Raw genomic sequence first — 71,731 nt, 5'->3', positions numbered from 1 at the left:
GAAGTAAGCTATTGAATATCTTACATGCCATATTTACCCTGACATAATTATATTCTGTGCCTAGAATTACTCTGCATGTCCTTGTTCCAATCCAAGCTTTTAGAAACATATTACAGGGCATATTTTGAGGAGAAAACTGGAATTGGTTTTGTCCTTGGAAAGGGGCAATCAGCTGTTGCAATATTCACTGTACATTTTTTCACTTAAAAATGTATGATTTGCACCCATTTATTCTTGAAGAATATAATTGATAAATGCCTCACGAGTTTAGTTCAACTGTCTCACCTCATCAGAACCCAAAATATAAGCTTGTTTTACTGCAACGTCTGTAAAGAAACACTATTTTCCCTTAAAACATCATTAAAACTATAATTTTGATATCATGGCTGTTCAGTCCTTGCATCCATAGCTCTGCCTATGAATTTGAGTGGTTACATTTCTCAAGCCCCCAGATTTGAAACGAAACAGGGACAACACTATCGTTTATACTACCGATTGCTGCTTTAATTAAGTGTTTTCTATAGTAAAAACACATTGGGAAAGGCCTACAGTGAATCAAGAAGATCTAAATTAAACCTGTCAATACTGAGAGTGGATTGAAAAGTCAATCCATGAATGGAAAATTATGAAATTAACTCAAATTTAAAGAAACTGTGTACAACCCAATCAAGCTGACGTTTCTAAATGGAGCTATACCACCCTCTGGTGGGGATCTAGCAACTAAGATCAGACAAGTCTGTCCAAAATACTTCTGTCCATTGTTAAGTGGGGCCAACAGGTGCTATCGGCGGCTATTGAGTCATCAGGCCATTTCAGACAACATCCTCCATGCGTCACTATAGGCTCTATGTGCGTCACACTCATCCTTAATGACATCTGGAAAATTACACACATTTACTTTTATTGCAAATTGATAAAACAATTACAAAGAAGACAAACATCCGATTTGAATTAACGCAAATAAACCATGACAAAAAAAAATCCCTTAATCCAAAACTGCCCACCACAAAACTAATATCAATTACAATACAAAAACGTATTCTGAAAACATTGCTATAATCTTTTCCAGTTCATTTTGCCTCTCATTGGACACCAGTACACTTCAACAACCTCCTCATTTCCAAGTGGCTTCACTTGAAAAACTCTTAATTCACTCCAAATGCCATAAAAGGCAGGTCAACTGTTTCTTCCATTTAACAAACCAAATGAACTACAGATGGAACCAGTTAAGGCAGTTGACATAATGACTGTTCACACCAAGCCTCAAAGGCTTATATTCGCCACCAAAACTGTACACACATGCAGATGTACCACAGAGTAATGGTATATGGACTGAACGTTGTGTTTTATCTGTTACATCAGATAGACATCCCACCTATCCCTTGACTACACTGCGATGGGCACTGATTGGACCTGTCGTTGCACCATCTGGGATCCACATCAAGTGGGAATGGGTGTGGAGGTAGTCTCATAGTTTCTCACTGAAAATAAGGTGAGGGAGGAGACTGTTAGAACAGTGTGACCATCCATAACAACAAGGTAAGTTGTTGTACTGTATGCATGCAGATCTAGCAAGTGTTTAAATTTGACACAACATTGTACAGTGGGGCAAAAAAAGTATTTAGTCAGACACCAATTGTACAAGTTCTCCCACTTAAAAAGATGAAAATTACAGGCCTCTCATCTTTTTAAGTGGGAGAACTTGCACAATTGGTGGCTGACTAAATACTTTTTTGCCCCACTGTATATGAATGGAAATGCACAAGACTGTAGGTCATGTATGTTCCCTGACATAACTCAGTACAACTCAAGGTATTAGACCTTCTCACGGGTGTGTTACCTGTCAAGGTGAGAAAGGACATCGTGAAGCTGAGCCAGCAAGGCACGGTGCTCATGAGGATTGCTCTCCAGAGTACCACTCAGGCGACTCAGGTAAGAGTCCAGGGTACCAAGAGAGGGGGGTCTCACCCGTGCCTGGAGAGAAAGTGTAGTGAAACTAAGGATTCAATTACTATATGGACAATATTGGGGGTTGATGGAAGAAATAAACAAATATTGTAGTTTAAAATATTTTGAAAACAGAACAAAATCTGTATGTTTCAAAATGTCTTGCGAAGGACAAGTCATCAATGTTGATTTTGGCCAATTCATCAACAAACACGTTTAGTTTTTACGTCTACAAACTACTTTCATGGTAAGGAAACTTCAACATAAGTAAAAGCAACCAAATCATACAGGGAGACTGTGCTATCAGGTACCGAGATGAATGAGAGAGCCCAGTGACATGGTTCTGACCTGGCAGGGCCACAGTGGACAGGCTGCTGACAAGGGTGTGTTTGATAGCCAGCAGGTGCCTGTGCAGAGCCTGCGTCCGGAGCTCATCCTGACCCAGTTCAGCTTCCAGTCTCTCCTTAGCACTGTACATGTCTGAAATGTGCTTCTGCAACACTGCGTTCTGCTCCTCAAATTCCACATTTGCTTTGCGTAAACGCCGCAGCTCCGCTTCCCGGGCTGGGAGCAAAGAAACAACCATTAGTAAGGAAATAGCTAGAACTTTCTTCACTGAAACAGTGTTTGTCCCAGAGACACTCCTCTGCCTGTCTCATACCCTTGTTCTGGTCCAGGAATTCCTCTGTAAATATTGGAACATCAAATCTGTTGGACAGATGATCTGAACCCTGGAGGACATAATTCAAAACAAATCAACCCGTTAACACATGGCACAAAATCAGAAGTCAGCCTACTCATAACCTCTATTCAGAAACACAACACATTATGTAAGGCTAACTGTACCTTCAGAGCAGCTGATCCAGAACTGTTAGCATTGATAATGACAGATGGAGACTCTTCTGAAAAAGAAGATCCCGTTATTTAAATGCTCAAGGAAGAAAAATGAACAAAAGACAAAAACTGAAAGGAACAGTTTTAACCACCCTGTCAAACTAACGAAATACAGTGGGGCAAAAAAGTATTTAGTCAGCAACCAATTGTGCAAGTTCTCCCACTTAAAAAGATGAGAGAGGCCTGTCATTTTCATCATAGGTACACTTCAACTATGACAGACAAAATGAGAAACAAAATCCAGAAAGTCACTTAATCATTTAATTAATTTATTTGCAAATTATGGTGGAAAATAAGTATTTGGTCACCTACAAAAAAGCAAGATTTCTGGCTCTCACAGACCTGTAACTTCTTCTTTAAGAGGCTCCTCTATCCTCCACTCGTTACCTGTATTAATGGCACCTGTTTGAACTTGTTATCAGTATAAAAGACACCTGTCCACAACTTCAAACAGTCACACTCCAAACTCCACTATGGCCAAGACCAAAGAGCTGTCAAAGGACACCAGAAACAAAATTGTAGACCTGCACCAGGCTGGGAAGACTGAATCTGCAATAGGTAAGCAGCTTGGTTTGAAGAAATCAACTGTGGGAGCAATTATTAGGAAATGGAATACATACAAGAGCACTGATAATCTCCCTCGATCTGGGGCTCCACGCAAGATCTCACCCCGTGGGGTCAAAATGATCACAAGAACAGTGAGCAAAAATTCCAGAACCACACAGGGGGACCTAGTGAATGACCTGCAGAGAGCTGGGACCAAAGTAACAAAGCCTACCATCAGTAACACACTACGCCGCCAGGGACTCAAATCCTGCAGTGCCAGACGTGTCCCCCTGCTTAAGCCAGTACATGTCCAGGCCCGTCTGAAGTTTGCTAGAGAGCATTTGGATATTATTATTATTATTATTATATGATGATCCAGAAGAAGATTGGGAGAATGTCATATGGTCAGATGAAACCAAAATTTAACTTTTTGGTAAAAACTCAACTCGTCGTATTTGGAGGACAAAAAATGCTGAGTTGCATCCAAAGAACACCATACCTACTGTGAAGCATGGGGGTGGAAAAATCATGCTTTTGGGTTGTTTTTCTGCAAAGGGACCAGGACAACTGATCCGTGTAAAGGAAAGAATGAATGGGGACATGTATCGTGAGATTTTGAGTGAAAACCTCCTTCCATCAGCAAGGGCATTGAAGATGAAACGTGGCTGGGTCTTTCAGCATGAGAATGATCCCAAACACACTGCCCGGGCAACGAAGGAGTGGCTTTGTAAGAAGCATTTCAAGGTCCTGGAGTGGCCTAGTCAGTCTCCAGATCTCAACCACATAGAACATCTTTGGAGGGAGTTGAAAGTCTGTGTTGCCCAGCAACAGCCCCAAAACATCACTGCTCTAGAGAAGATCTGCATGGAGGAATGGGCCAAAATACCAGCAACAGTGTGAAAAGTGAAGACTTACAGAAAACATTTGACCTCTATCATTGCCAATAAAGTGTATATAACAAAGTATTGAGATAAACTTTTGTTATTGACCAAATATTTATTTTCCACCATAATTTGCAATTAAATTCATTAAAAATCCTACAATGTGATTTTCTGGATTTTTTCTCTCTCATTTTGTCTGTCATAGTTGAAGTGTACCTATGATGAAAATTACAGGACTCGTCTTTTTAAGTGGGAGAACTTGCACAAATTGGTGGCTGACTAAATACTTTTTTTTGTCCCACTGTAGAAGGTAGACGTGTCACATATCTCATCTAATAAGTTAGATGCGTCACAAGTCTGACCTCGCTTGACCTTCTTGTCCTGGATCTTGGCACTGGTGATCTGATAGGCTTCACTCTGTTGGTATTCTCTCAGCTCCTGGGCATACTGCAGCTTCTCTCGCTCTGCCTCATCCAGGAAGCGCTATCAGGTCAGCACACAAGCAAACTTCAGTCCACTCCAGACACACACAGAAGAGATCTCAATACACTGGTAGCTTGCATTCCCAGGCTTCTCCTCAACATGATAGCCTGTAGTTGTGAAGGCCGACCTGGGCTTATCAAACAGATCTGACTAGTCTATAAATATTAATATCAATATAACTATGCATAAAATGATGCACAATGCTACTGAATGCACTGCCACTAAATACAAAGCTGTGGCAAAAAAGTGTGTAACTGTTCCTACAACTACATTTCTCTATCCGACCCATAAAGCCTGAAGGTACCTGTTTGTCATGAGGTGCTAAGCGGCTCCACTCTGCACCCAACCTCTTGGTGATTTCTGGAAAGGGCAGGTCGGGGTGTTTGGCACGGATCTGCTCCCGCCGTTCATTCAGGAAACGCACATATCCGGTCACTGGTGCCTTGGGACCATTGGGCAACACCTTCTTTCTCTTCTTACCCTTGGGCCAACCTCTCTTCTTCACAGGCTGTACAGAAAGAGAACAGACATGCGATCCAGGATGAAATTATAATTGCTAGCAATGTGAAAGTGTGTATCAAGAATCAGGAAACATAGCATGGCATCATCATCATCATCACAATGTTTATGCTCTTCTCCAATTTAAAGGGCCAATGCAGTCAAAATTATGTTTCTCATGGGTTTTGTTTCATATTGTACAACAGCTGATGAAACAAACACTGTAAAACTGTTTAGAAATTTGATCAGAGTTATTTCCTGATAGTTGCTGGTTGAAAACACAATCTACACAGGACCTTCTAATCAGCAGGTTTTCCATGGGTGGAGTTTTGGCTTGCCTAGTGACGTCGCCAAGTGGCATAAGTTAATACAGACCAATAAGTAAGAGAGTTCCAAACCGCTAGTTTTTAGATTACATATCGGAAAAGTCTAAGTGAGATCCTTGGTATGTCCAACTCTGACATCACCCCATTCAAGTTGAAATGTAAAATGGTTAAGGTTTATGGTTGGCATGTCCCAAGGAGCCTGGATTGCACTAACCATTACATATCCCTCTCCACTCAGACCAGTCCAGACAGTCCTTGCTAAATTCTTGCTTGGGAAATAGTTTTGGTGAAAAGCTATTTGTTTCTTTTTGACCAATTTTAATGGAAAACTATTACAGTAAGGGACTTAAACTGTTACACAGAAAGTATTTGCTATTAGGATAAAAACGGTTGCATTGGGCCTTTAAGCTAGATCAGGTCATAGAATGGTAACAACACGTAGGAAACAATGAGATAACCATACAGTGGGTAGTCTGTGTTTACACAGAGTAGAGACAGTACTGTTATTCATGTCAGTATGGGGCCAATTGCCCTTCTCTTGCCTCTTCTTGTACTGCATCAGAGGACTGCGTGCCTCTTGGTGGAGGTCCGTCATTTTGCTCCTGCTTCACACCACCCATGATATCGTTATCCCAGTGATTGATCTGCAAGTGGGATATATTACATATGAATCGAAAACAGGTCTAGGAAGTTATTAGTACTTTATACTCATCGAGTTTGTCAGAGGAATATGGTTATATGAAGGACGGGACTATATCAGATCTGTAGTTTGTTATTCTAAATATAACCTAGCTCTTGATCATGACTCTCAGTTCCTTTACATTACACATACGAGTCACCGGACGAAGGCGTCTTCTGTACGAGGGAGTTTTGTTAAGAGCGCTGATGCTCGGATTGAACATTACCACGCATCACTTGAATTACGTTTTAGGAAGCATAAAGACCCTATCTTTCATATTAGCGAGAAATTGTTTTCAAGAAACAAAAGGTTAAATTGATAAACATCTTTATAGAGTTTGGGTTCCCAGATGGTCATATTTCCATGCTAAAGCGCTTGTTTACGGAAAAAATACTGAAGACAGAGTGGACTAGCCATCTGAGTCTTCGAACACCGGTGTAAACAAAAATAGATGCCACAAAAATGTTGTCACTGAAAATGACAGCCGACTGCTACTGTGTTAAAACCGGTTCAAACAGTGTACAGTAAATGGGTGTTTTGCATTTGTGAAATTATTTTGATTTGATATGAAAGTATGGGGATTTATGTTTCTAGAACCGTACCGCAATTTGAGATTTGCGGTTAGATTAAAGTAATTGGCTGTTTTGGCTTCCAGAGCCAATTTGCCTTTGAACAGAATAGAAATATAAGCTAGCTAGCTACAAGAGTGGTGTTAGCCTGCTGCACAGACCCTATGGACACTAGCCTAGAGCGCCAAGTTAAATTGTACTTAGGAGCATTTTTAAGCTCTCTCCACGGTTACAGTAGGAAGAAAAATATGTAATTGTTGTAAAAATGTGTGAGTGTGCTACATTTACTATCATTATATATTAATACATTGAATTACTTTGACATATTTAAATTATGCTATATTATGCCAAGTTCCCTATGGTGGACAGAACGTGTTTCTACATTAGCCAACACAGACTAAGGTTTTCACCACACAATAATTACAGGAAATAGTTCAAATTGCTAACGTTAGTATTAAAGATTATAGTCTCCACAATCTCACAAAATCCATTGCATAAAGGTACACTATGCAGAAATTGCCCTGTCATTTCCTGGTTGCTAAACTTCTAGTTTGTCTAATTTCAGTTTATGTGACAAAACAAGCAAGTATAGTGTAGAGAATCATTGTACCATTTAAACCGCTGTGAAATGTCTTTTCCATAACCAAAAATATTGCATTTTCATCTGTTTGAAGCAGGTGTACAAAACCAAAAGTAAAAGACAAAAACAAAAATGATGGAGTCAGAGAGAGAGAGAGAGCACATAACAGATCTGCTGCTTCTTTCAATGAGAATGAGCCCTATAACTCACATTTCTATGTGAATTTGGTCAGGTCGCTCTGTCGGTTGCTGAAATTCTACACTGTTCGCTCAATTTCTATTTATGTGAGAAAACAATTACTGAATAGTATAGGAAATCATTGTACAAATTAAATCGATGTGAAATATATTTTCAATAACAAAAAAGCTGGTGGTCCAAAACAGTTGTTTCGAAGCTGGTGGACCGAAAGTAACTTTTGGTTTTGGTCCACCAGCTTCAAACATATGTAAAAAACGTTTTTTTCGTTATTGAAAAGATATTTCACATCGATCTAAAACTGAAATTGCGCGAACAGTGTAGAATTTGTGCAACCAGGAAATGACAGCAGTGTTCACTAGATAAGACAGCCACAAAGTCAGAAAAGCTTTCGCATTTTGACTACAGATGCCACTGTGGGAGAAATCAATAGGAAAATATCACAGCCAATCACGACACTGTTGGGTAAGTAATGCTATGAAACACTATCATTCCATTAGCGCCAGATATTGTCATTTTCTGAAAGTTTAATGCAAAAAAAATCACATATCCTGTGTAGCACCTTTTAGAACATATCCATATATTTGGTTTAATAGAAGTGTATTTTGTCGTATGCGCCATTACGTAATGGGACTGAACGCAGCTGTAACGTTACTTTTTAGACCACAGTTTTAGAAAAAGAAAATCGGGCGCTCCTCCCATAAACTTCTCTAGCCAAACATGAATTCGTGGATTTGAAGGTTAAGCTATCATTCAAATGAAAGCCAACCCCTGTCGCCATTTACATTTTAGTTATTTAGCAGACGCTCGTATCCAGAGCGATTTATAGTAGGGAGTGCATACATTTTCGTACTTTTAGAAACCGATGTGAGGGTGGTGATTAGTTGAAATCATAAGTCAAGTGTTCTTTTTCCGTATTAGCCATCTACCGAAATAATTTCCTCACTGAGATATAAATGGCTACGACAGGTTGTCATCTATTGAAATATATAAGCAGTATACCCAAGTTCATTGAGGTCTGTCTGTTAAGAGCGCAAACGGTACACGTCATCAAAGTTATATCAATGTGAGTGATTTAATTTGCGCGCGCTATTGATTTAGGATAACAAACCTAATAAATTCCAGTTTTGAGTAACCACTTGGTAAATATTGGTGCGTGTGCAGTTTATACGGTACTCATTTAGCGAAATACAAGTAACGTAAATCTGAACACAAGTGTGTAGTAGGGAGTAACTTTTATGTATTGGGTTTAACAATATCACAATTTATTTCAGCATATCGATTATGAATTTGTACACTTAAAACCGGTGTTTTGACAACTCAGCCATAAATAGAAAAATACATGACAACAGGAAGCAGAAACAGTATCATTTGCAATGTATGTTTTACGAATATAAATTATACTTTAAAAATGATTTAACATACTTTAACTTAAATCAGGTAAAAACTACTGAATGAGCCTACTTAAAATAGTCCAAAAACGATGATTTATTGATTTTGATTATACAAGTGTAATCGTGAAGATATGTTTGTCCAGGCTTCTCTAACGTTGGCTACTGTAGAGCGAGCTAAATAAATAGCTAGCTAATTTTGGCTAGCAAACATCGATGGAACGGACAATGGGAAACGGTCAGTATACTCCCTGAACAGGAGGTACATATGCGTCAAAGATGTGATGAAATATGCCAACAAGAACATTTATCTAACAATAATATTCATTTTAATATACAATTTTAATGTAATTATTTAGCAAACCTAGATAATATTTTATTACTCACCCCTTATCATGGGCTCTCAACCTAACGCCAGAGACGGAAGATGGAGCGAGACATCCCACTCCCTATTTTTTTCTGTTCTAATGGAAGTCGATTAACTAAGTAGAACAGACCCAGCCGCTATCGCATTTGTGTACTGTCTATGGGAGAGCCACCCCCTTAAGTAGACCGGAACTGACCATATTTTCCAATGGTAAACGGCCCGAATGAATCTTTATTTATCGACCATCTTTGATATGACTTCAGGAAGAGCGTATTCTCATTGACGATTGGCTGACACAATAACACCCACATGATTGGTTAGTTAATTCTGAGCTATATACACAACGAGGCATGTGCTGCGTTCAGTACGTTTGTACGTTCTGTAACATTCAATTGAACGATGCTGTACTGAACGGCCAGTTGAAAAACGGGGAGGTTGTGGTTTGGTGAACGCTGTCAGCATGGCCAATTCCTCACAGATAGAACAATGAAACATATATTTCACTGGATGAATAAAAGTGAAGCATCCACTTGGCTTATCCACTCGACTACCCAAATATGGTAGTGAGCGGAAGCCGGCAGTGGGCGAAGATGGAACGACATTGATTTTGGCAGACATTCCGCAAATTTTCTCATCAACATTTGATGTCAATTACAGTTCTGTTCCCAAAACTAGAATGTGTTATGAACAGAGTGGACTTTAGCAAACGTTTTTAAAAGTTGTGTTGTTTAGGAGTGCAAAGGCAAATTGAGTTATTGCACATGCGCACTTCAAAGTAGGCGTTCCCTAATGGAAATATGCAGATTTTTATTTGATTTATTTTACCTTTATTTAACCAGGTAGGCAAGTTGAGAACAAGTTCTCATTTACAATTGCGACCTGGCCAAGATAAAGCAAAGCAGTTCGACAGATACAACGACACAGAGTTACACATGGAGTAAAACAAACATACAGTCAATAATACAGTATAAACAAGTCTATATACAATGTGAGCAAATGAGGTGAGAAGGGAGGTAAAGGCAAAAAAGGCCATGGTGGCAAAGTAAATAAAATATAGCAAGTAAAACACTGGAATGGTAGTTTTGCAATGGAAGAATATGCAAAGTAGAAATAAAAATAATGGGGTGCAAAGGAGCAAAATAAATAAATTAAATACATTGGGAAAGAGGTAGTTGTTTGGGCTAAATTATAGGTGGGCTATGTACAGGTGCAGTAATCTGTGAGCTGCTCTGACAGTTGGTGCTTAAAGCTAGTGAGGGAGATAAGTGTATGATAGACTCGCCAATTGGAACTCGCTAGCTCGCACTTGGCTCTGCCCACCTCCTTGCTTGTTCTGTCCACTATGACTCATTTATTCCCATTGGAAGCGACAGCCTGTGGTCTATCTTGGTTTAGTTATACAAATATTTGACTTCTTAGGGATAGGAGGCAGTATTTTCACATCCAGATGAAAAGCGTGCCCAAAGTAAACTGCCTGTTACTCAGGCCCAGAAGCTAGGATATACATATAATTAGTTGATTTGGATAGAAACCACTCTGAAGTTTCTAAAACTGTTAGAATAATGTCTGTGAGTATAACATAACTGATTTGGCAGGCGAAACCCCGAGCATAATCCATCCAGGGGAATTGTTTTTGAGGTCATTGTGTTTTCCAATGGTTTTCTATGGGAATCCTGATTAATTAGGGCCCAAATTGCAGTTCTTATCGCTTCCACTAGATGTCAAGAGTCTTTAGAAATTCGATGTTTTCAATGTTTTTCCTTTTGAGAAATGAAGGTGTGCTATTCATTCCATGTGTCACTCTTAATGTCCCTACTATTTTGGTGCTCGTGAACAGGAACGCGCTCCATGTTGTTTTTATTCGGTATTAGAAACAGTTTATTCCGTCTTAAATTTGATAGATTATTTACATTTTAGGATACCTGAGGTCGGATTAGGAACGTTGTTTGAAATGTTTGGACCAAGTTTACAGGTAATTTATTAGATACTTTGTAGTCATGTTGGGCGAGTTGGAACCGGTGTAATTCTGAATCAAGTGCGCCAAATAAATTTACATTTTGGGGATATAAAGAAGGAAATTATCAAACAAAATGACCATTCATTGTGTCAATGAGACATTTGGGATTGCAAAAAGAAGATCTTCAAAGGTAAGGCATTTATTATATCGTTATTTCTGACTTGTGAATATTGATATTTCTGTAGTTTGAATTTGGCGCTCTGCAATTTCACTGGATGTTGTCAAATCTATCCCACTAAAGGGATTGGCACGTGAAGGGATCCCTAAGAGGTTATTAAATAGGTCACTCATTGCTTTAAGCCACACCTCTATGGAGTGAGATACCTGCCAAAAGGTTAGGATCGTAATAATATCCATACGTAAATTGCTAGGATTGCAAGAAAAGCCATGCGTGAAACATGAAACGTAAAGGTGAAGTTTCATCTGTGAACATACAAACTCCATGTTACAATTACAGACCATTTGCCTTTGCTGTTGTTCTGGGATTGATTTGCACTTTTTGCACCAAAGACATTCATCTCTAGGAGACAGAATGTATCTCCTTCCTGAGCGTTATGACTTCTGCGTGGTCCCATGGTGTTTATACTTGTTCATCTGTTCAAACAATAGTAAACGTGGTACCTTCAGGTGATTGGAAATTGCTCCCAAGGATTAACCAGACTTGTGGAGGTCTATAATTTTTTTTTGAAGTCTAGCTGATTTCTTTCGATTTTCCCATGATGTCAAGCAAAGAGGCACTGCGTTTAAAGGTAGGCCTTGAAAATACATCCACGGGTACACCACCAATTGACTCAAATGATGTCAATTAGCCTATCAGAAGCTTCTAAAGCAATGACATAATTTTCTGGAATTTTCCAAGCTGTTTCAAGGCACAGTCAACTTAGTGTATGTAAACTTCTGACCCACTGGAATTGTAATACAGTGAATTATATGTGAAATAATGTCTGTAAACAATTGTTGAAAAAAATAACTTTTGTCATGCACAAAGTAGATGTCCTATCCGACTTGCCAAACCATAGTTTGTTAACAAGAAATTTGTGGAGTGGTTGAAAAACAAGTTTTAATGACTGCAACCTAGGTGTATGTAACCTTCCGACATCAACTGTACATTCAATCTTTTGGCAGCTATCCGTCTCCATAGGAGCGTGCCAAATTTGACTGCAGCATGAGCGAGATTCCCAAAAGCTGGAGCGTCTTTCTGGCCCGCTCCAGTAGCACTCACTTCACGAGCTCAGGGATGATTATGTAAAGTGGTTGTTCCACTGGATGTCATAAGGTGAATGCACCAATTTGTAAGTCGCTCTGGATAAGAGCGTCTGCTAAATGACTTAAATGTAAATGTAATTCATGACATGATGATTGTCTATCATGGACAGCAAAGGCATTTCTGAGTTTAAAATGTATTACGTAGTAATTTTCTCTATGATAAATTATATAAAACATAGTATCGCATGCCACTGTGACAAAGCTTATTCATATTGCACTCTAATAAGACTGCTTTCAAGAATAAGCACACGGAATCACATCTACTACCATCTGACTGTTTTCTAAAATGGGGTCACAAATGAGAAAATTCATAATTTGTCACATCCACCACAAATCCATGCGTTGCCAGTGCCAATGAATTAATTAAAGAGATATATTTGTATTTACTTTTAAATAAGCTGATAAGAACAAGCAATTTATGTCAAGCTTTTTCTCTCCATTTTGTAAATTCAAATTACTTCCTGAATTGACCCAAACTCATGTAGGTCTATTAAATTAACACATATAGGCCTCCATACAAACAGTAATAGTATAAACCAAATTTACCAATAACAGCAAAAGCACTGTTGCATACCTGATAAAGCAACAAGGTATCTCTCCAATAGTTTCTGAATAGATCAAATTGAAGGTTGATTCACCAAGCTGAGTCCAACTAAGGTGTGTGTAAATGTCCATTGTCCTATTTCTCTGCTTGAAGGGATATGACGCCCCTCCCCTTTCATAGGTAGGCCTGTCAAATGAGCGATTTCTGTCAGAAATGCTACGCAGCAATTGGGAGGTTGGAAGGAGCACAAACTGTATAAAACTGGTGAAAAGTGTATTTAATCCTCATATTGTGCTTGATTAAGACTTTAAATAAGACAGGACTTCTAATAAGACAAAAGCCAAATAATAATCACTTGTATTTTCTCAGAAATTACAATTTGAGAGGGGGGCTATGATCTATGAATCAGTCCAAAACCCAAGAGGTGAACCTTTGAATTGATTGCGACCAAGGTGGGTTTGATAAAATTGTTGGGAGACTATGCATAATTGGGGTGATAAACATATAGCAACATGATTTTACAAGGATACTACCTCAAAAATATTTTATTTGTCAGGCCAAGTGATTGACCTGGTGCATTTTTTGGCACATGTCAAGGCTGGACTTGGGCTGATTTAAATGTGTAAAGGTGACCCATTGCAAACACCATTAGGTTAATCTTGGTCATTAACAGGCTCATCCATGATTGTTTACATTGCATTTAACACTGGAAGCAAACATTTAAAAAAGTGTTCACGTTTGTCTTTATAAATGATATTCAACAAAACAGCAGTACATTAATTTGTTTTGGAATTAATATAACATGCAGGACCTCCACTTCACTGATCCTCAACACTGGGGCCCCAAAAGGGTGCGTGCTCAGCCCACTCCTGTACTCCCTGTTCATCCATGACTGCGTAGCCACACACACCTCCAACTCAATCATCAAGTTTGCAAATGACACAACCATAGTTGGCCTGATTACCAACAATGATGAGACAGCCTACAGGGAGGAGGTGAGGGCCCTAGTGGAGTGGTGCCAGGAAAATAACCTCTCCCTCAACATCAACAAAATGAAGGAGTTGATCGTGGACTTCAGGAAAAAGCAGAGGGAGCACGTCCCTATCCACATTGACGGGACCGCAGTGGAGAAGGTGGAAAGTTCCTCAGCATACACATCACTAACGATCTGAAATGGTCCACCCACAGACAGTGTGGTGAAGGTGCAACAGCGCCTCTTCAACCTCAGGAGGCTGAAGAATTTTGTTTTGGCCCCCAAGACTCTCTCAAACTTTTACAGCTGCACAATTGAGAGCATCCCGCCGGGCTGTATCACCGCCACCACCATGTATTGCATGGCAATGATGGCAACTGCACCGCCCAGAAATGCAAGGCTCTACAGAGGGTGGTGCAGTCTGCCCAACGCATCACCGGGGGGCACACTGCTTGCCCTCCAGGACACCTACAGCACCCGATGTGATAGGAAGGCCAAAAATATCATCAAGGACGTCAACCATCCGAGCCACGGCCTGTTCACCCCGCTATCATCCAGAAGGTAAGGTCAGTACAGGTGCATTAAAGCTGGGAACAAGAGACTGAAAAACAGCTTCTATCTCAAGGCCATCTGACTGTTAAACAGCCATCACTAGCCGGCTACCACCTGTTACTCAACCCTGCACCTTAGAGGCTGCTGAAATATACAGACAAGGAATCACTGGTCACTTTAATGTTTACATACTGCTTTACACATTTCATATTCATACAATGTATTCTCATCCTAATATTTATATATTTCTTAATTCCATTATTTTACTTTTAGATGTGTGAATTGTTAGATATTACTGCACTGTTGGAGCTAGGAACACAAGCATTTCGCTACACCCGGAATATAACATCTGCTAAATTTGTGTGAAACCAATACAATATCATTTGATTTTAAATGCATGTGTCTATTACACAGTTCCCCTCAAACTACACATATTTGGTTAGTAGAGACCCTGTTGAGTGTTTTCCACCCCACTTTAGCTGAGACAGGTAGAAAAGTTCTATACAAGCCAATAAGTATCCCATGTACCATGTATTTCATGGCAATGAATGGAGTGGGTGGCGTAAGGAGTCACCAGTACTCTGTATTAAACCCGTTGCCCAGCAAAAGTGTATTTCTTTAAATATAACCTACACAATAGCTTTCAACATACCATTCGTTCTCTTAGGTGCATGTTTTTGTGAGGATGAGTGTGGAGAATGCATAAAACATTACATTTGCTAAATACTCGCACTCCCCCTACTGGATTACACCTCCCCATTCACTCAACCTTCTTCCAGCCAGGATAATGCCAACAATAGACGAGACACAAAGCAACCATTTTACTTTATAACTATCAGCTAGCTATATTATAATCTTAATGTAGCTAACCAGAGATACATTAAACTAATATTATGCTAGATATGTCAATTCTTTGTGGCTTTCTGGTTATCTAACAGCAGTAGCAAGACCTATTGACATCTGGGCTTGCGATCTACTGTACGTAGACAGATGAATATGCCAAAATTAACAGAGCATGTATTAACGTATCAAGATAAAATATTGGTTAGGCAAGTTTTTTTTCTCTCACCTCAGCTCAAATAGTGTCTGCTATTGGTTAAGAACTTTTGCGTCATTTTTTACATGGTTGTGTCATATTTCTTTGTATACTTTCCGTTGAAGCTTGCTTTGATGCATGCTTGAAAATATGTACAAATGGAGTACACATGAGAAATGCCCTCTTGTGCTCCGTTTCGCATACTCCAATCCCTCAATTTGCGTGCCTCGAGCAGTAGTATGCATTTTGAAAAACACCCTGTATTATTGCTTTTAGACAACAGGTTACTATCATTACAAATGAAGATTTACCAAACCATACATTTTTCTACAAAACATGATGCTACAGTCACTGATTGTCTTGTGGCATTTTAGGCCTTCTCTGGCAGTTAGTTATACACTGCTCAAAAAAATAAAGGGAACACTAAAATAACACATCCCTAGATCTGAATGAATGAAATATTCCTATTAAATACTTTTTTTTCTTTACATAGCTGAATGTGCTGACAACAGAAATTATAAATGGAAATCAAATTGATTAACCCATGGAGGTCTGGATTTTTTTATATTTTTTTAAAATTTTACCTTTATTTAACCAGGCAAGTCAGTTAAGAACACATTCTTATTTTCAATGACGGCCTGGGAACAGTGGGTTAACTGCCTGTTCAGGGGCAGAATGACAGATTTGTACCTTGTCAGCTCGGGGGGTTTGAACTCGCAACCTTCTGGTTACTAGTCCAATGCTCTAACCACTAGGCTACGCTCAAAATTAAAGTGGAAAACCACACTACAGGCTGATCCAACTTTGATGTAATGTCCTTAAAACAAGTCAAAATGAGGCTCAGTAGTGTGTGTGGCCTCCACATGCCTGTATGACCTCCCTACAACGCCTGGGCATGTTCCTGATGAGGTGGTGGATGGTCTCCTGAGGGATCTCCTCCCAGACCTGGACTAAAACATCCGCCAACTCCTGGACAGTCTGTGTGGCAATGTGGCGTTGGTGGATGGAGCGAGACATGATGTCCCAGATGTGCTCAATTGGATTCAGGTCTGGGGAACGGGCGGGCCAGTCCATAGCATCAATGCCTTCCTCTTGCAGGAACTGCTGACACACTCCAGCCACATGAGGTCTAGCATTGTCTTGCATTAGGAGGAACCCAGGTCCAACCACACCAGCATACGGTCTCACAAGGGGTCTGAGGATCTCATCTCGGTACCGAATGGCTGTCAGGCTACCTCTGGCGAGCACATGGAGGGCTGTGCGGCCCCCCAAAGAAATGCTACCCCACACCATGACTGACCTACCGCCAAACCGGTCATGCTGGAGGACGTTGCAGGCAGAACATTCTCCACGGCGTCTCCAGACTGTCACATGTGCTCAGTGTGAAACTGCTTTCATCTGTAAAGAGCACAGGGCGCCAGTGGCGAATTTGCCAATCTTGGTGTTCTCTGGCAAATGCCAAACGTCCTGCACGGTGTTGGGCTGTAAGCACAACCCCCACCTCATACCACCCTCATGGAGTCGGTTTCTGGCCGTTTGAGCAGACACATGCACATTTGTGGCCTGCTGGAGGTCATTTTGCAGGGCTCCGGCAGTGCTCCTCCTTGCACAAAGGCGGAGGTAGCGGTCCTGCTGCCCTCCCCGTCTCCTGATGTACTGGCCTGTCTCCTGGTAGCGCCTCCATGCTCTGGACACTACGCCGACAGACACAGCAAACCTTCTTGCCACAGCTCGCATTGATGTGCCATCCTGGATGAGCTGCACTACCTGAGCCACTTGTGGGTTGTAGACTCAGTCTCATGCTACCACTAGTGAAAGCACCACCAGCATTCAAAAAAGTGACCAAAACGTCAGTCAGGAAGCAGAGGAACTGAGAAGTGGTCTGTGGTCCCCACCTGCAGAACCACTCCTTTATTGGGGGTGTCTTGCTAATTGCCTATAATTTCCACCTGTTGTCTATTCCATTTGCACAACAGCATGTGACATTGTCAATCAGTGTTGCTTCCTAAGTAGACAGTTTGATTTCACAGAAGTGTGATTGACTTAGTTACATTGTGTTGTTTAAGTGTTCCCTTTATTTTTTTGAGCAATCTATTCATATCGACTGGCATGTAAAACAAAACTAAAGCACTGGTTGATCATTCCAGAACCTTGGTTTAGGGGGAAGCAGAGCATGTCTATGCATAGGAAAATAAAAACATTTATATATAGGACAAAACACAGACACCACATAAAGAGACCTAAGACAACACATGATAGAAACACCACATGCAAATATGGTACAAATATTGGGCAGACAACAGCACAAAGGCAAGGTAGAGACAATACATCACGCATAGCAACTGTAGAGTGTCCATGATTGAGATGTCAAGCTGCATGAAGCAAATGGGCACACCAGATACTAACTTGTTTTCTGATCCACGCTTACCTTTTAAAAAATAAAGGAATCTGAATGACAGATGCATATCGATATTCCCAGTCATGTGAAATCCATAGATTAAGGACTAATTCATTTATTTAAAGTTGACCGATATTATAGGAACTATAACTCAGCAAAATATTTAATTGTATGTTGCTTTTATATTTTTGTTCAGTGTAGTATACCAAACATTCAGGAACGTCTTCCTAATTTTGAGTTGTGCACCCCACACCTTCAGAACACTCAATTATCAGGGAATGACTACAAGATGCGGAAAGCTTTCCACAGGGATGCTGGCCCATGTGGACTAACACTTCCAGTTGTCAAGTTGGCTGATGTCCTTTAGATGGTGGACCATTCTTGATACACACGTAACTTATGGAAAAACCCAGCAGCGCTGCAATTCTTGATAAACCAGTACACCTGGAATTACCACACTCCTTTCAAAGGCAGTTATATATTTTGTCTTACCCATATCTCAAGACTTAAAAATCATTCTTTAACTAGTCTTCTCCAATTATTTAACCAGGCAAGTCAGTTAAGAACAAATTCTTATTTACAATGACTGCCTACCCTGGCAAATTGTGCACAGCCCTATGGGACTCCCAATCACGGCCGGTTGTGATACAGCCTGGAATGGAACCAGGGTCTGTATTCACACCTCTAGCACTGAGATGCAGTGCCTTAGACCGCTGCGCCACTTGGGAGCAGGGGATTGAAGTCGATCATTAAGTGACATCAATCTGCTGCTCCACTTGTGAGCAGCAGATTGAAGTCGATTATTAAGTGACATCAATAAGGGATCATAGTTTTCACCTGGTCAGAGCCATGGAAAGAGTGGGTGTTCTTCATGTTTTGTATACTCAAGTGTATGAAATGTGTATATATATCGATCCACCTGTGTTACCGGTAATCGCAACAGCAGTCCGCACACAAATGTCCGGTCCTTACAACCCTCTCCAAAGAATGTCGAACCAGTTTATATTTTCCATTTTTATTTAATTTATGTTTACAATTCTTCCTAATTGTTTATCTTGATAAGGTCTTTGCTTTCCTTATGGAAAATGTTTGTGCCCATGGTGATCTGTACAGTTCTGGTCTGTGTTGGGGTGGGGGGGAATGAGAGGGTAGCCTTTTACAATTTGTCCAGGTAGTTATCCAATGCAGGAATTCCCTCCTTGAGCCCCTTGCGTTTACGTGTGTCAGCCACAATCTGGGAAATCTTGGTGGATGAGTCCTGGGGATCTCCCTGGAGGATCTGCCAGTGGTCAAACACACACTGGGGGAAGGCCTGGCCACCGGTGTTGGAACGCAGGTCTGCTGTGAAACCTTGAGAAGGAACACAGGTATTAGCATATATCAAATTTGTTTTATACAATACACATTTACTACAACTCAGGGAATTGTCTAGCCCTGATAAGTGCATATCCGATAAGGGAAAAGTGGACTGCACTTGGTGGGTCACTCACCGAAGGACTCGTTGACAGGCAGGTAAGCCTTGACGATGAACATGGGGGTCCCCATGACCTGGGACTCCTCGAAAACATGACCGCGCTTCCTGTTCAGCACACCATAGATGCCTCCCACCACCTGCTCAGGACACTGCAGGGAGAGGGGGAAACAAGGTTAACACCATTGAATTCGATGGTTAACGCCAACCTGTCCAAGAAAGCTATGCTGTTCAAGGATGTAGCATTTTTCTAGTCAACTTCCATTATCTTGGAGATGAGCTCATTTCTAGTCAAGTATCCTATTGTGTTTTATGGATTTAGCCATCACTTGTTCAGTGTGGTGCATGATTTCACATCAGACATAGTCCTTGTTGAAACCAAACATTTAATGAAACATTTTAAATGCCAATTGTAGGCATACCTGAATCTCCACCAGGTAGACAGGCTCCATGAGTCTTGGCTGAGCTGTAAGCTGGCATGCATATAGCACTCTGCGGGCTGTGGGAATGATCTGACCACCACCCCGGTGGATAGCATCTGTGTGGAGGGTCACATCATGGACGTCAAAGCGGACAGCACGCATATTCTCCTCGCACAGGGCACCCTGGAAACAAAATATTAATGTTTAAGTTATTGATACAAGCACTTCAGTTTGCGTGACAAATCTACATTCTCAGAAAACTACCCGTGGCGTATTCCCCAACACAAAATTGTGCCTCTTTGAATGATGGTATGCTTGTTTTAAAGTGACGAACAAAGTAGGAAAAATTACATCCACGAGTCTTGCTTACCTCCTTGACAGCCCACTGGAAGCCAGCCACCACGCTGTCCTTGATCTCGTTCAGGTACTGGACTCCCTTGGTCACGTCCATCAGCAGGTTGGGGCCGGTACCGTCGGGGCCGAAGCACCAGATCTTACGGGCCTCAGACACATCCCACTCGTACTTGTCGGCCAGGAAACGGGCACGGACCTTCAGTTCCTGTCTGGCACTGACGTCACCCTTTTCGATGTCCTCAGCCAGGCCGTCGGGGAAGGGACGGGCTTTCATGTACAGACGGTTGTGTTTGTTGGGGGACTTGGACAGGCACATCTGGTCAGACTCCTCAGACACAGTCTCCCTGTAGGAAACCACCGGGTCGGATTTCTATGTGGGAGAGTGGAGGGGGTGTTTAATTATTAAATACATCAGGATTAGGATAACACCGCCTGTAACATAACACCATTGTAAACTCAGCAAAAAAAGAAACGTCCTCTCACTGTCAACAGTGTTTATTTTCAGCAAACGTGTAAATATTTGTATGAAGATTCAACAACTGACAAACTGAACAAGTTCCACAGACATGTGACTAACAAATGGAATAATCAAGTCAAAACAGTCAGTATCTGGTGTGGCCACCAGCTGCATTAAGCACTGCAGTGCATCTCCTCCTCATGGACTGCACCATATTTGCCAGTTCTTGCCATGAGCTGTTACCCCACTCTTCCAATGCACCTGCAAGTTCCCAGACATTTCTGGGGGGGAATGGCCCTAGCCCTCACCCTCCGATCCAACAGGTCCCAGACGTGTTCAATGGGATTGAGAACCGGGCTCGTTGCTGGCCATGGCAGAACACTGACATTTCTGCCTTGCAGGAAATCACGCACAGAACAAGCAGTATGGCTGGCGGCAAGGAGGTAGTCTTCCCTGTAATGCACAGTGTTGCGATTGCCTGCAATGACAAGCTCAGTCCAATGATGTGACACTGCCCCAGACCATGACGGACCCTCCACCTCCAAATCGATCCTGCTCCAGAGTACAGGCCTCTGTGTAACGCTCATTCCTTCAGAGATAAATGTGAATCCGATCATCATGCCTGGTGAGACAAAACCTTGACTCGTCAGTGAAGAGCACTTTTTGCCAGACCTGTCTGGTCCAGCGACGGTGGGTTTGTGCCAATAGGCGACGTCTGGTTAGGACCTGCCTTACAAGCCCTCAGTCCAGCCTCTCTCAGCCTATTGCGGACAGTCGGAGCACTGATGGAGGGATTGTGCGTTCCTGGTGTAACTCGGGCAGTTGTTGTTGCCATCCTGTACCTGTCCCGCAGGTATGATGTTCAGATGTACCGATCCTGTGCAGATGTTACATGTCTGCCACTGCGATCAGCTGTCCATCCAGTCTCCCTGTAGCGCAGTCTTAGGCTCTCACAGTACAGACATTGCAATTTATTGCCCTGGCCACATCTGCAGTCCTCATGCCTCCTTGCAGCAAGGCTAAGGCATGTTCATGTAGATGAGCAGGGACCCTGGGTCAGTAGAAAGGACTCTTTAGTGTCCTAAGTTTTCCTAACTGTGACCTTAATTGCCTACCGTCTAAGCTGGTAGTGTCTTAACGACAGTTCCACAGTTGCATGTTCATTAAATGTTTATGGTTCGTTGAACAAGCATTGGAAAGTGTTTCACCCCTTTACAATGAATATCTGTGAAGTTATTTGGGGGGGCAGCGTAGGCTAGTGGTTAGAGCGTTGGACTAGTAACCGGAAGGTTGCGAGTTCAAACCCCCGAGCTGACATGGTACAAATCTGTCGTTCTGCCCCTGAACAGGCAGTTAACCCACTGTTCCCAGGCCGTCATTGAAAATAAGAATATGTTCTTAACTGACTAGTCTGGTTAAAAAGGTCAAATTAAAAATTATCTTTGAAAGACAGGGTCCTGAAAAGGGACATTTCTTTTTTTGCTGAGTTTAGAAGGGATCATGTGAAAGCCCTACATGTAACAAGGCATGGAGGACTAGTGTACCTTCAGTGGAATGCAGGCATGGTCCTCCTCCAGATCCTTGAGGCAGATCTCCAGATGCAGCTCACCGGCTCCAGCGATAATGTGCTCTCCAGACTCCTCGATGATACATTGCACCATGGGGTCAGACTTGGCTAGACGCTTCAGGCCCTCCACCAGCTTAGGTAGGTCAGCAGGGTTCTTGGCCTCCACAGCCACTCTCACCACAGGGCTGACACTGAATTTCATCACCCTCATGTTGTGGGCCTGCTCGAAGGTAGTGATGGTCCCGGTCTTCACCAGGTACTGGTCTACTCCAACCAGACCAACAATGTTGCCGCAAGGCACGTCCTCGATGGGCTCAATGTAACGTCCCATCATCAGAATGGTCCTAATGAGGAACAGGGGAGAGTCAGTCAACTATTCAACACTGGGCAAGAGCTTATACAGCATTTAAAATGTGCTACTCCCATGCATGCGCCTTGTGCTTACTGGATGGTCACAGATTTACATGGTTTTCATGGATTGTGAGAGACAAATGACAAAATATGGTCATTAGAAGTGTAGCGTTCCAGAGTACCAACCTCTGAATTGGTTTGAGGTAGAGGTCCTCTTTCTTTCCAGGGGTGAAGTTTGGTCCCATAATGCGCACCTTTTGGCCAGAAGACACGCAGCCAGAGAAGACTCGGCCAAAGGCGTAGAAGCGACCCTTGTCGGTGGTGGGCACCATCTTGGAGATGTACATCATCAAGGGAGCCTTGGGGTCGCAGTTCTTGATACCTTAGAGGAGACAGTTGGGTTAACAGACCGGTATATGGTACTATCCATGTTTCCAGATGAGTGAAGATGAAGGAAAGAAGAGCGGTTGTACTCTTACCCATGGCAGCTTCATCGTCACCAGGTCCTTCATAGAGCAGCTCACAACGGTACTTCTGGGCCGTGACGGGGGAGGGCAGGTGGATGGTGATCATCTGGAGCAGGGCCTCTCCGGCTGGCAGCCAGCGACGCATCACAGCCTTCAGCAAGGGCTTGCCCTCCTTCTCCTTGTCCTCATTGTCCAGCTTGATGTCCAGCTTCTCTATCAACTTGGCAGTCTCCTCCTTCTTGAAGTTCATGATGGCGTCAAACACCTATAGCAGAAACAGCAGTTAAACGTAAAATGGGTGGACCATACAATAAAATACAGATGGCTCATATGGGGAGAGGTAACTATAGAATTGCCTTTGCCATGCGTCAGACTGCAGTTTAACATCACTGGACAATCAGGTCAAAGTGAAGAATGTATTAAGTCATCATTCATAGGCATGAAGCGCTAAAAGGCACAATACGAAATGCACTTTCCTGGTCAGATCTTATCGGTACATGGCTAGTATGTATCCCCTCACCTGACCTAATGCTAAACATTGTTAAAGTCATGTCTCCACTCACCTTGAAGATGGGGTCTAGGACGAGCTGAGAAAAAGTACGGGGGAGCTTCTTTCCATCAGGTCCGTTGGCAGACTTGCTGAACTTGCCAGTGGCTGGGTCGAAAAACCTGAAGGGGGAAAAAGATATCACCATTTAACCTCACTAGGGTAGGGGGAAGCATTCTGAATTTTGGATGAAAAGCGTGCCCAAAGTAAACTGCCTGCCAGTCAGGTCCAGAAGCTAGGATATGCATATAATTGGTAGATTTGGATAGAACACGCTTAAAGTTTCCAAAACTGTTAAAATAATGTCTTAGTATTACATAACAGATATGGCAGGCGAAAACCTGAGAACTCCATCCAGGAAGTGCTATTATTTTGAAAAGTCTCTTTTCCATTGAAAGCCTATGCACCATACAAAGACTTATGATGCAGTTCACGATCTCTATGCCTTCCACAACATGTGGCCCCGTCTTTATGGATTGTTTCAGGCTTTAACTCTGAAATTGGGGATAAACAGCACTTTTAATGAGTGGACAATGGAAATTTCCAGACACGAGTCCAGCGCGTGGCCGGGAGCCCGCCTTTTTTGTTTCTCCTTTTCTATTGACGAAGCTTTTGTCCGGTTGAAATATGATCGATTATTCATGACAAAAACAACACGGATTGATTAAACATCGTTCGACATGTTTCAAGAACTTTTATGGTACTTTATTGATTTTTCGTCTGTCTGTTGTGACCGCTCTTTGTTCCAATGTATTACTGAACAAAACACACCAACAAAACAGAGGTTTTTGAATATAAAGAGGGACTTTATCGAACAAAACAAACATTTGTGTAATAAGTGATACATTTTAACGCTATTTCTGACTTTTGTTACTCCTCTTTTTGTCTGCTAACTGCAATGATTTGTCTGCTGGGCGCTGTTCTCAGATAATCGCATGGTTTGCTTTCGCCGTAAAGTCTTTTTGAAATCTGACAGTGGTTGGATTAACAACAAGTTAATATTTAAACCCATCTATAACACTTGCATGTTTCATACATTTTTATAATGAGTATTTGTTTTTGAATTTGGCACACTGCAATTTCACTGAATGTTGGCCAGGTGGGGCAGTAGCGTCCCACACCCCCTAGAGGTTAACCTCTTGCTCCTACCTGACACGCAGGCGTCCCATCTAGACATCTGGAAATGCAAATGCACTATGCTAAATGCTAATAGTACTAGTTAAAACTCAAACGTTCATTAAAATACACATGCAGGGTATTGAATTAAAGCTACACTCGTTGTGAATCCAGGCAACAAGTCAGATTTTTAAAATGCTTTTCGGCGAAAGCATGAGAAGCTATTATCTGATAGCATGCAACACCTCAAAAGACCCGCAGGGGACATAAACAAAATAATTAGCATAGTCTGCGCTACACAAACCGCACAAATAAAATATAAAACATTCATTACCTTTGACCATCTTTGTTGGCACTCCTAGATGTCCCATAATCACTATTGGGTCTTTTTTTCGATTAAATCGGTCCATATATAGCCTATATATCGATCTACGAAGACTGATAAACTGAAAAAAATAGCGTCTTATAACGTAACGGCATTTTTTTAATTAAAAAAGTCGACGATAAACTTTCACAAAACACGTCGAAATAAAGTTGCATTACAAAAGTAGGTATTAGTACACGTTAATAAGCGATCAAATTGACCACGAGGTGATGTATATTCTATATGGGGTACGCCTGGAAATAATGTCCGGGTAAATCTCAACCAAAATATCCAGTCGGAGACCTGAACAAATGGCTAGTCTCTTCTTCGTTTGACCAAGAAACAAAGCCTAGGCAAATGACAAGACTGTTGACATCGTGTGGAAGCTGTAGGTATTGCAACCTCAGCCCAATTTAATGTGGTTCGCCTTTAACAATAGGTTGAAGTGGCGGATGTATATATTTTCCCATTTTCAGTGATCAGATTTTCCTGCGCTTTTCGATGAAACGCACGTTCTGTTATAGTCACAGCCGTGATTTAACCAGTTTTATAAACGTCTGAGTGTTTCCTATCCACGCATACTAATCATATGCATATACTATATTCCTGGCATGAGCAGCAGGGCGCTGAAATGTTGCGCGATTTTTAACAGAATGTTAACTACACTGCAAACTGACAAGGCTTGACATGTACCAGGCAATCTGGCAGGAGCTAGTTCAGGAAAATGTGGCAGATGATTACAAGGTTGACAGTGACGGGTCCCTCACCTTTCACCCCACAGCTTCTTCATCATGTCCTCCACCTTCTTGCAGCGCTCTGCAGGCCCTAGTTGTGCATCACCCTTGGCAGCAAACTTCATCACGTACATTTCAGCAAACTGCTTCAGGGTGAAGGCCCATCCGTGGAGTCCTGACCCAAAGCCAACAGTTCCAATGACCGGGTCAATCTGTAAGAGAATAGTTGTTACTACTAGGGCAGGGTTGATACCAAGCCAAGAAACTAGAACTCCATTTCCAGAGAAACACTTTCAATAATCATGTAAACAGAAACAGAACTGGAACAATGCCACAATTTCACAGGTGAAATGTCAACAATTTCTGACAAGGCATTGTACAGCCAACATAAGTAACTTACCATGATAGCGCCCATGGGACCACTCTCATCCTCTCCGTAAGTGGCAATGATCACGTTGACATTCTCCACGATGCGCTGGAAGGTCTGGAACAGATCTTCTGGCTCCAGCTGCAGCTCAAGTAGGGCCCGGTCCATCTTGTTCATCATCAGCACGGGCTTGATACGCTCAGCAATGGCCTGCCTGAGCACGGTCTCTGTCTGCACACACACACCTGGGTAGGGACGGACAAGAGCAGATAGTGAGCTAAGAAAATGTTGAGAACAAATGGATTGGTTTGTTGACTGACTCCTACTCCTTTTTATAATATACCTCGTAATCATGGAACCTAGCATCAATATGACATCCTGTATGACAGATGTCTGAAAATAAAGAAATACTTGTTCACAAAAAGTATAGAACATGCCATCATTTTTTACAGAAATGAAAGCATGATCGTCTCCGACATAACTAGGGCGCAAGACGTCCTTACCTGACACGCAGTCCACAACAACCAGGGCTCCATCAGTGACACGGAGAGCGGCTGTGACCTCAGAGGAGAAGTCAACGTGGCCTGGAGAGTCAATCAGGTTGATGAGAAACCCAACGCCATCTTTGCACTGCTTGATGAAGGCCATGTCATTCTCAGAGAGTTCGTAGTACATGGAGATGGCACTGCAGTGGAAGAAAGTGTTAGTCCACTCAACTGCCAGCCAAAACCTCTCCTACTTCTGCCCAGTCAGAAGAAATGTTAATAGGCAATCGGCCAGGGGGACACTCACGTTGACTTGATGGTAATGCAGCGCTCCTGCTCGTCCTTTCGTGTGTCGGTGAAACGGGTCTCTCCAGCACGGGATCCTGCGATGATACCAGCCTTCGACACTAGTGAGTCTGTCAGGGTGGACTTACCATGGTCGACGTGCGCAATCACAGACATGTTACGGATGTTGGACTTCTTGTCCATGATGGCACGGATTTGGTCTACGGTAAAGTTCACCTACAGAGAGGGGGGGGGGGGGAGATTATTAATGTAGAGCTGTGATGATAAACTGAAAATTAGACGTCAACCATACCGATCACTCACCACAGGCATTTTGCTAACGTCGCTCATTGAGACAAGTAGACTATACTTGGGAAATGTGAAGTTAAATGAAATAAGTTTGCTAATACATTTGATGGCTACAACCTAGGGCCGGGCTATATAAAATTATTTCAAATGTACGTTTTACGCAATGTTCCAAATGCCTGTATCACAAAAGTCAAAGGTTCATTTCTATCTCCGTTTTCTCGTCCCCTTTAACAAGCAGTTTCACACCATTTACATTTGAGGTTTGATCCAACATAAAAATCAGTCATACGGACACCAAAATAGTATTTTACTGTAATAGAGATTAAACCTTTAACAATACCCTTTTAATGTCTCAACTCCCAAAATGTTGATCAGAGCAGACACTACTAAGAGAGGAGTATCATTGGACAGGATTGTGGAAAATATATGCTCAGTTTCTGCTGCACGCAGCAGGCCTACCGTAATAGGCCTGGTAGTTGTGTAGTGCACACTGTGTTGTGAAAGAGTTATGAAAATGTAAATGTAATATTTAACTGAATAACTGCCTGAACTTCGTTGGGCTAGGGGGCAGTACTTGGAAGTTTGGATGACTGAGGTGCCCAAAGTAAAGTGCCTGGTACTCAGGCCCAGAAGCTAGGATATGTATATAATTGGTAGTATTGGATAGAAAACATTATAAAGTTACCAAACTGTTAATATAATGTCTGAGTATAACAGAACTGATATGGCAGGCGAAAACCCAAGGAGAATCCATACGGAAAATATACATTTTTTTGAGCTCACTCATCGAAATGGCTGTCTATGGGAATATCAACTGAATACCTCCCAGATTGCAGTTCCTAGGGCTTCCAGTAGATGTCAGTCTTTAGAAAGAGTTTCCGGGTAGTAAAAAAAAAAAAAAAAAAAAGGAGCCAGAATTTGTAGTTTTTCTAAGTGGCTCCCATTTTGGCTGTAGTATTGTGGCATGCGTGGATGACAGTTCGCACTTAGTTATTTATCTCCGGTAATGAACATACTATTCTCAGTCTTATATTTGATGGTTTATTTACATATCAGGGTACCTGTGGAAATGATTTGAAATGTTGTTTGACTTGTTTGGACAAAGTCTATTGGTAACGTTCAGAATTCATTTATATGCATTTTGAACAAAGGAAACCAGTGGATTACTGAGTCAAGCGCGCCAACGTAACCAACTTTTTTGGGATATAATGGACTTTATCAAACAAAAGGACCGTTTGTTTTGTAGCTGGGACCCTTGGGATTGCAAACAGGAAGAGCTTCAAAGGTAAGTGATTTATTTTATCGTCATTTCCGACTTTCGTGACACCTCTGCTTGTTTGGAAAATGTTTAATGCTATTGTATGCGGGGTGCTGTCTTAAAATAATCGCATGGTATGCCTTCGTCATAAAGCCTTTTTGAAATCTGACAAAGCGGCTGGATTAACAAGAAGTTAAGCTTTTAAACGATGTAAGACACTTGTATTTTCATGAATGTTTAAAACCTCTTGGCTCTACCCATCCCGGAGCGTTGTCATCAACTACATTCATTAGCATAACGCAACGGACAACAAAAATCTTTCCTAGAAAATATTCATGAAACACAGTGAAACACAGTTTAGCCTTTTGTTAATCACCTTGTCATCTCAGATTTTGAAATCATGCTTTACAGCCAAAGCAAGACAAGCATTTGTGTAAGTTTATCGATAGCCTAGCTAGCAGCAGGCAACCTGGTCACGAAAATCAGAAAAGCAATCAAATGAAATAGTTTACCTTTGAAGAGCTTTGGATGTTTCCACTCACGAGACACCTAGTTAGATAGCAAATGTTCCCTTTTTCCCAGAATGTATTTTTGTAGCCGAAATAACTCCGTTAGTTCTTCACGTTTAGCTGAGAATTCGACGGGAAATTGCGGTCACGACAACTCCGAAAAATATTCCAAATTAACTCCATAATATCGACAGAAACATGGCAAACGTGGTTTATAATCAACCCTCAAGGTATTTTTCAAATATCTATTCGATAATATATCAACCGGGACAGCTGTATTTTCAGTAAGACCGGGAGGAAAAATAGCCACCCCCGTCTATTACGCAAGAATTACTCTGAGAGCCCTCAGCCGGACACTTACACAATGTAGCAGTTTACACTCAGTTTCGAGCCTTTGTGTTGAAGAATATGTCAAAATGCTGTAGACACCTTGGGGAATACGTAGAAAAAGGAATCTGGTTGATAGCCCATTCACTGCTCAATAGGGACGCAGATTTTTCAAATCACTTCCTGATTTGATTTCTCAGGCTTTCGCCTGCGATATCAGTTCAGAAAAGCCAGTCAACACAGCTAACAATCACTTCAAACAAGCCGGAAAGAGTGCAAACTAGCACTTAATTTCATTTTATGTTTCTACGTTTAGTTGTATATTTCCATAAAAATGATTACAGCTGATTTGTGATTTCGACTGGCTGGGAAACGCTGCCTGCCCGTCTCATCCCGACACGTTCATTACTATGGGACACCTGGAGATCTAATTTGAATATTGAAACAGGTTTATACAAATTTCCGCAGTTGAAAACAATGTTAGTCCAAAAGAAATGTGAGAATGTCTAGATGCTTTTTATAGTGGAGATCATGTTTATAAATTGCCTGGCTGGGCTGATATGGAACAGTAAATAGGCCCTTTTAAAGCAATTGATTTAGCAGGTGGTAACTTGTGGAATAGACACCGGCTGCAAGGTGGTTTTAACCAATCAGCATTCAGGATTAGACCCACCCATTGTATAAACCCATTATGTAGGGAGGTCTAACAAAAGATATTAGAATGACTGATTCTGCATGGCTATAAACCGTTGAATGCATTAGAACAGATGACGCACTGAAAACTGATACACTGGGGCCTGGGCATGCAGACAGTAACGAGTATACTTGCTGGTTAGCTGACAGAGCTTTTTTGGCCAACTTCATGCTTTAAATCATTCAATGCTAGGCAACCAAAAACAGTAAACTGCCGTAAATGGTGCATATATGTCAGCAAGGTGCACCGGGTGGAAAATTTGACTAGCCATCACAAAAGTTGGCTCTCGAGTGTGCTACTAAGTTAATTAAGCAATTAGGCCTGAGGTGGTGTGGTATATGGCCAATATACCACAGCTATGGGCTGTTTGTTATGCATGACAAAACGCAGAGTGCCTGGACACAGCCCATGGCCGTGGTATATTGGCCATATCACAAACCCGAGGTAACCAACATAAGTAGACCAGTAAAAATAAATGTTTAGTCATACCCATGGTATTCGGCCTGATATACAGTGGTGTCAAGTACCTAGGTAAAATGCTTTAAAGAACTACTTAAGTCGTTTTTTGGGGTATCTGTACTTTACCATTTATATTTTGGACTACTTTAACTTCACTACATTCCTAAAGTAAATTATGTACTTTTTACTCCATACATTTTACCTGACAGCAAAAAGTACTATTCACAATTTGAATGCTTAGCAGTACAGGAAAAAGCCCAAATTCATACACGCATCAAGATAATGTCCCTGGTCATCCCTACTGCCTCAGATCTGGTGGACTCACTAAACAGAAATGCTGCCTTTATAAATTATGTATGAGTGTCGAGTGTGCCCCTGGTTTGCTAAATATAAGCACATTTTTGTATAGCGTTTACTTTCCCTCAAGTATGACAATTTAGTATTTCTCCCACCACTGCACTTAGGTACATTCAAAATCTGATACCTTTAGACTTTCTCAAGTAGTATTTTATTGGGTTAATTTCACTTTAGTAATTTTATTTAAGGTATCTTTACTTTCACACAAGTATCACAATTGAGTACCCCACCCAATCTGTTGATATAACGCGTGTCAGCCAATCAGCATTCAGGGCTCGACGACCCAGTTTATACCTTAGAAATCTACGTAACCGGTGAACGATCAGACAAAAGTAGGCCTCGATGCAATCGGTAGAAAAATATAAACGTCGGCTTATTACACATGGCTGCCATTTAATACCACCAAGTAGCGGGATAGCGAGTCATATAGACAAAACACCAGCTGTTTCTGAATAGTAAACCGAACAGATTTAAACTTGAGAGCATAGCCATTAAGGGTAGACCGTCATTGTAAATACGAATGTGTTCTTAAACTGACTTGCCTAGTTAAATAAAGGTTATAAAAAAAAACAAGACATGAATTATTGCCAAGAGACGACGCTTTGACAGCCAGCCTGAATAGGCCACGTATACACACAGCTAGCTTTTATGACATGCCGGCATCCTGAACATAGGTTAATAAACGAACGCTTGGCCAGTTAACAAGCAAACCTCGGACAAACACGTTGTAAACATAACACATACAGCGTTAGCTCTTAACGTTTGCGTCACTGGATATGGGACCAATACTAGAAGTGCAAGACATGACAATCGACCTCTAAGGGATCAAAGCCACTGACCGGCACTTCAACACTTAGATTCATGCTAGAACCTCATTTTAAAGGACGTTACAGGTAAAGGTGGCCTCTGGCATGGGGCATCATCAAACAGGGTGAAAACTGGCATAGTTGGGACCATTTGGGTGTCTGCACTACTGTGCAGAAAGGGGTCTGTTCACACAAATTGGGTGCCATTTTGTTCAAAGCCCAAGTAACCACATACCATCTATCTCCTTAGTGTCAGACATTTTACACTTTAATGTTATGACTGAAGTAGCAGAACACATGATTCTACTATTCCCAAAACGAAAATACTTATTCAACTCACCATTTTGACGGATGGTTAAGGATTCGCTTCGTGGAAAAAGAGGCACAAAATTTTACACTGCCCACCTCTCGAGGGCATAGGCAGGGAAGAGAGTGTTTACGTCAACAGGCACGGTTTTATACTGCTCATGCTGCGTAAGGACGCAAAGTCTTGACGCACAGTCTACTGAGACAGAGACGTGCGTTGTTTTGGCATTTAGTGACAGAAGAAACAAACACTTTCTCTGATGACCATGTGTAGCATTTTACACGGGTGGGCAATGGCCTACAAGCATTGACGTATAATTATACTTCTACAAAATTAGGCTGAATTAACGTCAAACAGTCATCGCTAGAGGGTTCCTTACGCGCCACACCCAGGTACAACAATAGACGTTTCACTGCACACATCTTCCCTCGCCCTACCTGACTAGCCCAACCAGCCGTTTATGACGTGAAACGAATAACAGTGCCATCTGACGGGATGGTTGGTCTACGACCTGACCTGACCTTGTAGTCAGAACTTCAGAAATTGTTGAACTACAGTTACTTTAGCAATATATAGTTGAGTAGTTCGGCAGTATCTTATAGGTGTAGTGGAATCTCAAGTATGTTTAGCCATGTAAATTATACCCAAAGAAAATGTACTTCTATTTGTTTTGACCTCAATCACAAAGAAAAATATTTACATTGGATTTTAAATCAAATATCTTTCCCATTCATTTTGCATTGAGGCCGGCATGTTAGGGTAGCTCTAATGCAGATAAAATGGAAGCGATAGATTAGAGTACACAATTTGAATTTGATGAAATATCCCATGTAAAGTGAAAAGTCAAGTCATCCAGCTGGTGGTGCCTCTTTGCTGAGTTCAGACCTCATTCTGCATCACAAGCGAGTTCCAACTACATTCTAACTCTCAACCTGAAGTGCCACACAACAGTGTGTGAAATCTATGGAAAAATGGCTTTGCTTTAATTCAAACAATGTCTTGTTAATATTGCACTCCCACAGTGAAGGTCGGCCAGTTGCCACGTCACTTGTTCAAGTCATCCAGCAGGTGGTGCCTCTGTGCTGAGTTCAGACCTCCTGCATCACTAGTGAGTTCCAACTACATTCTAACGCTCAACCTGAAGTGCCATAAAACACTGGTGTTACCTAAGGTATTATCTAAAGATAGTACAGTAAAACATAGATTTATACAACAGAATGTCCTGTTCCATACCCAAAAGGCCATTATAGGGCAAAAGGTCGCGTGCCATTGTTAGAGCTGTTTAAGGAGCTTGACATACAATACCAGTCAAACGTTTGGACACACCTACTCATTCAAGGGTTTTTCTTTATTTTTTAAATATTTTCTACATTGTAGAATACTAGTGAAGACATCAACACTATGAAATAAAACATATGGAATCATGCAAAAAAAAGTGTTTAAACAAATCAAAATAGATTTTATATTTGAGATTCTTCAAAGTAGCCACCCTTTACCTTGATGACAGCTTTGCACACTCATGGAATTCTCTCAACCAGCTTCATGAGGTAGTCACCTGGAATGCATTTCAATTAATAGGTGTGCCTTGTTAAAAATTAATTCGTAAAATGTATTTCCTTCTTAATGCGTTTGAGCCAATCAGTTGTGTTGTGACAAGGCAGGGTTGGTATACAGAAGATAGGTAAAATACCAAGTCCATATTATGGCAAGAACAGCTCAGAAAAGCAAAGAGAAATGAGAGTCCATCATTATTTTAAGACATGAAGGTCAGTCCATCTGGAAAATTTCAAGAACTTTGAAAGTTTCTTCAATTGCAGTCACAAAAACCATCAAGGGCTATTATGAAACTGGTTTTCATGAGGACCGCCACAGAAAAGGAAGACCCAGAGTTACCTATGCTGCAGAGGGTAAGTTCATTAGAGTTACCAGCCTCAGAAATCAGGAATTAACTGCACCTCAGATTGCAGCCCAAGTAAATGCTACACAGTTCAAGTAACAGACATAAACTGTTCAGAGGAGACTGCATAAATCAGGCCTTCGTGGTTGAATTGCTGCAAAGAAACCACTACTAAAGGACACCAATAATAATAAGAAGAGACTTGCTTAGTCCAAGAAACAAGAGCAATGGACATTAGACCGGTGGAAATCTGTCATGTTTGTCATTTATTATCATGTCTTGTCCCTGTGCTCCCCATTCTATTCGTTTCCCTCTGCTGGTCTTATTTGGTTCTTTCCCTCTTTCTATCCCTCTCTCTCCCCCTCCCTCTCTCAATCGTTCCGTTCCTGCTCCCAGCTGTTCCTATTCCCCTAATCATCATTTAGTCTTCCCCATGTTCCCGATCCTTTCCCCTGATTAGAGTCCCTATTTATTCCTTTGTGTTCCGTTCCTGTCCCGTCGGTTCCTTGTTTAGTATTCACCATGCTGTGATTGCGTTTCGCCCTGTCCTGTCGTGTTTTTGCTGTGATTGTGTATCGCCCTGTCCTTCGTGTTTTTTGCCTTCATCAGATGCTGCGTGTGAGCAGGTGTCTCTTTGCCTGCGCCTAGAAGCGACCTGCAGTCTGTGGCCGCTTCTCCTGTTATTCCCCTCTACAGACTAGAGGATTTCTGTTATTCCCTGTTTGGACTTGAATAAACTCTGTTTCTGTTAAGTCGCTTTTGGGTCCTCTTTCACCTGCATGACAGAAGGAACCGACCAAGGAATGGACCCAGCGACTTGTTACACTGCCGTCGAGATCCAAGGAGCCATGCTCGGCAGACACGAGCAGGAATTGTCTGCTGCTCGCCATGCCGTGGAGAACCTGGCCGCTCAGGTTTTGGACAGTTCCAGATACGTCTCGTGCCACCTGTTACTTCCTGGCCTGAGCCTCCAGAACCTAGGGTTAATAACCCACCTTGCTACTCCGGGCAGCCCACTGAGTGCTCCTTTCTCACGCAGTGTTTGTGTTCTCTTCCAACACATACTCATGTCATTTCACTCTTACTGGCCGGGCTCGAGAAACAGCTATCTGGGAGGCAAGATTGCTCTAACAAGTTCCAGAACTTTAAAGAGGATGATTCGGGTTTTTGACCGTTCAGTTTTTGGTGGGGAGGCTTCTAGGGCCCTGGCTTCCTTAAGGTGAACGGTCCATAACATTCTATTGAGTTTCGCACTCTTGCTGCCTCTAGTGAGTGGAAGGCCGGCGCTGCTCGCTCGTTTTCTGGAGGACTCCACGCAGTGGTTAAGGATGAGATTCTCTCCCGGGAGGTTCCTTCAGATGTGGACTCTTTGATTTCGCCATCCGCATAGAACACGGGTAGATCTTCGTCACCGGGCTCGTGGAAGAGAGCTCGCATCAAATCGCAACCATCTCCCTCCTCTGGCTTTGAGACTGAGCCCATGCAGCTGGGAGGGATTCGCATCTCGACTAAGGAGAGGGAACGGAGGATCACCAACCGCCTGTGCCTCTAACATTTTGTTAATTCATGTCCAGTAAAAGCCAGAGCTCATCTGTAAGCGGAGGGCTACAGGTGAGCGCAACACTCAAGTCTCTCCATCAAAATCCTGTACTACTTTGTCGGTCCATCACGCTGGAGCTACATGTAGTGGATGAAGTTGTTTCATGGACGAAGCATGGGTTCGGAAAATGACATTCCTTTCAGAGAGTTGGCCTACGCCCACTTAGATGGTAGTCACCAGTATCAGATTTGAGACACAGTATTCTGGTAACCACAGTGAGACTATTTCTTTTTTGATTTTGAGACCTGGTTTTGGGTCATCCTGCTAGTATGTCATAATCCTTCTATTAAGGTCTAGTAATTCTATCCTATCCTGGAACGTTTCTTGGTGAAGTGTTTAATGTCTGCCATCCCTCCCGTTTCTTCTGTCCCTACTTCTCAGGAGGAACCTGGCATTTGACAGGAGTGCCGGAGGAATATCATGATCTGCGCACGGTCTTCAGTCGGTCCCGAGCCAACTCCCTTCCTCCTCACCGGTCGTATGATTGTGTATTGATCTCCTTCCGGGGACCAAGGTAGACTATAGACGTAAGGCTCTCGAGGATTATTTGTCTGTGTCTCTTGGCCGCCGGTACCATAGTGCCTTCTTCTTCTCCGGCCGGGGCGGGGTTCTTTTTGTTAAGAAGAAGGACGGTTATCGAGGGCTGAATGACATAACAAGTTATCCGCTTCCCCTTATGTCATCAGCCTTCGAGAAGGGAGCCAGGTGCTTTACTAAGTTGGACCTTACGCTTACCATCTCGTGCGCATCAGAGAGGGGACTGAGTGGAAAACAGCGTTTAACACTCCGTTAATTTTAAAGTACCGGGTTCTGCCGTTCGGTCTCGCCAATGCGCCAGCTGTTTTCAGGCATTAGTTAATGATGTTCTGAAGACATGCTGAACATTTTTGTTTTTGTCTATCTTGACGATATCCTGATTTTTTCTCCGTCACTCGAGATTCATGTTCAGCACGTTCGGCGTGTTCTACAGCGCCTTTTGAAAGAATTGTCTCTACGTAAAGGCTGAGAAGTGCTCTTTTCATGTCTCCTCCGTTACTTTTCTCGGTTCCGTTATTTCCGCTGAAGGCATTCAGATGGATTCCGCTAAGGTCAAGCTGTCAGTGATTGGCCCGTTCCAAGGTCACGTGTCGAGTTGCAGCGCTTTTAGGTTTCGCTAATTTCTATCGGCGTTTCATTCGTAATTTCGGTCAGTTGCTGCCCCTCTCACAGCTCTTACTTCTGTCAAGACGTGTTTTAACAGGGAGCTTTTGATCTTCTAAAAGAACGTTTTACGTCCGCTCCTATCCTCGTTACTCCTGACGTCACTAGACAATTCATTGTCTGAGGTTCCCTTCAGAGGTAGGCGTGGGATGCCATTCTATCCCAGCGCTTCCAGTCTGGATGGTTCATCCTTGCGCTTATTTTTCTCATCGCCTGTCGCCATCTCTATGATGTGGGTAATGAATCGCCATAGCCCTAGGCGAATGGCGACATGGAGGGGCGACCGTTCCTTTTGTCGTTTGGACAGACCATAAGTCTTGAGTACATCCGTTCTGCCAAACGACTTAATGTCAAGCTCGTTGGGCGTTGTTTTTCGCTCGTTTGAGTTTGTGAACCGTCCGGGTAGCAAGAACACCAAGCCTGATGCCTTATCCCGTCTGTTTAGTTCTTCTGTGGCTTCTACTGATCCCGAGGGGATTCTTCCTTATGGGCGTGTTGTCGGGTTAACAGTCTGGGGAATTGAAAGACAGGTTAAGCAAGCACTCACGCACACTGCGTCGCCGCGCGCTTGTCCTAGTAACCTCCTTTTCGTTCCTGTTTCCACTCGTCTGGCTGTTCTTCAGTGGGCTCACTCTGCCAAGTTAGCTGGTCATCCCGGTGTTCGAGGCACTCTTGGTCTTTCGCCAGCGCTTTTGGTGGCCGACTCAGGAGCGTGACAGTTTCGTGGCTGCTTGTTCGGACTGCGCGCAGACTAAGTCGGGTAATTCGTCTCAGACCGCTCCCATTCCTTCTCGACCATGGTCTCACATTGCCTTAGACTTCATTACCGGTCTGCCTTTGTCTGCGGGAAGACTGTGATTCTGACGGTTGTCGATAGGTTCTCTAAGGCGGCACATTTTCATTCCCCTCGCTAAACTTCCTTCCGCTAAGGAGACGGCACAAATCATTATTGAGAATGTATTCAGAATTCATGGCCTCCCGTTAGACGCCGTTTCAGACAGAGGCCCGCAATTCACGTCACAGTTTTGGAGGGAGTTCTGTCGTTTGATTGGTGCGTCCTCAGTCTCTCTTCCGGGTTTCATCCCCAGTCTAACGGTCAAGCAGAGAGGGCCAATCAGACGATTGGTCGCATACTACGCAGCCTTTCTTTCAGAAACCCTGCGTCTTGGGCAGAACAGCTCCCTGGGCAGAATACGCTCAATTCGCTTCCTTCGTCTGCTACCGGGTTATCTCCGTTTCAGAGAGTCTGGGTTACCAGCCTCCTCTGTTCTCATCCCAGCTTGGAGTCCAGCGTTCCCTCCGCTCAGCGTTTGTCCAACGTTGTGAGCGCACCTGGAGGAGGGTGAGGTCTGCACTTTGCCGTTACAGGGCACAGACGGTGAGAGCCGCCAATAAACGCAGGATTAAGAGTCCAAGGTATTGTTGCGGCCAGAGAGTGTGGCTTTCCACTGCAACCTTCCTCTTACGACAGCTTCTGTAAGTTGCCTGGTTCATTGGTCCGTTCCGTGTCTCCCAGGTCGTCAATCCTGTCGCTGTGCGACTGCTTCGCGAGCGTCCATCCTGTCTTCCATGTCTCCTGTGTTAAGCCCTTTCTTCGCACCCCCGTTCGTCTTCCCTCCCCCCTCCCGTCCTTGTCGAGGGCACCTATTTACAAGGTACATAAGATCATGGACATGCGTTCTCGGGGACGGGGTCACCAATACTTAGTGGATTGGGAGGGTTACGGTCTGAGGAGAGGAGTTGGGTTCCGTCTCGGGACGTGCTGGACCGTTCACTCATCGATGATTTCCTCCGTTGCCGCCAGGATTCCTCCTTTTGCTCGGTGAGTGGGGGGTACTGTCATGTTTGTCATTTATTATCATGTCTTGTCCCTGTGCTCCCCATTCTATTCGTTTCCCTCTGCTGGTCTTATTTGGTTCTTTCCCTCTTTCTATCCCTCTCTCTCCCCCTCCCTCTCTCACTCTCTCGCTCTCTCTTCTCTCTATCGTTCCGTTCCTGCTCCCAGCTGTTCCTATCTAATCATCATTTAGTCTTCCCACACCTGTTCCCGATCCTTTCCCCTGATTAGAGTCCCTATTTATTCCTTTGTGTTCCGTTCCTGTCCCGTCGGTTCCTTGTTTAGTATTCACCATGCTGTGATTGCGTTTCGCCCTGTCCTGTCGTGTTTTTGCTGTGATTGTGTATCGCCCTGTCCTGTCGTGTTTTTGCCTTCATCAGATGCTGCGTGTGAGCAGGTGTCTCTGTCAACTACGGCCTGCCTACCCGAGTGCGACCTGCAGTCTGTGGCCGCTTCTCCTGTTATTCCCCTCTACAGACTAGAGGATTTCTGTTATTCCCTGTTTGGACTTGAATAAACTCTGTTTCTGTTAAGTCGCTTTTGGGTCCTCTTTCACCTGCATGACAGAAATCTGTCCCATGGTCTGATGAGTCCAAATTTGAGATTTTTGGTTCCAACCGCCGTGTCTTTGTGAGACGCAGAGTTGGTAAACGGATGACCTCCGCATGTGTGGTTCCCACTGTGAAGCATGGAGGATGAGGTGTTATGGTGTGGGGGTGCTTTGCTGGTGACACTGTCAGTGATTTATGTAGAATTCAAGGCACACTTAACCAGCATGGCTACCACATCATTCTGCAGAGATTCGCCATCCCATCTGGTTTGCGCTTAGTTGGACTATTATTTGTTTTTCAACAGGACAATGACCCAAAACAAACCTCCAGGCTGTGTAAGGGCTATTTGACCAAGAAGGAGAGGGATGAAGTGCTACATCAAATGACCTGGCCTCCACAGTCACCCGACCTCAACCCAATTGAGATGGTTTGGGATGAGTTGCAAGGCAGAATGAGGGAAAAGCAGCCAACAAGTGCTCAGCATATGTGGGAACTCCTTCAAGATTGTTGAAAAAGCATTCCAGGTGACTACCTCATGAAGCTGGTTGAGAGAATGCAAAGAGTGTGCAAAGCTGTCATCAAGGCAAATATATATTTGAAATTGTTTAACACCTTTTTGGTTATTACATGATTCCATATCTGTTTTTTCACGGTTTCACTCTTATTCTATAATGTAAAAAATTGTTTATTTTATTTTGAAACAGCCTAAATCCAGACAAACTTTTGAATACTTTTAGATTTACTTTCACTGAGATGGAGACATCTGGTCAATATGATGAGGCGTGCATCACGCTGATATTCAAAACATTGTATGTGATTGAAATTCCACATTGTGTATTGGACAAGACGCAGGCCTCCTAACTGTCCCTAGAATTTCTAAGCAAACAGCTGGAGGCAGGGCTTTCTCCTATAGAGCTCCATTTTTATGGAATTGTCTGCCAACTCATGTGAGAGACACAGACTCGGTCTCAACTTTTAAGTCTTTATTGAAGACTAATCTCTTCAGTAGGTCCTATGATTGAGTGTAGTCTGGCCCAGGAGTGGGAAGGTGAACGGAAAAGCACTGGAGTAACGAACTGCCCTTGCTGTCTCTGCCTGGTCGGTTCCCCTCTCTCCACTGGGATTCTCTACCTCTAACCCTATTTCAGGGGCTGAGTCACTGGCTTACTGGTGCTCTTCCATGCCGTCCCTAGGAGGGGTGCGTCACTTGGGTGGGTTGAGTCACTGACGTGATCTTCCTGTTTGGGTTGGCACCCCCCTTCCCCTTAGGTTGCTATACTTGGCCTTGTCTCAGGATGGTAAGTTGGTGGTTGAAGATATCCCTCTAGTGGTGTGGGGGGCTGTCCTTTGGCAAAGTGGGTGGGGTTGTATCCTGCCTGTTTGGCCCTGTCCGGGGGTATCGTCGGATGGGGCCACAGTGTCTCCCGACCCCTCCTGTCTCAGCCTCCAGTATTTATGCTGCAGTAATTTATGTATTGGGGGGCTAGTGTCAGTCTGTTATACTTGGAGTATTTCTCCTGTCTTATCCGGTGTCCTGTGTGAATATAAGTATGCTCTCTCTAATTATTTCTTTCTTTCTCTCTCTCGGAGGACCTGAGGCCTAGGACCATGCCTCAGGACTACCTGGCCTGATGACTCCTTGCTGTCCTCAGTCCACCTGCTTGTGCTGCTGCTCCAGTTTCTACTATTCTGCCTGCGGCTATGGAACCCTGACCTGTTCACCGGATGTGCTACCTGTCCCAGACCTGCTGTTTTCAACTCTCTAGAGACAGCAGGAGCGGTAGAGATACTCTGAATTTAGCTATGAAAAGCTAAATGACATTTACTCCTGAGGTGCTGACCTGTTGCACCCTCGACAACCACTGTGATTATTATTATTTATTATTATTTGACCCTGCTGGTCATCTATGAACATTTTAACATCTTGACCATGTTCTGTTGTAATCTCCACCTGGCACAGCCAGAAGAAGACTGGCCACCCCTCATAGCCTGGTTCCTCTTTAGGTTCCTTTTGGCCTTTCTAGGGAGTTTTTCCTTGCCACAGTGCTTCTAAACCTGCATTGCTTGCTGTTTGGGGTTTTAGGCTGGGTTTCTGTACAGCACTTTGAGATATCAGCTGATTTAAGAAGGGCTTTATAAATACATTTGATTTGATTTGACTTCTGCTGATTGGGCGAGAAGTTGAACGCAGACTGATTATGCTTGTGCATAGACCAAGACTGTTCAAAACCATTCAGAGTGACCAAGAGAATAACCAGTAATCTGCTCTGACTCAGTCTGTAAAGTGCTCTCTTTTTTTTCCAAGTATCATTCGGACCAAACAGATGCTCAACGCTCATTTTCTTGATCTCCATTTCTGCTCATTAACAGTGTCGTTCGGTCCTTTACATCCAGCCAATTTAACATCCACTTGCTTTTGACTCACACTCACAGTTGCTTTTGACTCAGTTACTTGTCTTGTCATTTTTGCAAAGACTGTATTGTAGCAATTGGATGAATGCTTTAAACAAACAACACGTGAACGTTTGCTCGTAGCTTGTAGGAGCAATGACCGGTTACGTCAGGTTATATTCATGAGGGTAATCCCAAAGCCCCAGAGTCTGAGAGTAGTCATAGCTATATTGCTTTTCAGATGTTGTAACAATGTGCAAGTGGAACTTGCAGGCTAAGAACAGGGTTTTACCCTTTGGACCCATTCCCCATCAGATAGAGGAGCAATAATGATTATGTAATGCTGCCACAATATGAAGACCGTCATGGTTATTGGCAGTGATCTAATTGCAAATTGAAGACACAGCTCGCAGGACAGTGACAGACGAAAGGAAAGAGTGACAGATATTGTAAGTGATACAGTGGGTAAGGAGAGATAAAGGGTCAGGCTTTTTGGACATAATAGAAAATGAAGACGTTGACAGCTCACACGAGACGGAAGAGAAATAGTGTCTGATAGGAGAACAATTAAATGTAATCTGTTTTATGAGAAATATGAATAAATGGTGCATAGCTTCTCTACTGTATGTGCTTTATTAGCATATTGACGTTGGAGAAATAGCTCTGTCACTATCGAGATGTTCAGACTAATAGCCTTGCCAAAATAATCTACCAACTTTTTAATGACATTCATAAGGCCTTCTGATATATATTTTGAGAACAGAAACAGACAAATCAGTTTTGGAATTTGACAAAGTGAGATTTTAATAGATTGTCTTGCACATTAAAACACTGAGAGTGTCAGTTCATTCCTTTTTCTATTTTCCATGCAGAGCCACCATTCCAGTCTGGGATCTTTGCATATGTCTTTACTGCAACTAAAATGGGAACACGTTTGAATGTATTTTAGAAAAGAGGACACATCAAAATATCCCCATAGGTTGTTTGTTATTGATTTATGCCTATGCTGCAGTCCTAGGACTTAGTCATAAGCCCAACTGAATCCCAGTAATGACAACAGGTGGAGCCTTCCAAATGCAGAAAGAACAACTTCCTGGAGATCTACATATTTTTGGGGGGTCATTTTGAGAGTTTTTTTTTCTGGTCAGACTTGAATGAATTGATCGATTTAAATCAGTTATTTGTATGAACAAATAATGATTAGGTTATTAAAGCAGTATTTCATTTTCATGGGGATTGTTTCAAATGGATACATCTTATCATATAGTGCATTGATTACTTTTATATGCTCAGAACTGTTTGCTAATGAAGGATGTTAGAGCCGATTTGGACATATTTGTATAAAATACTGAACATACTGAAATATTAGGTACGTACCTTTATGATTTATATTTACCTGATTGAGATATATTAATTTGTTAGTGTAATTCAGTTTTTGGCCCCCTCTTGCCCATTCATTGTATTGTGGTAAGTGTGTTAGGATAAAGGCAGGAAATTGGGCCTTCGGGGGAGGGAGTCCTTGCTAGATGCGGGAACGGTATAGTTTTTTGAACATACATACAGACAGGTCATGTTATGTATTTTCCATATCAAGTATTCTATGCTTTAAGTTGATTGGAGAATAATTTCTTTGTTAGATATAAGAAGAATTTAAAAAATTGTTGCACCATATCCCTGGATGTCATTGAATGTTTGGCCGTTTGGAAACCTTGAGTGTGGACTGTATGCGTACCAAACAACCCCACTTCAGGCTTGGGCAGTGGCTATGGTAAAGAGGAAAGGAAGCCACTACAAGGATGTTCAATCAAGCTCTCATTGACAGGCCATAAAGAGCATCTCTATACCGTATGAATTAACTAACTTCACACAGAAACTGTGTCAAAGGTTACCCTCATTCGCTGTCAATCTGCTATCAAACACAACAAGAGGATAGGAAAGTATAAACTCTGATCTATTCATCCATGAAGGTTATTTTCTAGGCAGACAGACTTTCCTTAGTTGTCAGTCTTTCCCTGGCAATCAAATCTTTACAAACTGGCCAATGGGATGACAGCCCTGGGTGTGCTGTGTTGGAGTTTAAACTTTGGACCTCAGAACAAGAGCAGGGAGATACAGTAGAGACATGGTAATCTGGAACAGAGCTCCTTCACAACAAAGGAAACAGAACACTTAACTGGATTTGTCTTATTTTGGGGAGTTCTGTCCTGTGCCACCCTAGTGCTGAAATTATGGACCACTATTCAGACCAGGTAACAGGGCCCATGTCTTAGTTTCTGTGTTTTTAGTGTCTCCTGGTTAATTTGTTTAGTAATTTATGTTATTAGGGCAGCCAAGGTTATATGTATCATCAAACAAGTTCAGAGGAGGTAACACACTGTATCTACGTGCCAGTGAATGGGGGTGGGTGCTTTGTGTAGTCTACAAAGGAATATGGGTGCTTGTGTAGCCTACAAAGGAATGTGGGTGCGTCGTGTAGCCTACAAAGGAATGTGGGTGCGTCGTGTAGCCTACAAAGGAATGTGGGTGCGTCGTGTAGCCTACAAAGGAATGTGGGTGCGTCGTGTAGCCTACAAAGGAATGTGGGTGCGTCGTGTAGCCTACAAAGGAATGTGGGTGCGTCGTGTAGCCTACAAAGGAATGTGGGTGCGTCGTGTAGCCTACAAAGGAATGTGGGTGCGTCGTGTAGCCTACAAAGGAATGTGGGTGCGTCGTGTAGCCTACAAAGGAATGTGGGTGCGTCGTGTAGCCTACAAAGGAATGTGGGTGTGTCGTGTAGCCTACAAAGGAATGTGGGTGCGTCGTGTAGCCTACAAAGGAATGTGGGTGCGTCGTGTAGCCTACAAAGGAATGTGGGTGCGTCGTGTAGCCTACAAAGGAATGTGGGTGCGTCGTGTAGCCTACAAAGGAATGTGGGTGCGTCGTGTAGCCTACAAAGGAATAGTCTTACACTTTTCTCCTTTCAAATGAATCAGAACTAGATCAACTTAATTTAACTCACACATTGAAAGGCATAGTCAAATTGATATATTTTTTTAGATAGGAGTGCCATGAGATAATGGTAATAAAAAGCATTAGTCCTGGGTATTATTGCTTTTACAGCCATCCTGTAAGGCTCTTTGTATGTTGTCTCTCAGTTGTAAATGTAGAGCAACATGTCATTAAGTGGCCTGTTCTGTTCCAGGGTTGCGACGGGATTGAGCTGCTTGATTTGCTGTTTGATCAAAACAATGGCATCCTCCGTCACGAGGAGATGGGACACCATGACAACCATGCCTGGCCAATCCACGAGCCAAACGTGAGTGGAGTGAAATATCTAACTCTGTGATTTTTATCCTGCAGTGTTTTTAAAATGTCCCCTTACCTGTGTCTACTACGTGATTCACATGTCTAGCCTGCCATTCTCAACCACTCTCTCCAGTTTGGCTGTACAATAATTATGACATTTGGTATGTCATTTGGCAGGTGTGTCCAGCAGAGCAACAAAGCGAGGACATCCTGAATGCCCTCCTGAGTGGCAGTGGCTCAGTGTCGGGGTCCCCCCTGTGGTCTCCCTCTCCTAGTGACAGTGGCATCAGTGAGGACCCGCACTCGGATCAGATGGACAGCCCCCAGCGCCCTGAGAGCCCTCCCATGGAGCCCCACTGCATCCCCCCTCAGCCACAAACCAAGGTTGTCCTGGATGCCAACTTCTCCATTGATATCAGTAAGACAAAGCTGGCACAAATTACTAAGCACAGAAAGTATAACAAAAACTTGGTTTAAAGTTTCATGGTAAAAAGAAGCAACAGAGGCAGTTACATTATTACGTCATGCAGAATATGTGATTAAGTATTGCAATTTGTTAATGTCAAACATTGGAACAGAAGTTCATCCTTTGAAAGCAACACAGTCTCTGTTCTTATGCTCTATGTATTCATTAGGCAAAGGCCTACATTGTCTCAGTATCAACACATACACAGACAAATGATGGCACTTCTGTCTGGTCCCATCACGTCTCTCTGTGTGGTTACAGATGGCTGGGACTCTGACTTCTACCCAGGCAGCACTGGGGGGACAGCGTGTTCCTCTGATGCACACACAACCCAGCTGTCTTCTGGCTTCCCCCTCACTGTCAAGGACCTACTGCTCTCTGGCACATCTGATCCGGTGAGTGATGATGAAGGGTGTGTTTGTGTGCGCTTGGGGGGAGTGTGTCTGTAATTGTTTGTATATAGGTGAGTGAGTGTGTTGGAGTAGAGAGAAATGGGTTAGAGGGGTAAAGTCATTCTATAAAAATCAGGCAATGTAATTGGCATGAGCAATGCATGAAATGAGAGGGATCGAGGGCTATGCTGTCTGCCGTGTAACTCTGCACTCCCTCCATTCACTCTGAAAAACCCATTGCAGCTGGCCACTGGTTGTGATGCTGTACGTATGACTTACTGTATTAACATTTTCATCTCACTTCCAGCCCCCACAGCATTCCCAACAGTCCTTCCAAGAGTTGATTCTTAATGAGGATGAGAAAAAACTGCTGGCCAAGGAGGGGGTGACTCTGCCTAGCCAACTACCTCTCACAAAGGTCAAACTTTTTGCACACTTTTCAACTTCACAGAACAACTTATGGCTCTTGAGTATTACCAAAGTGTGTAAACACGTTAAATATGTACTTCCTTTGTCTGTTTCTATTAGTATGAGGAGAGGATTCTGAAGAAAATTCGCAGAAAGATCCGGAATAAGCAGTCGGCTCAGGAGAGCAGGAAGAAGAAAAAGGAATATATTGATAGTCTGGAGAGCAGGTACTGGCAATAGGCACTATATAAATGGATAAGGCAGGGACTCACAGACCTCAATTCAAAGCAGACATGATCAATTCTGACTAGAACTGCCTTAAATCGATAAAGCACTTCTACAAACTAACAAGATATTTGGAACATATCACAGGGTGCTGAGCACAATAAGTTAAAATCAAAGGTCCAATGCAGCCATTATCTCAATATCAAATAATTTATTGTGAGCGGACCAAGTAATTGGGCGTCACTCTAAAGCGGGAAGGTGGAATAAACGAGTCAGGAGTAGGTTTTTGATTTAACACAGTTCTCTATTGAGGGCATTTGGTCAACAAAAACATTTCAACATAATCAATGAAAATCTTCCAAGGAAAAAAACATACATCTTCTCCAGATGAAACAGGAACACAATAGGATTATCTTTAAGCTACAACAAAAAGTCACGGGATTGTCACCGTCTTAGTGATTCTTCCTGGATAGCTCCTCTCTCTCGGTGGCCATCCTCCAGAGATAGTTTCCCCCTCTCTGCTGGTTCCATTCTCTCTCTATAGGGGAAGGTTACCTTGTCTCCCATGCCTTGTTGGGCTACTATCCATGAGCCCAGCCTGCCCTCTGGTGGTCCTTCCACATACCTTCCCCCCCAGGACCGAACCGGAGGGTCGGGCGCCAGACGCACCGTCTTGGTCGTGTCAGGACAGCGCGTCTGCATTCCCGTTCCTCGATCCGGCCCTGTGGATGACATGGAAAGAGAACGGTTGTAAAGACAAAAAACATCTGGCTATTCTGTTATTGTTTCTCTTACCAGCCAACCACGTGAGGGGCGCCTGGTCAGTAACTAATGCAAACCTCCGACCCAGTAGGTAGTACCGGAGATAATCGAGGGCCCACTTGATGGCTAAGGCCTCTTTCTCTACGGTCGCATACCTCTGTTCCCGATCGCTGAGCTTCCTACTAATGAAGAGAATTGGCTTCTCTGCTTCACCTTTACCCTGAGCTAGTATGGCCCCAAGCCCTGTATCCGAGGCGTCGACCTGCACAATGAACTCTTGTGAGAAGTCCGGAGCCTGTAGAACGGGATCAGAACACAGGCCATCTTTTAGCAATTGAAAGGCCTCTTCCGTCTCGTCTTTCCACTCTACCTGGTTTGGCAGGTTTTTCCTGATGAGGTTTGTGAGGGGGTTGGCAATGGTTGCATATCCCGGGATAAAACGGCGATAATATCCTGTTATCCCTAAGAAGGCCCGAACGTCTCGCTTGGTCCGGGGTCGAGGCCAGTCACGAATTGCCCTGGTCTTCTCTGCCTGTGGGCGTATTTTCCCATTCCCCACGGTGTACCCCAGGTATTCCGCTTCGGACAAGCCCAGGCAGCATTTATTTGGATTGGCTGTCAACCCTGTGGCTTCCAAACTCACGAGCACCGCCCGTAATCGCAGGAGGTGACTATCCCAGTCCTCGCTGTGGATGACCACATTGTCTATGTACGCCGCTGCATACTCTTGATGGGGCCGTAGAATGGCATCCATGAGGCGTTGGAAGGTTGCAGCGGCACCGTGCAGTCCGAAGGGCATCCTCACATACTGGAAAAGCCCCTCTGGGGTGGCGAAGGCAGTCTTTGGGCGATCCTCTGGAGCCACCGGCACTTGCCAATATCCCTTCGTCAAATCCAGGGTAGTGATGAACTTGGCCTTTCCTAAGCGCTCCAAGAGTTCATCCACGCGGGGCATGGGATACGCATCGAATGTAGAGATGGCATTCACGGCCCTAAAGTCGTTGCAGAGTCTCATACTACCATCGGATTTGGGGACCAGGACTATGGGACTGGACCACTCACTCGTCGAGGGCTCGATCACGCCCATCCTCAACATCTCCCTCACCTCTTTCTTAGCGATGACTCTGCGAGCCTCAGGAATCCTGTAAGGGCGGATATGCACCTTCTTGCCGGGTTCAGTGTGGATATGGTGGAACAGGACATCTGTTTGTCCTGGGAATGGAGAGAATATTCGACCAAAGTTCATAATCAGCTTGTCTAGCTGTCTTGACTGCTCCGGTAGGAGAGTTTGGCCACGGCGCACCTGTGGTAGAGCCTCCTCTTTTCTTTTGCCCTCCAGGGCCATCAAAGCCACCTCCTCCTCTCGTCCATGGTACGTCTTCAGCAGGTTTATGTGATAGAGTTGGACCTTCTTCCTCCTGTCAGGTTGCTTGATGAGGTAATTGACCGGTGAGACCCTTTTCATTACCTCGTAGGGCCCCCTCCACTGCGCCAGCAAGCGATGTTCGGCCGTGGGCACAAGCACCATCACTTTCTCTCCCACGGTGAACTCACGGGGGGTCGCAGACTTATCATAGGCCCGGCCTTGGGTCCTTTGGGCCTTCTCCATATGCTCCTTGACTATGGGCCACACTGCTGACAGGCGGTCTCTCATCAGGGTAACGTGTTCTATTGTGGATCGAAAGGGGCATGGTTGGGTCTCCCAGGTCTCCTTGACTAAGTCGAGGATTCCCTGACAGGGTCTGCCATAGAGCAATTCAAACGGAGAGAATCCAGTCGATGCCTGGGGTACTTCTCGCAAGGCAAACATTAAGTGTGGGAGAAGCATGTCCCAGTTTTTCCCGTCTCGGGACACCACTCTTCTCAACATGCTTTTAATCGTTTTGTTCAAGCGTTCACACAACCCGTCTGTTTGAGGGTGGAATATGCGTGTACGTATCTGTTGAACCTGATATAACCGACACAAGTCCTTCATCAACCGGGACATGAACGGGGTTCCTTGATCAGTTAAGATAGTCTTGGGGAGGCCCACACGAGAGAACATCAGGAATAACTCCTTGGCAATTCCCTTTGATGACATGTTACGTAGGGGTATGGCCTCTGGGAACTTGGTAGCATAATCTATAACCACTAGGATGTACTCGTGTCCTCTGGCGGATTTTGAGAGGGGTCCTACGAGGTCCATAGCTATGCGTTCAAAGGGAGTCTATGATGGGGAGAGGAATCAAAGGGTTACGTAGGTGTGGCCGTGGGGCTGTACGTTGACATTGATCACACGTCCTACAATACCTGGCCACATCCCGGGTGACCCGGGGCCAATAGAATCTCTGCATGATTCTGTCAATGGTCTTGTCTCGTGCCAGGTGTCCTCCTAGTGTCATGTTTTGTCATTGATTGTCATGTCTTGTCCCTGTGCTTCCCCTTCTATTCGTTTCCCCCTGCTGGTCTTATTAGGTTCTTTCCCTCTTTCTATCCCCCCTCTCTCCCTCCCCTCTCTCTCTCTCTCTCTCTCTCTCTCTCTCTCTCTCTCTCTCTATCGTTCCGTTCCTGCTCCCAGCTGTTCCTCATTCTCTTAACTACCTCATTTACTCTTTCACACCTGTCCCCTATTTTGCCCTCTGATTAGAGTCCCTATTTCTCCCTCTGTTTCCGCTTCTGTCCTTGTCGGATCCTTGTTTGATGTTTGCTGTTCTGTGTCCTTGTTCCGCCCTGTCGTGTTTTTGCCTTCTTCAGATGCTGCGTGTGAGCAGGTATCTATATCAGCTACGGCCTGCGCCTTCCCGAAGCGACCTGCAGTCTGTGGTCGCGTCTCCAGTCGTTCCTCTCTACTGACGAGAGGATTTCAGTTTTCCTGTTTTGACTTTACCTGAGATAATATCCAGGAGTTTCGTTTTTGTTAAAGACTGGAATAAAGACTGTTTCTGTTAAGTCGCTTTTGGGTCCTCATTCACCAGCATAACACCTAGGACGTGGGAATGGGCTAACTGTATCCCTGTATGGCCTAGGCACCATTAGTGATTCCTGGTTTTCCCCCCTTCGTCGTACGACCCAGTATAAGAGACCCCGCCTGATTGCATAGTAAGGAAGAGGGGGCTCACCTGATCCGTCGACGTTCCTCCCGTCGATCACCTTCACCTTCCTCATGGCCTCCCTTAGGTCTGGGTCTCTATGCTGCGAGGTGCCAAACTGTCCCTTTAATTCCTGGGGCAGGTCGACCTCGGTAGAGGGATGTGGAGGTTGTTCCACATCCCCATCAGGGGTGACCGAGGAGAATCGTTTCCAGGTTCCCTCCTCGGATGGAGCTTCAAATATATCCCTTAGCGCCTGGTTGCTCCTTCCTTCCTGCGTTGTGTATAGCCCTTCACATGTGTCTTCATCGGTGGTTTCCTGGAATATCTGTCGTAAACGTTGGGTCGCTATTTCTTCCTCTGCTGCAGAGGACGAGGACGCGGCTACGTCTCCTTGTAGGACTACTACCTCGGGCTTGGATTTTCTCTTCTTTCCTGTCCCCCTTCTTCCCGTGCATAACGCCATCTGCCGAAGCTCCTTATATAGGGGACAGTCTCTCCCGATCAATAATGGCACCTTCAGCTGCGGCACTTTCCCTGCCCTGACTGTACACCTTCCCTTTGGAGTGAGAATAGGCAGATCCACAGTGCGGTAATAGTGGGTGTCTCCATGGATACAGGATACGGCTACTTTGTCTGGTAGCAGTGTTGCGGAGGTCACCATCCGCTCCTCTGCTAACGTAACCATACTTCCCGAGTCGAGAATAGCTACCACATCTTGTCCTTCGACTCGCACCGGAATCTCTGAGGCTGGGGCTATCTCTGCTAACCAACAGTGTTGATCCTGCCCCCTCAAAACGGGATGTGTGGAGGTAGGCAGTGATGACTCCGTGACCATGGGCTCATCCTTGCTAGGACATTGTGGGGCATAATGGTTGGGAGACTGACATTTATAACACCGACCCTGCTGTGTGGTGGCTGACTTCTCCCACCTCCGGGGGGGCTTGGACGTTTCGGTGGCGTGCGCGCCAGGGTGAGTCGTGGTACGGGATTGGAAGACTCCTTCCGTTCCTCCCTGTAGACCGATATGTTTCCACCGCCTGGGCTATGTCGTCGGCTGACAACGGGTTGGCTTGCCCCACAACCCTTTTTAAGTCACTGGGTAATTCTCTCAATATCTTGTCCACTACGAGAGTCTCTATCACATGTCCTACTCCCTTTCCAGGTTCTAGCCACTGTTTCGTCAGTCGTATTAATGCGAAGATCTGGGCACGGACGGGTTGATCAGCTGTATAGGTCCATTGTTGGAACTTTACAGCCCTATCTCTGGCAGTCAACTGGTACCGGGACAGGATCTCGGTTTTTAGTCGCCCATAGTCCGCAGCTTCGTGGGAATCCTGGTCAAAATAGGCTTCCTGAGCCACCCCGGTCAAAAGAGGGACTAATGCGCTCGCCCATTCTGTGGGCGGCCACTCTTCCAAGGTGGCCGTCCTTTCGAAGGTCATGAGGAAGGCCTCAATATCATCCTCCTTGGAGAGACGAGGTAAGATGGCGTGAGCAGCCGCTCTTGGCTTAACTCTAGGTTCTTCTCGTCGGCTCAGCTGTTGTTGCAGGAGTTCTATGGTTGTCTGCTGTGCCGTGATCAATTGTTGTAGTAGGGCGTTATCCATCGTTCTTGAATGGTTCCACCGGGTCGACTGGAAGAATCTTGATTTACTCACTTATCCTTGTGTCACTCGTCCACCTAATGCCCGCATCCTCCACCAATGTGAGCGGACCAAATAATTGGGCGTCACTCTAAAGCGGGAAGGTGGAATAAACGAGTCAGGAGTAGGTTTTCTTGATTTAACACAGTTCTCTATTGAGGGCATTTGGTCAACAAAAACATTTCAACATAATCAATGAAAATCTTCCAAGGAAAAAAACATACATCTTCTCCAGATGAAACAGGAACACAATAGGATTATCTTTAAGCTACAACAAAAAGTAATGGGATTGTCACCGTCTTAGTGGTTCTTCCTGGATAGCTCCTCTCTCTCGGTGGCCATCCTCCAGAGATAGTTTCCCCCTCTCTGCTGGTTCCATTCTCTCTCTTATAGGGGAAGGAGAGTATGTCATTAGTACCGTCAGCTGTGCTTAATTGCCTCTGGTTACCTTGTCTCCCATGCCTTGTTGGGCTACTATCCATGAGCCCAGCCTGCCCTCTGGTGGTCCTTCCACATTATAGATAACAATTAAGTACCTTTCTGTGATTATTTTGTACCATTTTAATTGAAAACAAAGACATAACTTCTTAGCAAAGAGCAATTTCTGAGTGTGGAGGGGAAAACTAAAAACAAGCTGTTATTGGCAGAAAGCTTTGGAAGTCACGTTCTGATTCTTCAGGCTAGGGTCTATTTTTCTCCACTTCCTGTCTGACTGACATGCCCAATTAAACTACCTGTTGCTCAGGCCCTGAAGCCAGGATATGCATATAATTGGTATCATTGGAAAGAACACACTCTGAAGTTTGTGGGAATGTTAAAATAATGTAGGAGACTATAACACGATAGAGATGGTAGGAGAAAATCCAAAGAAAAACCAACCTGATTTTTTGTTGTTGAGAGAGCCCATGCATTTACAATGGAAAGTATATGGGCATATCCAAATCCAACTCCCAGATTGCAATTCCTATGGCTTCCACTAGATGTCAACAGTCTTTGTTCAAGGTTTCAGGCTTGATTCTACCAAAATGACAAAGAATAATGAGTTTTAATTTGTGTATGCGCATGCGACAAAGAGGATGCCCACCTGCTAATATCGGTTTCCTATTGAACATACTTCTTTCTGTAAGAAATATTATAGTTTAATTACATTTTAGGGTATCTGAGGATTATTTAGAAACGTGTTTTGACTTGCTTTAACAAAGTTTAGCAGTAGCTTTTTAGATTCCTTTCTCTGCATGTTGAACGAGTGGATTACTCAAATCGAGGGAGCCAACCAAACAGACTTTTTGGGATATAAAGAAGGATTTTACCTAACAAAATGACACTGGGACCTAGCTGGGACCCTTTGGATGACAAATCAGAGGAAGATTTTCAAAAAGTAAGTGAATATTTAATCACTATTTGTGAATCTATGAAACCTGTGCTGGTGGATAAATATTTTGATGTGGGGCGCCGTCCTCAAACAATCGTATGGCATGCTTTCGCTGTAAAGCCTATTGTAAATTGGACAGTGGAGTTAGATTAACAAGGATTTAAGCTTTTAACCGATATAAGACAGTTGTATGTACCTAAATGTTTAATATCCATCATTTTTATGATTATTTATTTGAATTGCGTGCCCTCCAATTTTACCAGAAGTTAGCGGGACACCTAGCCCTAAGAAGTTCTAACTAATTTACCACCTTGCAGGTGAAAACTGCATCCCACCAAAACAGTCCGAGATTTAAGCCGATCTTTTCAAACAGTTCTTACACTAAAACAGTATTATCATAATTTTCACAATTTCACAGTATTATTACAACCTCTTAGTGTGGAAATATATATAAAACACAGACAAAATTAAATTTTTGACTGCAATTGGCCTTTTTATACACTGCTCAAAAAAATAAAGGGAACACTAAAATAACACATCCTAGATCTGAATGAATGAAATATTCTTATTAAACTTTTTTCTTTACATAGTCGAATGTGCTGACAACAAAATCACACAAAAATGATCAATGGAAATCATATTTATCAACCCATGGAGGTCTGGATTTGGAGTCACACTCAAAATTAAAGTGGAAAACCAAACTACAGGCTGATCCAACTTTGATGTATTGTCCTTAAAACAAGTCAAAATGAGGCTCAGTAGTGTGTGTGGCCTCCACGTGCCTGTATGACCTCCCTACAACGCCTGGGCATGCTCCTGATGAGGTGGCGGATGGTCTCCTGAGGGATCTCCTCCCAGACCTGGACTAAACCATCCGCCAACTCCTGGACAGTCTGTGGTGCAACGTGGCGTTGGTGGATAGAGCGAGACATGATGTCCCAGATGTGCTCAATTGGATTCAGGTCTGGTGAACGGGCGGGCCAGTCCATAGCATCAATGCCTTCCTCTTGCAGGAACTGCTGACACACTCCAGCCACATGAGGTCTAGCATTGTCTTGCATTAGGAGGAACCTAGGGCCAACCGCACCAGCATATGGTCTCACACTAAATTACTTAAATGTAAATGTAAATGTAAGTGGTCTGAGGATCTCATCTCGGTACCTAATGGCAGTCAGGCTACCTCTGGCGTGCACATGGAGGGCTGTGCGGCCCCCCCAAAGAAATGCCACCTCACACCATGACTGACCCACCGCCAAACCGGTCATGCTGGAGGATGTTGCAGGCAGCAGAACGTTCTCCACGGCGTCTCCAGACTGTCACATCTGTCACATGTGCCCAGTGTGAACCTGCTTTCATCTGTGAAGAGCACAGGGCGCCAGTGGCGAATTTGCCCATCTTGGTGTTCTCTGGCAAATGCCAAACGTCCTGCACGGTGTTGGGCTGTAAGCACAACCCCCACCTGTGGATGTCGGGCCCTCATACCACCCTCATGGAGTCTGTTTCTGACCGTTTGAGGAGACACATGCACATTTGTGGCCTGCTGGAGGTCATGTTGCAGGGCTCTGGCAGTGCTCCTCCTGCTCCTCCTTGCACAAAGGCGGAGGTAGCGGTCCTGCTTCTGGGTTGTTGCCCACCTACGGCCTCCTCCACATCTCCTGATGTACTGACCTGTCTCCTGGTAGCGCCTCCATGCTCTGGACACTACGCTAACAGACGCAGCAAACCTTCTTGCCACAGCTCGCATTGATGTGCCATCCTGGATGAGCTGCACTACCTGAGCCACTTGTGTACATTGTCGACTCCATCTCATGCTACCACTAGAGTGAAAGCACCGCCAGCATTCAAAAGTGACCAAAACATCAGCCAGGAAGCATAGGAACTGAAAAGTGGTCTGTGGTCCCCACCTGCAGAACCACTCCTTTATTGGGGGTGTCTTGCTTATTGCCTATAATTTCCACCTGTTGTCTATTCCATTTGCACAACAGCATGTGAAATGTATGGTCAATCAGTGTTGCTTCCTAAGTGGACAGTTTGATTTCACAGAAGTGTAATTGACTTGGAGTTACATTGTGTTTTTTTAGTGTTCCCTTTATTTTTTTGAGCAGTGTATTCATATTTTTTTTATTTCACCTTTATTTAAATATGTAGGCCAGTTGAGAACAAGTTCTCATTTACAACTGCGACCTGGCCAAGATAAAGCAAAGCAGGGTGACAAAAAACAACACAGAGTTACACATAGGATAAACAAAAGTACAGTCAATAACACAAAAGAAAAGACTATATACAGTGTGTGCAAATGGAGTAAGGAGGTAAGGCAATAAATAGGCCATAGTAGCGAAGTAATTACAATTTAGCAAATTAACACTGAAGTGATGGATGTGCAGATGAAAATGTGCAAGGAGAAATACTAGTGTGCAAAAAAAACAAATGTGGGATGAGGTAGGTAGTTGGGTGGGGTATTTACAGATGGTATATGTACAGCTGCAGCGATCGGTAAGCTGCTCAGATAGCTGATACTTAAAGTTAGTGAGGGAGATATAAGTCTCCAACTTCAGCGGAGAAACCGGATTGCACAGAGGAGAAGGTACAGTGGGATTCTAAATGGTCAGACATCTGATGGATATAGGTCTGAAACAGTTTGGGTCTAGAGTGTCTCCCCCTTTGAAGAGGGGGATGACCGTGGCAGCTTTCCAATCTTCAGGAATCTCTGACGATACGAAAGGGAGGTTCAACAGACAGTAATAGGGGTTGCAACAATGGTGGCGGATAAGTTTAGAAAGAGAGGGTCCAGATTGTCTAGCCCAGCTGATTTGTACGGGTCCAGGTTTTGCAGCTCTTTCAGAACATCTGCTATCTGGATTTGGGTGAAGGAGAAGCTGGGGAGGCTTGGGCAAGTAGCTGTGGGGGGGTGCGGAGCTGTTGGCCAGGGTTGGGGTAGCCAGGAGGAAAGCATGGCCAGCCGTAGAGAGATGCTTGTTGAAATTCTTGATTATCGTGGATTTATCAGTGGTGACAGTGTTTCCTAGCCTCAGTGCAGAGGGGAGGAGGTGCTCTTGTTCTCCATGGACTTTACAGTGTCCCATAACTTTTTGGAGTTAGAGCTACAAGATGCAAATTTCTGTTTGAAAAATCTAGCCTTTGCTTTTCTAACTGACTGTGTGTATTGGTTTCTGACTTCCCTGAAAAGTTGCATATCGCGGGGACGATTCGATGCTAGTGCAGTACGCCACAGGATGTTTTTGTGCTGGTTGAGGGAAGTCAGGTCTGGAGTGGACCAAGGGCTATATCTATTCTTAGTTCTACATTTTTTGAAAGGGGCATGCTTATTTAAGATGGAGAGGAAATTACTTTTAAAGAACAACCAGGCATCCTCAACTTACGGGATGAGGTCAACCCCACTATCATCCAGAAGGCGAGGTCAGTACAGGTGCATCAAAGCTGGGACCGAGAGACTGAAAAACAGCTTCTATCTCAAGGCCATCAGACTGTTAAACAGCCACCACTAACATTGAGTGGCTGCTGCCAACACACTGACTCAACTCCAGTCACTTTAATAATGGAAATTGATGTAAAATATATCACTAGCCACTTTAAACAATGCTACTTAATATAATGTTTACATACCCTACATTATTCATCTCATATGTATATGTATATGTATATACTGTACTCTATCATCTACTGCATCTTTATGTAATACATGTATCACTAGCCACTTTACACTATGCCACTTTGTTTACATACCCTACATTACTCATCTCATATGTATATACTGTACTCGATACCATCTACTGCATCTTGCCTATGCCGTTCTGTACCATCACTCATTCATATATCTTTATGTACATATTCTTTATCCCTTTTGAAAGATTATTGGAATCTGTGTGGGTAGCTGGACAGGTAGGATGACTGACAGTGAAGGTGAACAGGTGGTCACGTGTCAGGTGACAGAGGAATGGATGAGACTGAGGCAGGAATTCCTTTAACCATAAAGTGGTATATTTACTGAGTAGTCTGTGCTGCATCACAAAGGAAACAAATAACATGTGTCCAATCAAATTCATAATCAAAGATCAAATCATATCAGTCATTATTAACATAAGTTAAGGAATTCAACAGTCCAGTTCATTAAGAAGTCAATAGTAATCATCCGCGAGTCATTTAGGCTCGTAACTATTTATCATAAATCATGAAAGAATCATAATCCCCATGATCAAAGTCAATCAGTTAGCAAACAATGACGTTCCTCATTTCACGCTTTCAATTGTCTTCATGTGTACATATAATTAATTTCAATACACATGAACCATATCGATTGCATAATTGGCCTATGAGGATCTGTAGGGCCGTGATCATTGACAATTCACATTACACAATATGTTTGAAGCTCCAAGCCGCGCTCCGCGGTAATAACTATTAACAGTAACTGAATGGTCCACTCTCCCGATCGCCACAGATAATTCAGAAAGGTAACATGAAAGGTAACAGAGTCGGTGGACTTACGTGGATTCATGGACGCACAAAACTTCTGGATGAGATGGAGTTAAGGAAGAGAAAGTAGCGAGATCAGGCGATGGCAATTTCCTCCTTTTATGGAGTTGAGATCTGTCGGACATTTCCACCTGACCTAATTAAAGCGCCCCTGGCCCAGCTGAGTAAATGGCAATGAATTAAAGGATTATTCCACCAACTCCATGGGCCTTTTCTACACCTTTACACTTGTGTGTATAAGGTAGTAGTTTTGGAATTGTTAGGTTAGATTACTCGTTGGTTATTACTGCATTGTCGGAACTAGAAGCACAAGCATTTTGCTACACACGCGTTAACATCTGCTAACCATGTGTATGTGACAAATAAATTTGATTTGATTTTCCAGGGTAAAAGCGACTGGTGTCTGAGGTAAAAGCCGCTAGCAGTGGCTAACAATGACTAAATAGCTAGTAGCTAATTAGCTGGTTAACATCTGATGGCTAGCTTCTGATGGAGTTTCTAGCTATAAGGTCTACAAATAGCAGATCCGTATCACGTTGGGTAAGACGTGTTGCCGGAAGGTATTTTTAATTTAAAAATGGAAAAAGAAACCGTGTGTGAAAGCTCAGTCACACTGGTAGGATTGTCAAACGTTTGTCGGCGTAGCCGGAAAGTAGAGGATTGCAGTAGTCTAACCTAGAAGTGACAAAAGCATGGATTAATTTTTCTGCATAATTTTTGGACAGAAAGTTTCTGATTTTTGCAATGTCACGTAAATGGAAAAAAGCTGTCCTTGAAATGGTCTTGATATGTTCTTCAAAAGAGAGATCAGGGTCCAGAGTAACGCCGAGGTCCTTCACAGTTTTATTTGAGACGACTGTACAACCATTAAGATTAATTGTCAGATTCAACAGAAGATCTCTTTGTTTCTTGGGACCTAGAACAAGCATCTCTGTTTTGTCCGAATTTAAAAGTAGAACGTTTGCAGCCATCCACTTCCTTATGTCTGAAACACATGCTTCTAGCAAGGGCAATTTTGGGGCTTCACCATGTTTCATTGAAATGTACAGCTGTGTGTCATCCGCATAGCAGTGAAAGTTAACATTATGTTTTCGAATGACATCCCCAAGAGGTAAAATATATAGTGAAAACAATAGTGGTCCTAAAACGGAACCTTGAGGAACACCGAAATTTACAGTTGATTTGTCAGAGGACAAACCATTCACAGAGACAAACTGATATCTTTCCGACAGATAAGATCTAAACCAGGCCAGAACTTTTCCATGTAGACCAATTTGGGTTTCCAATCTTTCCAAAAGAAGGTGGTGATCGATGGTATCAAAAGCAGCACTAAGGTCTAGGAGCACGAGGACAGATGCAGAGCCTCGGTCCGATGCCATTAAAATGTTATTTACCACCTTCACAAGTGCCGTCTCAGTGCTATGATGGGGTCTAAAACCAGACTGAAGCATTTCGTATACATTGTTTGTCTTCAGGAAGGCAGTGAGTTGCTGCGCAACAGCCTTTTCAAATTTTTTTGAGAGGAATGGAAGATTCGATATAGGCCAATAGTTTTTTTATATTTTCTGGGTCAAGGTTTGGCTTTTTCAAGAGAGGCTTTATTACTGCCACTTTTAGTGAGTTTGGTACGCATGCGGTGGATAGAGAGCTGTTTATTATGTTCAACATAGGAGTGCCAAGCACAGGAAGCAGCTCTTTCAGTAGTTTAGTTGGAATAGGGTCCAGTATGCAGCTTGAAGGTTTAGAGGCCATGATTATTTTCATCATTGTGTCAAGAGATATAGTACTAAAATACTAGAGCGTCTCTCTTGATCCTAGGTGCTGGTAGAGTTGTGCAGACTCAGGACAACTGAGCTTTGAAGGAATACGCAGATTTAAAGAGGAGTCTGTAATTTGCTTTCTAATAATCATAATCTTTTCCTCAAAGAAGTTTATGAATTTATCACTACTAAAGTGAAAGCCATTCTCTCTTGGGGAATGCTGCTTTTTAGTTAGCTTTGCGACAGTATCAAAAAGGAATTTTGGATTGTTCTTATTTTCCTCAATTAAGTTAGAAAAATAGGATGATCGAGCAGCAGTAAGGGCTCTTCAGTACTGCACAGTACTGTCTTTCCAAGCTAGTCGGAAGACTTCCAGTTTGGTGTGGCGCCATTTCCGTTCCAATTTTCTGGAAGCTTGCTTCAGAGCTCGGGTATTTTCTGTGTACCAAGGAGCTAGTTTCTTATGAGAATGTTTTTTAGTTTTTAGGGGTGCAACTGCATCTAGGGTATTGCGCAAGGTTAAATTGAGTTCCTCAGTTAGGTGGTTAACTGATTTTTGTCCTCTGGCGTCCTTGGGTAGACAGAGGGAATCTGGAAGGACATCAAGGAATCTTTGTGTTGTCTGTGAATTTATAGCACGACTTTTGATGTTCCTTGGTTGGGGTCTGAGCAGATTATTTGTTGCAATTGCAAATGTAATAAAATGGTGGTCCGATAGTCCAGGATTATGAGAAAAAAACATTAAGATCCACAACATTTATTCCATGGGACAAAACTAGGTCCAGAGTATGACTGTGACAGTGAGTGGGTCCAGAGGCATGTTGGACAAAACCCCACTGAGTCGATGATGGCTCCGAAAGCCTTTTGGAGTGGGTCTGTGGACTTTTCCATGTGAATATTAAAGTCACCAAAGATTAGAATATTATCTGCTATGACTACAAGGTCCGATATTAATTCAGGGAACGCAATGAGGAACGCTGTATATGGCCCAGGAGGCCTGTAAACAGTAGCTATAAAAAGTGATTGAGTAGGCTGCATAGATTTCATGACTAGAAGCTCAAAAGACAAAAACATATATTTTTTTGTTGTAAATTGAAATTTGCTATTGTAAATGTTAGCAACACCTCCGCCTTTGCGGGATGCACGGGGAATATGGTCTCTAGTGTAGCCAGGAGGTGAGGCCTCATTTAATACAGTAAATTCATCAGGCTTAAGCCATGTTTCAGTCAGGCCAATCACATCAAGATTATGATCAGTGATTAGTTCATTGACTATAATTGCCTTTGAAGTAAGGGATCTAACATTAACTGGCCCTATTTTGAGATGTGAGGTATCATGATCTCTTTCAATAATGACAGGAATGGAGGTGGTCTTTATCCTAGTGAGATTGCTAAGGCGAACACTGCCATGTTTAGGTTTGCCCAACCTAGGTCGAGGCACAGACACGGTCTCAATGATGATAGCTGAGCTGACTACACTGACTGTGCTAGTGGTAGACTCCACTATGCTGGCAGGCTGGCTAACAGCCTGCTGCCTGGCCTGCACCCTATTTCATTGTGGAGCTAGATGAGTTAGAGCACTGTCTATGTTGGTAGATAAGATGAGAGCACACTCCTCAGCAGGTCAGGCTTGGTCCTGTTTGTGGGTGAGTCCCAGAAAGAGGGCCAATTATCTACAAATTCTATCTTTTGGGAGGGGCAGAAAACAGTTTTCAACCAGCGATTGAGTTGTGAGACTCTGCTGTAGAGCTCATCACTCCCCCTAACTGGGAGGGGGCCAGAGACAATTACCCGATGCTGACACATCTTTCTAGCTGATTTACACGCAGAAGCTATGTTGCGCTTGGTGATCTCTGACTGCTTCATCCTAACATCGTTGGTGCCGACGTGGATAACAATATCTCTATACTCTCTACAGTCGCCAGTTTTAGCTTTAGCCAGCACCATCTTCAGATTAGCCTTAACGTCGGCAGCCCTGCCCCCTGGTAAACAGTGTATGATCGCTGGATGATTCGTTTTAAGTCTAATACTGCTGGTAATGGAGTCGCCAATGACTAGAGTTTTCAATTTATCAGAGCTAATGGTGGGAAGCTTCGGCGTCTCAGACCCCGTAACGGGAGGAGTAGAGACCAGAGAAGGCTTGGCCTCTGACTCCGACTCGCTGCTTAATGGGGAAAACCGGTTGAAAGTTTCTGTGGGCTGAATGAGCGACACCGGTTGAGCATTCCTACAGCATTTCCTTCCAGAAACCGAAAGAAAGTTGTCCGGCTGCGGGGACTGTGCCAGGGGATTTATACTACTATCTGTACTTACTGGTGGCACAGACGCTGTTTCATCCTTTCCTACACTGAAATTACCCTTGCCTAACGATTCCGTCTGAAGCTGGGCTTGCAGAGCGATCCTCGCCGTAAGGCGATCGTTCTCCTGTATATTATGAGTACAGCGACTGCAATTAGAAGGCATCATGCTAATGTTACTACTTAGCTTTGGCAGTTGGAGGTCCTGACGAACCGTGTCCAGATAAAGAGTCCAGAGTGAAAAAGTTGAGGGAAAAAACAAAAATATAAACGGTAATTAAAAAGTAAAAACCGTAAAGTTGTCAGATAGCAAAATAGGTTGGCAACAAAACGCATAGCAACTCGTAAACAAGTCTGTTTCTGATGTGTTTCTGCTTAAGTTGCGTGGCACAGAGAAACTTCACAGGGCCCACTGCTGTCAGAAATGTGTAATTCAGTATACGTGACTGTCACATTATGATCTAATTCTACGAAAGGGTTTTTCAGTGTGGTAGTTAGAGTGACAGCTAACTAGTATGTTTGTTGGACTGATCAAGCAGCAGCAGCTCGTCAGTCTCATCTGGGAAATTCCCTTGTTGTTTTGTCTTCCAGGATGGCTGCCTGCAACACACACAACCAGGAGCTACAGAGGAAAGTGTTCCAGCTGGAGAAATGCAATACGTGAGGGACCTCCACACTAATCTGCTCTCCCTGCTCTGTTTCTGCCTCCGTACACCCGGTCGCAACATTTGCTAATTGAACCTTTGTGTCTCCCAGGTCTCTGATGGGGCAGCTGCACAGGCTGCAGACTCTGGTCATGGGCGGCTCCAAAAAGACCGCGCAGACTGGGACTTGTGTCCTGGTAAGGAGAAGTGTCACTTTAAGAAACAGTTTTACTAGATCAGGCCAAACACCATGTGAAATTAGAGAGAGACCGACAGGTGGAGTGAGAGAAAGATGTATGCCAGATATACAGATGTAAATACAGACACAGATACACTCCAGAGAGGCAAACCATTGATTCCCTTGTCTACAACATAATTGGACAGAACAAAAATCACACCACATCAGTGCAAGCAGTAATTAGACTTGTAAATCCACTATGAATATGAATGAGTTTGTATCTCTTCTAATGGCTTTCGGAAAAGGCAAACATTTTAATTATAAGGATAGTGTGTTCAAGCCTTGTGACTTTGATGCCCATGTACTGGGATGAGCTGAAGAGTTCTCAACAACAGTTAGTGAAAAAGTGAGTCTTCCACTCTGGAACTCCACCGGGGAGTGGAAGCTCTCCCTAATGGCTAAACCGTATTAACTTTGGCAAAGAGCAAATTGTGATTTTTACCCTTCTCTTTTTCCCCAGGTACTGCTCCTGTCCTTCTCCATCATCCTCTTCCCCAGCCTGAACCCTTTTGCCAAGGTCAGCCAAGGAGGGGACTTCAGCCCAGTGAGGGGTGAGTCAGCCTCCTGCACTGTCTGGCCAAACCTCGCCCTGCCACCCCATACCCCCTGCCTCAAATCACAGCTGGAGAGCTGAATAGACTAGAGCTCCTCTCACTCCTACTGCCAGATGCTGCTACGACGCCACTGTTAAAACAACTCTGCAGAGCAAGGCAGCCCACCAATTCACATCAAAGAGCTGAGCTGGCAACCCTCAGCACAGAAAACATGTATTATTGAGCACTCTTCTCATCAACCTGTCTGACTGTAAAATTCCTCTCAACAGTTGGAGGAACTGTTGGATAAAATATGAAATGGACTTCAAAGATATCTAATGGTGTCATCAATGGTTTAAGATTGTGAATTACTTAAATGTAATTTGTCATCTTTACCGACTGTTTGTTAGCTCTATGAATATAATAAATTCCTAGTTGTCTTTAGGTAATTGTACAACTGAAGACCAAGGTACAAGATTGTTGAGGGTGGCTTACAGTTAACGACTTAAAGTTGAACTGGGGATGTATGTACTGTCACACATACATCAACATTTAATGACTGGAATACATACTCACCTGTAACCTGTGTCCCTCTCGTCCCTGCAGTCCAGTCACGGTCCCTGCACAACCTCCAGTCCTCCAGAGTGCTACATGTGATTGACCAGCTGTACCAAACTGCAGACGACAAGGCCAAGCCTCCAGACAACCATGTCCTGGGAGACCAGGGTGTGGATGCGATTATGTCTCTGCTGGGAAAACTGGGCACTGGTCACGGCAGACAAGGACTGCCTGACCCTATGTCTCAGAATAATAGCATGGATGAGCAAGTCCATTTCCAGGGAGACCCCATTACTGGCCATATAGCTACAGTGACTTGGAATCCACACCGCAGAGCCACACTACGCCCACATGCTGATGACATGTGATTTGGAGAGAGTATCCCCAGCAGGATTTCTCTGTTCTGCTCCCATCTCCAGACACTTCATATCATGAAACAGAGTAGCACACGCCTAAGGCTCTGGTTTACACTATGAGTTGGGGAATAATAAATACATGATTTTGCCTGTTATATTATATACTGTGTGTGTGTGTGTGTGTATATCCTTTTTTTTCTTGTTTGTTATTCTGTTTTGTATTGTTTTGAATGCGGAAGACACATTTCAGTTGCACAACTGACTAGGTATCCCCCTTTCCCTTATTTGACCAAGTTGACTTGAATGACTTGTGTGTGTGTGTGCATGTCCGCAGACGCACACCCCAACATTTGTTTGTGTCAATCGTTATCTGCCGTGGTGCCTCTCATCTCTCAGCCTTTAATCATGGGGAGAGTAGCTCAGCGACCAGCATTTTTAATCAGCTTCTCTGTGACCCACTTTGATTGTTCATCTTCCACCAGCATAGTGGGATATGACCCGTGGTAGGAGAACTCTAAGTCAGACCCTGAGAGAGGGACAAAAAAAAGGACACAGTCAAAGAGATGTCCTTGTTTTCACTTGTTTAAAGGGGCAATCCAGGATTGAAGCATATATTTTTGGACTTTTAAATTAACATTACCATTGATTATTTCAGAATTGAATTGATAAATGCTTCACGAGATTATTTAAACTCTCTTAACCCATCAGGACCCAAAATATAAATTTGACATCATTCAAACACTGTGTAGATTCTCATGGATGGTCAGTCCATGCATCAATAGCTCCTTGCATCAATAGTTCTGTCTATGAATTGGTGAGTGGTTACATTACTCCAGCCCTATCCCTCAGCTGTTTACCAAAACAAGTGGCAAATCCCAGATTGCCCCTTTAATCCTGCAAATTGCTTTTCTGTTTTAAAGTGCATTGCTGAACCAGATAAACACAGTGCTTGTATTAAACTCCATGAACAGCTATTGAGTGGTTTAAACTTTATTTTTGCTTATTTAGTTTTGAATGAGAGTCACATGGGTAAATGAAACCAAACCAAACATGATTAATAACTCCTTTCACTTTGGTGGAGTGGAGTAAAATTTAATTGCCTCCATCAGGAAAGGGACAACAGAAAGAAAAGTTCCATTTGTGATTTCATGCCAAGGTGTGGTTCTGTTCACTTCTGTTTGAGGTGTATGGTATGATTCAACAAATATTATAGATGCAAAAATGTATATAAGATAGCTAGCTAATCACTGAATGGACGGTCCGAGATATGCAATAAAGAGATTAAAGTCTACAGGTTTATCGAACTTCACAGGTGCGCTCATCTTGGTGTTTGATAGGATTAACCTGTGCCGTGGCCTTAGTGTCCATGTGATGTTACAGCTTGACTATCCTCTGTCTACTGACATAATGCTTTACAAAATGTCAATATCTGGCCATCTGTGCTATACTATAGGCTGTGCAAATCCTAAACACTAGCTACTGGCTCTCTCTTCCCGGAGGTTCCTACCTTGGGATCTGAAATGACACATGTCCTAATTAGCTTTCGACAGGATAATTAACATCCATTTTAGTTTCATTCATTCGAATTGATACATTTGACAATAGCATACTGACTCTGCAAGGGTCACTAGAAGGCGGACTCAGAAATAAAGTGACTATTACTGTGCCATAATATTCAGATCCAAGAACAGCACTTTAAAGCAATGCCAACCCCACTGTGAATCACTACGACCTGTGTCTAACCCAGGCAGCAGCACACAAGATAAACACCATGCTTTACTGACCCTCTCTAGGACACACACCACTCTAGTTCACAAACCACTCTAGGTCACATACCACTCTAGGTCCACCTTACTAGAGGCCACACGCCACTCTAGGTCACGTACCACTCTAGGTCACACTCTAGGTCACACACCAGTGTAGATCACACCACACAACTGGCATTTCTCCAGTACTGTAAAAAGAAACATTCTAGGAAGGAAGCGATCAGCGCCATTTTTAAACAATATTGTGTTTGGGAAACCCCGTTCCAGACGACTTTTATCATGGAAGATTTGAATATGTTGGATTGCTCTGTATCCCCCCATTGGAATACTCATTATTTACAATGAATTTATTAGTTTCTCATAGACAAGCTCTCTTCTGACCCTGTTGCTTCGGCTTCAACCATGCTGTGCCGGAAAGATGGTCCTAATTTTACTTTGGCTGCCTTTACATTTACATTTACATTTAAGTCATTTAGCAGACAGTCTAGATCCTCTTAAGGTTTCTTCCTATAGCCAGGAGTTTGTTTAAACTGTTACAAACATTTACATTTTACATTTACATTTTAAGTCATTTAGCAGACGCTCTTATCCAGAGCGACTTACAAATTGGTGCATTCACCTTATGACATCCAGTGGGACAGTCACTTTACAATAACAAACACAATGGTTACTTCACTGAATAGATTATTGATAACATATTGGATATTTAACAGTCTACTGGTTGTCATTGGTTGTATATCTATCAGCTTTTAGTTGAAATAATTCTCAGAATGCATCCACAGTTTCAATCATGATGACCATTTTCATCTCTACCTTCTGAAACATCCTGGTCTCAGAGCATTGTGTATTATTCTGTACGTAAATCTGAGACACTCCATTTAGTATAATACAATATGTTACGTTTCTTATGGTATGTATTAATTTGTGGATGTCCATCATCCATTTCGTACGATATGTTACGAATTTGCTAAACGTACAATATGTTAAGAATATGCTAAATTAATGATTTGTTATGAATTGCAATTTGTTGTGGCTAACATTACTAAGTGGCTAACGTTAGCTAGGCAAGGGGTTAGGGGTTAGGGTTAAGTTTAGGAGTTAGTTTAAAGGGTTAGGGTTAGATAAAAGGGTTAAGGTTAGCATTAGGGGAAGGGTTAGATAACTTGTTAAGTAGTTGCAAAGTAGCTAAAAAGTAGTAAGTAGTTGAAAAGTTGATAATTAGCTCAAATGCTAAAGTTGGCCGTGATGAAATTCAAACATGCAACCTTTGGGTTGCCAGATGTTCGCATTATACGCCCACCCACCCTGACCAACCACCCTCCTTTCGTTTTTGCCTTACGTAACCTTCTGTCTTTATGTAACCATGTCAAAAGTAACATATCATACTCATTTGAGAAACTGGATTTACATGTATTCTCTTACGTCTAGTCTATGAGACCTGTCTTAAACCACTGGGGAGAATCTGCCAAGGTGCCCCAGGAAAACATTTCAGATGAAATAATATGACAGCTTTATCCTTCTAAACACCTGCTATTAATCCCTAGTCCCATGACTCTCTGATTTCTAAGTGTAACTAAAGTGGTTAAGCAAACCATGCTCATGTGCCATGAGACCTGAAAACTTGTGTTAGCTCCCTAAGCTAATGTAATGCCTAGGCTTTAGGTCAGCAGGCTAATACCGTCTTGTGGCACACAGACGACCTGGGTTAAAACCCAGTCAATCACATTCGTGCCTAGACTCGGTCAATTGATGCCTATCAGCTGCAAGGGTTGTTGTGGATAGGGGGTTAAAGAACAGGTCATTCTGTAAAAGCATGCTCTTTTGATGATAACCTTGCCTGAGAGTTAAAGAATTGAATCAGTTGGAAACAATATTGGTATTTTTGCTGTTGTTGCCCTTTGTAAAACAACTATAAAGAGCTGGTAAATGATTATTTTTTAATTGGTTATGTCTGTTAATTTTCCCATTGTCCAATTTGATCCCAGAGGTAATAAGCAGTAGGCTAACAGTGTGCCGCCTATTTTCTCTCCCCATACTCTCTGTTCCAACACATTTCAAGCACTGAGAAAAAGAGAAGTAGAAGTTAAAATACCTTGAGTCAAGGCTGATAATATCTCTGTTTATTCTGAGGATGAGAGGCCAGTTCAGGTGAATTAAGGTGTTGTTTGTTTGTTTTGTTTAATCCCAAATTAATTCAATAATGCCACGGAGCTCACCCCATGACACATTTACTCACACCAACCAAATTGAAGACACACAGCAAACAAGATTTAAATTCAAATGTCAGAACGTATTAAGATGTATTTATGATGAATTGCAGGACGACCATGGCATTATCTGGGTTGTTTCTAAGGAGACAGGCGAGAAGCTGTGGTGGGGATTACGAGCCTGAACCTTGCGCGCGCCTGCAGAATCTATAAAAGAATGAGAAGTGCTTCCACCGAGCTCAGTGAAGTGAATGAGAGACGATACGTGTTGCAGAGGACAGACCTATACAGTGGAGAACAACTTGGATTCAGCAAAACGACAGCTCCACAGAGAGAATTAATAGGACAGGTACGTTCTAAGTAACGTGTAGGTTGCTTTTTTCCCCCTCATCATGAATGTGGCATCTCCTACCAAGTTCTACTCCTGAGCATAAGAGGTCTCCAACATGCCATGCTGAGTGATTTGTGAATGAATAAGTTAGCCATGCAACCAAATGACAGTGCGCAGACCCTGGTACCAGAGGTGTGTGAGCAAGTACTGGAGGATAATGCAGGACTGGGTTACGGTGGCTCTACTGGCAACCTGTCGCTGCGCTGCTGGCTACACTTCTTAAGCAAGGAATCTATACTGGAGCTACAGGGAGATGGTTCCAGCATCACAGTGCGGGTAATGATAGCTCTGGTGTACTCTGTCGTGTGTGCACTGGGGCTAGTGGGGAACTCTCTGGCACTCTACCTGCTTTACTCACGCCACAGTCAGACGCAGTCCTCAATCAACTGCTTTGTAATGGGCTTGGCTCTCACCGACCTGCAGTTTGTTCTCACGCTCCCCTTTTGGGCTATTGACACGGCTCTGGACTTCCGCTGGCCCTTTGGCAAAGTAATGTGTAAGATCATCAGCTCCGTGACCATCATGAACATGTACGCCAGCGTCTTCTTCCTGACTGCCATGAGTGTGGCGCGATACTACGCAGTGACCTCAGCCCTCAAGATGCACAGCAGGCGGACGGCGGCAGCCAGCGCCAAGTGGATCAGCCTGGGCATCTGGGTAGTGTCGCTGCTAGCCACCCTGCCCCATGCCATCTACTCCACCAGTGCCCAGCTATACGACGAGGAACTGTGTTTGGTGCGATTCCCTGAGTCAGGCAGCTGGGACCCTCAGCTGCTCCTGGGGCTGTACCAGCTACAGAAAGTACTGCTGGGCTTTGTTATTCCCTTGGTGGTCATCACTGTGTGCTATCTGCTGCTGCTGCGCTTTGTGCTGAGCCAACACATTAGTGGAGCGGCCAGCTCAGAGGGCTCGGAAGGCCGCCACAAGCGCCGGTCCAAAGTAACCAAGTCGGTGGCCATCGTGGTTCTGTCCTTTTTCTTGTGCTGGCTGCCCAACCAGGCGCTGACGCTGTGGGGTGCGCTGATTAAGTTTGACCTGGTGCACTTCAGCAACGCATATTACAACGTCCAGAACTACACCTTCCCGCTGACTGTGTGTCTGGCTCACACCAACAGCTGCCTCAACCCTGTGCTCTACTGCATAATCCGCCGTGAGTACCGCGCGGGCCTCAAAGAGCTGCTGCACGCCAAACCCTCCTTCAGGAGCCTGGCCAACCTGCTACCCCGCAAGGCCAAGGTGGCAGAGGCTCCCCCTGTCATGACGCTGGTCCAGATGGATGTCTAAAGGTGGGCGTCTCAGCGTCTCTAGTAGACAATGGGCAACAACAAGGAATGCACTCAGCTCTCCAAAATACCAGTTTCATGGAATTTGTTTGTTGTAGTTGATGGAGCAGCATCACAAGGCAAGCCCATTGGGATGTGTGCGGTGGAAATTAAATAATAATGACATACTATACTGTTTAATTAGTCGTACTATGCTGTTTTACTTGGAGAATTGTCTGTTGTTATATGTTAGTATTTTGCTGATACAGGTTCGTCTTGTGTGAGTGACATAGTCATGGGTCAGGGCCTACAGATAAGAGCCATTTGGGTGTGACTGTAGTATGTGGCAATCTACAGGAACTTAGATGTGTGGAAACATGCAGGAAGAAACGGTCAATGGTGGCAACGTAAGCTATCTTAATCTGCACAGACAAGCTAAATCAGCATTTACACACCATGTTCCGTCCCTGTTTCCACCGATCTGCCAAACTGCCACGTCGACAAAATAGGTTGTTCTTTTTCTATAAGAGGAGAGAGACAACTCTTTTCATTGAGCTTTCCTAACGATGCACTGTTGAGTGGTTGTTATTGATTGCTTCATTTTGGCAAATCTTATAAATAGTTGTTTTGAAGAATACAGTCTCTCCCTTTGGTTATAATTACCACGACATGTGCCCCAGTTTTCTCCCCCTACTCAGATTCTCTTTGCCAGATGTGCTTCTCCTCTCTCTTCCGCTGCTTCTCTGCTAGCTAGAGATACATTTAGCAAGCTAACGTTAGATAGCTATCATGATGGTAGCTCGGCTACATAAGGTTACATAGCATTCAGATATGTCGCGGGGCAGTCATTGAACTTTATTTCCCGAACTCACATCTTCTTTGTCACTAGAAGCCAACTCCTCGAACATACACTATCTAAAAAAGAGTATGTGGACACCCCGTCAAATTCATGGATTTGGCTATTTCAGCCACAACCGTTGCTGACAGGTGTATAAAATCGAGCACACAGCCATGCAATCTCCATAGACAAACATTGGCAGTAGAATGGCCTTACTGAAGAGGTCAATGATTTTCAATGTGGCACCATCATAGGATGCCACCTTTCCAACAAGTCAGCTCGTCAAATGTATGCCCTGCTAAAGCTGCCCCGGTCAACTGTAAGTGCTGTTATTGTGAAGGGTAAAAGTCTAAGAGCAACAACAGCTCAGCCGGAAAGTGGTAGGCCACACAAGCTCACAGAACAGAACCGTTTAGTGCTGAAGCGCGTAGCGCATAAAAATCATCTGTCCTTGGTTGCAACACTCACTACCGATTTCCAAACTATTTCTGGAAGCAACGTCAGCACAAGAACTGTTTGTCGGGAGCTTCATGAAATGGGTTTCCATGGCCGAGCAGCATGCTGAACGCCAAGTGTCGACTGGAGTGGTGTAAAGCTCGCCACCATTGGACTCTGGGGCAGTAGAAACGCATTCTCTGGATTGATGAATCATGCTTCACCATCTGGCAGTCCGATGGACCAATCTGGGTTTGGCGGATGCCAGGAGAATGCTACCTGCCCAATGCATATTGCCAACTGTAAAGTTTGGTGGAGGAGGAATAATGGTCTGGGGCTGTTTTTCATGGTTTGGGCTAGGCCCCTTAGTTTCAGTGAAGGGAAATCTTAACGCTACAGTATACAATGACATTCTAGACATTTGTGTGCTTCAAACATTTTGAGGAAGGCACTTTACTGTTTTAGCATGACAATTCCCCTGTTCACAAAGTGAGGTCTGTACAGAAATGGTTTGTTGAGATCGTTGTGGAAGAACTTGACAGGCCTGCACAGAGCCCTAACCTCAACCCCATCAAACACCTTTGGGATTAATTGGAATGCAGACTGCGAGCCAGACCTAATCGCCCAACATCAGTGCTGACCTCATTATTGCTCGTGGCTGAATGGAAGCAAGTCCCCACAGCAATGTTCCAACATCTAGT

The 71,731-nt window shown here is 43.6% G+C and overlaps 4 protein-coding genes and 1 non-coding gene across 5 annotated transcripts; 2 read left to right on the top strand and 3 right to left on the bottom strand.

The window, feature by feature from the left end:
• Positions 1 to 884: 884 nt before the first annotated feature.
• LOC124037041 (SWI/SNF-related matrix-associated actin-dependent regulator of chromatin subfamily E member 1-related-like) lies at positions 885 to 13,259 on the bottom strand. Its single transcript, XM_046351664.1, is given in 10 exon segments — positions 885 to 1,481; positions 1,841 to 1,959; positions 1,961 to 1,974; positions 2,296 to 2,511; positions 2,609 to 2,678; positions 2,794 to 2,849; positions 4,631 to 4,751; positions 5,056 to 5,259; positions 6,118 to 6,219; positions 13,214 to 13,259. Coding segments are annotated over 9 exon segments (891 nt in total). The 5' UTR covers positions 6,196 to 6,219; positions 13,214 to 13,259; the 3' UTR covers positions 885 to 1,468.
• Positions 13,260 to 17,799: 4,540 nt separating this feature from the next.
• On the bottom strand, positions 17,800 to 32,341 carry LOC124037658 (elongation factor 2). Its single transcript, XM_046352591.1, has 13 exons — positions 32,189 to 32,341; positions 27,152 to 27,366; positions 26,863 to 27,044; positions 26,393 to 26,604; positions 26,026 to 26,204; positions 23,795 to 23,900; positions 23,244 to 23,496; positions 22,951 to 23,146; positions 22,391 to 22,757; positions 20,406 to 20,759; positions 20,036 to 20,218; positions 19,633 to 19,765; positions 17,800 to 19,492 (listed from the first exon to the last, which is right to left on the bottom strand). The coding sequence occupies exons 1-13, from the start codon at positions 32,189 to 32,191 to the stop codon at positions 19,299 to 19,301; spliced, it is 2,577 nt and encodes an 858-aa protein (XP_046208547.1). The 5' UTR covers positions 32,192 to 32,341; the 3' UTR covers positions 17,800 to 19,298.
• On the bottom strand, positions 23,598 to 23,666 carry LOC124038843. The gene has a single exon (XR_006839446.1). It is a non-coding gene; the product is annotated as a small nucleolar RNA SNORD37 (small nucleolar RNA).
• An 11,375-nt stretch (positions 32,342 to 43,716) lies between the features above and the next one.
• On the top strand, positions 43,717 to 65,105 carry LOC124037657 (cyclic AMP-responsive element-binding protein 3-like protein 3-B). Its single transcript, XM_046352590.1, has 10 exons — positions 43,717 to 43,880; positions 44,813 to 44,926; positions 45,094 to 45,334; positions 45,644 to 45,777; positions 46,082 to 46,192; positions 46,303 to 46,409; positions 62,394 to 62,462; positions 62,559 to 62,643; positions 63,145 to 63,235; positions 63,824 to 65,105. The coding sequence occupies exons 1-10, from the start codon at positions 43,860 to 43,862 to the stop codon at positions 64,141 to 64,143; spliced, it is 1,293 nt and encodes a 430-aa protein (XP_046208546.1). The 5' UTR covers positions 43,717 to 43,859; the 3' UTR covers positions 64,144 to 65,105.
• Positions 65,106 to 68,364: 3,259 nt separating this feature from the next.
• On the top strand, positions 68,365 to 70,800 carry LOC124037040 (relaxin-3 receptor 1-like). Its single transcript, XM_046351662.1, has one exon. The coding sequence runs from the start codon at positions 68,574 to 68,576 to the stop codon at positions 69,777 to 69,779; it is 1,206 nt and encodes a 401-aa protein (XP_046207618.1). The 5' UTR covers positions 68,365 to 68,573; the 3' UTR covers positions 69,780 to 70,800.
• Positions 70,801 to 71,731: the final 931 nt, after the last annotated feature.

This window comes from Oncorhynchus gorbuscha, linkage group LG06 (genome assembly GCF_021184085.1).
Source record: "Oncorhynchus gorbuscha isolate QuinsamMale2020 ecotype Even-year linkage group LG06, OgorEven_v1.0, whole genome shotgun sequence".
Taxonomy (NCBI): Eukaryota; Metazoa; Chordata; class Actinopteri; order Salmoniformes; family Salmonidae; genus Oncorhynchus; species Oncorhynchus gorbuscha.
Note: the sequence above shows the minus strand (reverse complement) of the source record. Positions and strands in the feature narration are given on the sequence as shown.

Bases quoted from the DNA above. Each gene is read 5' to 3' on its own strand.
- LOC124037657 (XM_046352590.1), top strand. From the start codon at position 43,860: ATGGACCACTATTCAGACCAG. The intron at 43,881-44,812 runs GTAACAGGGCCC...GTTCTGTTCCAG, and splicing joins TGGACCACTATTCAGACCAG to GGTTGCGACGGGATTGAGCT. The intron at 62,644-63,144 runs GTAAGGAGAAGT...CTTTTTCCCCAG, and splicing joins AGACTGGGACTTGTGTCCTG to GTACTGCTCCTGTCCTTCTC.
- LOC124037040 (XM_046351662.1), top strand. From the start codon at position 68,574: ATGAATAAGTTAGCCATGCAACCAAATGACAGTGCGCAGACCCTGGTA.
- LOC124037658 (XM_046352591.1), bottom strand. The intron at 20,760-22,390 runs GTACACTAGTCC...TCTCCCACATAG, and splicing joins ATGCCTGCATTCCACTGAAG to AAATCCGACCCGGTGGTTTC. The intron at 19,766-20,035 runs GTATGCCTACAA...CTCTCCCTGCAG, and splicing joins TCTACCTGGTGGAGATTCAG to TGTCCTGAGCAGGTGGTGGG.